At 37.5% G+C, this 72,089-nt stretch overlaps 2 protein-coding genes and 1 non-coding gene across 3 annotated transcripts; 2 read left to right on the forward strand and 1 right to left on the reverse strand.

The window, feature by feature from the left end:
* Window positions 1-17,522: 17,522 nt before the first annotated feature.
* Window positions 17,523-18,195, forward strand: LOC105718843 (UMP-CMP kinase-like). Its single transcript, XM_064370983.1, has one exon. It carries the CDS (start codon window positions 17,523-17,525, stop codon window positions 18,060-18,062), a length of 540 nt encoding a protein of 179 aa, XP_064227053.1. The 3' UTR covers window positions 18,063-18,195.
* Window positions 18,196-44,628: 26,433 nt separating this feature from the next.
* LOC105727343 (uncharacterized protein C2orf78) lies at window positions 44,629-51,162 on the reverse strand. The gene is made up of 4 exons (XM_064370989.1): window positions 51,140-51,162; window positions 50,536-50,675; window positions 47,397-48,158; window positions 44,629-46,601 (listed from the first exon to the last, which is right to left on the reverse strand). The coding sequence occupies exons 1-4, from the start codon at window positions 51,160-51,162 to the stop codon at window positions 44,629-44,631; spliced, it is 2,898 nt and encodes a 965-aa protein (XP_064227059.1).
* Window positions 51,163-68,553: 17,391 nt separating this feature from the next.
* On the forward strand, window positions 68,554-68,660 carry LOC135272588 (U6 spliceosomal RNA). The gene has a single exon (XR_010340609.1). It is a non-coding gene; the product is annotated as a U6 spliceosomal RNA (small nuclear RNA).
* The last annotated feature ends 3,429 nt before the right edge of the window (window positions 68,661-72,089 follow it).

Raw genomic sequence — 72,089 nt, forward strand, 5'->3', positions numbered from 1 at the left:
TTAAGCTATTCATAGATAGTACCATGGTAGCATAAGTAGCTTACTTATAATTTATTAATGATGATTATTTATTGCAACCCGTAATCAAATATATCTAGTCATGTTTTCGTTTTCTTAGGTTTCATTTCAGAATATGTCAATTTCTGTATCTGTTCTAAGTTAAATGTTAATTTATTCAAAAGTCTCATGTTTAGTAAGTACATCCTGAAATTGAGGAATTGTAATTTTGAGGAGTTTTATTATTTTCAACTAATTAGTTCTTGTTGAGAAGGAAGAGAAGTTCTCAGAATTAGTTGAAAACACTTATATTAAAATTATGATATAATTTAAAAAGTAAAATTGAATGAACTCTGCTTGTATTAAGAAAATCTATAGCCAAAAGAAATCCTGTGAATTTAAAATTAACCAATGAGTGTTAGAAATAAACTTTTAATGAACGAACAATAAAATTCTGTCACATTCGAAAAATGTTGCCAGAGCAATGATGCTAAATGTTTAGTAGAGTTTGACATTAGTTTTTCTTTCCGCTTTTCTCTGAAAGAAGTCAATACTAATGGAATAATTTTCCTAAGAAATGAAAAAGGTAAATTTGTTTTGCAGAAGAATTTTTTCTTTGCCACTTATAGTTGATTTAGAGTTTTAATCTATCTTTAGATTAATATAAGTAATAAAAAAGTCAATATATGTAATAATAATATAATTATTTTAAATTTTAGTAGCTCAAAGAAATTGTTGAACAACAGAATAAATTATATAATAAAGGACACTATAAGAAAAAACCATGTTCCTTAGAACTGGAAAAATTAATTTTTCAGTTAAAATTAATTTATTCTATGGTGAAACCCTGTCTCTACTAAAAATACAAAAAATTAGCTGGGCATGGTGGCGCGTGCCTGTAATCCCAGCTACTCAGGAGGCTGAGGCAGGAAGAATTGCCTGAACCCAGAAGGCAGAGGTTGCGGTGAGCCGAGATCGCGCCATCGCACTCCAGCCTGGGTTACAAGAGCGAAACTCCGTCTCAAAAAAAAAATAAAATTAATTTATTCTAATTTATAATATAAAAATGTTTACTTTTGGTTTCTTTCTTATTCCTCTGTCTGGCATCTGAAAATCCCTCTGTGCTTGGCTTATGAAGTCAAGAAAGTCCAAGAAATAAATGTTAAAATACACTTAAATAAAAGCCTAATGGTTATTTAAAATTTGCAAGATAATGGAACACGAATCTCCAAATAAAGATAAAATAAGAAATATATATATGTCTGTCTCTCTCTCGATATATAGATATATATACATAATTTTAAGACAGATATTATAAAAATTCTTTGAAAAGCAATTACAAATATTTAAAACAGAGAAAAAAGCTATCAAAAAGAATTATGAATTCCCAGCATAGAAATGGAATATACAAAGAAGAGCCAAACATAAATTTTAGTACTGAAAAACAAAATAATTGAAATTAAAAAACTCAATGGATATCAACAGAAGAATGAAGAAGGCAAATAAAGTCTTCTAAAATTAGCTGGGCATGGTGGCGCATGCCTGTAATCCCAGCTACTCAGGAGGCTGAGGCAGAAGAATTGCCAGAACCCAGGAGGCGGAGGTTGCGGTGAGCCGAGATCGCGCCATGGCACTCCAGCCTGGGTAATAAGAGCGAAACTCTGTCTCAAAAAAAAAAAAAAAAAAAAAAAAAAAAATTACAATTAAACTTAGGCATAAAATACATTTAATGTTCCCTTCTAGGATATTGCTGTGAATTTCGAGTTTCTAGCTTTATTTTGGGATGCACTGGACTGACTGAATTGAGGGAAAGTGATTGCAACTCTAAGGCAAGTTATCTCAGTGAGGTCACAGCTGACTGAACTGGTAGATATTTATAGCAGAATCATACTCTTTGATTGTCCATGTTTCTCGCATAAATTTTAATAACTTTGCCTGGCTTTGCTTTTAGCACTTATTCAGTACTAAAAACTGAATATCCTGCATACAAATACTTAAATTTTCTGTTTATCTTTAAGAATCAATGGGTTCCACTTAGAACTCATGAAGATATCTTTGAAGGTATTATGGCACAAGAAAATCGAAAGTAATCTATTTGTAACCAGATGTCGTTGGTTAACAAGCTACTTCTGACATGAATTGGGGTTTGGAAATCACTTCCACTTGATGACTGACAAGGCCTCGGGGAGGAGGGAGTGAAGTCCTAAGGTAGTGGGTAAAGTGACATGTATGAAGTTTGAACTTCCACTTTCGGCTCATCACTGGATCTAATGTTTGTATACTTTATCTCAGACAATATTTGCAACAACGGTATGTATTGAATATGAGACAGGAATATGTAGGTAGACTCATTCACCAAATGAAACAAATGCTGGAGCAACAGAAAACAAAAGGCTAATCTATTCATCAACGTAATCATATCAAGTTTTGTTGCAACACGTTGCCATAACGATCTGGGCATTTCCTCTTTTCCTTAAACATGCAGTAGATATCTTAGACGTTAACATTTTACTAATAGGTTGTACTTCAAAAAGATGTAATTTTGTTGTTAGACATTTTGAAAGCATTGGCACATAGAGAAAAGGTTATAATTGTTAGATTGGTTTTAGGACTTACTGCCAAAATGAAATTAACCTTTAATAATACTGAATTTTAATAATTTTACAAATCAAGCAGAGGTGCTTGGAGCAGAAGTTAATAGAAAAAAATCTCATTATTTTTTATAGCATGCACTTTGGCATACAACTTGAAAGGTGTAAATTTTGTTGCTTCTATTCATCATTTCAATTTTTGTAATATTTCACACAAATTAGGAAATTTATTTGTAAGTCATTAGCTGGTTGTGATTCCCGCTTTCAACCATCAATGACTCTTCCATGTCTAAAAGTGTTCTGTTCTTACCATTAGAAAGGATTAGTTCCTAACACCAAATGTCCTCCTCCCCTCCAGAGAATCCATGCTCACATGTAATGTAACAAAATAATGGACTCACATTCAGACCTGTGGACTGAGAATTACTCGCTACACATCACCAGATCAATGTAAAATATTTTTCTTGTAAAAATAAGTTGAGATGCAATAAAATTCATAGATTTTAAATGTACAATTTGATGTGCTTTATAGCTGTATGCAGTCATATAATCAATCAAGTAAAGTAATAAAATATTTCCATTATCCCAATAAATTATCTCTTGTTCAACATAGGTAATCCTTCTAACCCAAGAAGTCTCCTCAGCCCCAAACCTGGAGGGAACCACTGTTACTATTTCTATCATGGTAGGTTAAGATATTGGGTTGGATTTTGTATTAATATCATGCTACACATTAATGGAATCATCTTTTGTTCCTGTATTCTTTTGCAAAAAATCATCTTTTAGGAATGTATTTATGTTGTTATGTGTATCAGTGTTTTATTCTTTCAAATTGTAGGCCATGTATGAATACATGAAAATTTGTTTATCAATTTTTATGTAGATGAACATTCAGGTCATTTTCTGTTTTAAGCTATCATACATAAAGCTGCTATGAAAATAAATATGTTAAAGTATTTAAGAGAAAATGTTCCTTCATTTATCTGTGGTAAAATCTAAGATATATGGCTAGGTAAATGGAGGTCTAGCTTATATGAAACTGCTGGCTGGGTACAGTGGCTCACGCATTATTCGCAGCACTTTTTGAGGCTGAGGAGGGCAGATCACGAGTTCCAGAGATCGAGATCATCCTGGCCAACATGGTGAAACCCCGTTTCTACTAAAAATACAAACATTAGCTGGGAGTAGTGGCACACGCCTGTAGTCTGAGCCACTAGGGAGCCTGAGGCAGGAGAATCGCTTGAACTGGGAAGGCAGAGGTTGCAGTGTGTCGAGATCCCACCACTGCACTCCAGCCTGGGTAACAGAGTGAGACTTTGTCTCAAAAATAAATAAATAAATAAAATAATAAAATAAAATAAAAGGCTGAAACAATTTTCAAAGTAGTGTATCATTACACTGCATTTTTGCCAACACGCAATACTGCCAATCTGTTCAATTTTAGTTATTTTAGTGGGTGTACAGTTTTGTGTTATAAGGGTATTAATTCTATTTCCTTAGACTCTAATAACGTTATTAGCCATTAGTATGTTTCTCTTGTGGATATTTGTTCAAGTCACTGCTGACTTTTATTGGTTTGTCTTATTACTACTGTTTTTTTGATGTTCCTTATATTTTCTTGATAAAACTCCTGTGTCAGATATATGAATATTGGCATCTTAAATATACTGAGTCTTTCAACTCATAAACCTGGACTATTAATAGATTTATCCATTTTTCTTTCATCTTCTGCAACACAGTTTTGTCTTTCTTAGTATACAGATATTCAGCATGGTTCATTCATGTTTTTTCTAATTTTCTAAATGTTTGATCCTGTTGCACATAGTCTTACTTTTAAATTTTATTCCCAAATGTTTACCTCTTATATACACAAATTCAGTTAATTTTGGTTTTTGATCTTCTATTCTTTGGCTTCTCTAAATGTACCTATTAGCCGTAGTAGGATTTTTCAACAGAATTATTTAGAATATTTATGTATGTAACCATGTTGTATGTGAATAAGGAGCATTTTATTTCTGCCACTTTTTTTCTTGCCTTATTGAACTAAGACTTCCTCTATAATGGTCAGTAGGAATAGTGCAAAAAGATAATCTTGACATTAACTTTAATTGATTTTAAATGTTCGTTATCAGATTAAGAAGGTTTTATTTACAGCTTATTGATGTTTTCTTTTTTATTAAGAAAGGATTAATTTATAAATATATTTTATCTGTGTTCTTTAAAAAGTTGATACAATTTTCCTCTATTATTCTGATAAATTGGTGAATTATGTTATTTGATTTTTAATGTATTTTTTTGAAGTAATTTTGGACTTGCAGAAAAGTTACAAAATTTGTAATGATAATTTTTATATATTTCTTTAATATTACTATTTTACAAAATCCTCGTACAGTTATAACCAGGAATTTAACATTGGTATAACACAATAATCATAATACTCTACTATTAATGGAACAAAATACCTTGTTTAATTTTATGTTTTCCTACATTGCATTGTTCAGGAAACCATGCATTGTCCATTATTTCTTTGTTTATTATTTTTGGGTTTTTTTGGGGTTTGCTGAATTGTTGCAGGTAAGACATGTTGATGTCCAATGAAACAAATAATGTAAGTTTGAAAAAAACTAATTTGCATAGTCTTAAAATATCTTCCACAAAATATTTATTAACTACAAATGGAATGAGAGTAACTTTATGAGTACACCCTACAGAGACCACTTTAACCAAGTCAACATCACCAGCAATAAGACGTATCAACTATATAAGCCACGTGATGTTACATAGAAGAAGAACACCACTTCATTTTGGTAGCCTTCTTACAAAGATATATTATGTCTCCCCAATCATGAGATGACAGCTGGCAAACATAAATCAAGGAACATTAAAAAAAAAACTGGTAAATACTCTTCAAAAGTGTTAATGTCACAGAAGACTAGAAAAAATTGAGGATTTATTATTTGTTTGTTCTAGTTTTATATACATTATTCATTCCTGCAATAAACCTACCATGAGCTATCATTTGTTTATGGCATTATATTTGATTTGCAGGTATTTTGTTGAGGGTTTTCACACTCATTTGCATTTGCATTTAATTTTTTTCCTATAATGTCATTCTCACTTCCTGGTGTTGAGATAATTCTGGCTTCAAAAAAAATTGGAAAATGTTTCCTTTTAAAAAGGCTGTACATGGTTGTTATTATTTCTTGTGTAAATATTAGATAAAAAGCACATGGGAAACTAGCAGAGATTCCTATGTGGAAAGGTTTTAAAATATTACTTCAATTCCTTTAGAAATGTAAAACTATTCCACTTATCTGTTTCATTTGGAGTCAGTTTTGGCAAATTTAATTTTTCAGATATTTTTCTGTCTCATTTGTATCAATTATTGGCAAAGAAAAAGTTGTTCTTATAATCATTTTTGTCATTACAAAGTACACAGAACATGTAATGATTTCTTTGTTGTCACTCCTGACATCAATAACGTTCTCTCTTGATCTTTGTTGCTGTTGATTGTCACAGTTAGAGATCTACAATCATCTCTTTAAGGTATCAAATATTAGCATTTTAAATTTTACATTGTTTGTTGATTTTTATTCCTTAGCTTTATTGTTTCTTTTTTCTTAATTTATTTTTAATTAGCTCTTCTTCTAGGTCTTCAGGTAGAATTTTAGATCACTATTCTTAATGATATATATTTATTAACTAACTTCATTTATATATATATATTTTTTAAATAATAATGTCCTCTTTGTGTTCCAGGATCTCATCCAGGTACCACATTACACCCAGGCACCATGTCTCATCTGCTCTTCTTGACTGTACCAGTTCCTTAGATCTTTCTAGTTTTTAGATATTTCTTATTTTTTATGGGCTTGACAATTTTTAGGAGTACTGATCAGACATTTTGTAAATTATTCCTCTATTTGAATTTGCCCTGATGATTTTTGTCATAATTAGACAATGGTTGTAAATTTTGGGGAGGAAGATATACAGCTAAAGTGACATTTTCAATACACACTATCAAGGATGGCATACTATCAGTATGACTTATCACTGTTGGTATCAAGTTTGATCCACCTATCTTTTGTTAAGTTAGATTTCTCCACTGTAAAGTGATTTCTTGCTGTTTATATATTATATTTTTTGGAAGGAAGTCCTCATGCAAAGCCCACACTTAAGGAGTATGGAGTTATGCTCTGTCTACTGGAGGAAAAAACATCTACATCAATTATTAGGAATTCTACTGCATGGGAGAATTATGCACTCTCCCTCATTTATTTATTTTCAATCATTCATTTATGTCAATGTGGATTTATGCATATTTCTTTTTTAAATTATTTTTTATCTAGTACTATTTCATTTATTCTGATTCTCAAGTGTTATAGCTTTGGCCATTCAGATATTTTTTAGTTGGCTCCTAGGCCATGCTGATATTTCCCCACTAATTTAAAAATTACTTACTTTCTGGCACTATAAGTGCTCACACTAATTTTGTGTATTTCCTGTTCCATTTTCCCACTGAACCCTAGTTTGTTTTATTTGAAGGTGTATTTGATAGGAAGACCTGAGGGTGTTTATTGCTACTGTTAGTCATAGTTTCTAAAGTGCATCACTTGACAGTAGAAAAATATGTTTGCATATGCCTACCCATGCGTATACACATATCTAGAAATGTTTCTACATTTAATCCTCTGTATCTATATTGAGCTATATAAGAGTTTATACTGATACCTCTATTATCATATGCACCATCCTAGGCTACTCACCTTGCTAATTTATAAATTTTCACTCCAATAGTGAAAACCCAGCTCCCACCAGCCATCACACATTTACTTAATTCAGCATATATATATATATACACACACATACACACACACACATACACACACACATATATAAATTTATATATGTATGTTGAGAGATATAGATGTTAGATAGACAGACAGACAGACAGACAGACAGACAGACAGATAGATAGATAGATAGATAGATAGATCATTGAAATGATCTTACCAGTTAGAGCAAACTGATTTGTACACTTCCTTGTGCCTTTCTCTTATAGACCCCTCTCCCGCTTTCCAAAGTACCTTTTTATTCCAACCCTTCCAGTGAGGTTGCTTCATTCAGTATATTTACACAGTTAGATTATTTTTGCACATTTGTCATTGGATCAGAGGATCTCCAAACCTGCTAAGTTGCTTTTTAATTTTTTTTATATATTAATCCTCACTCTAAGTGCTGTAAAGTTCTAAGAGTTTGATAAGATATTTGCTATTAACATATTTGGAAAGAAGTTTTGCTAGCCAAGAGAAAGAAAAAGCTTCATGCTTAATTATCTTTATCATCTATATAGTTTTGCTTTTAATAAGATATTATATAATTGGAATTACCCAGTATTAAGCTTATCCTATTTGCATACTTCACATAGAAATATGCATTTAAGATCAAGTACACATATTCTTGAGGCTTAATGTCTCATTTCTTTTTGTTTCTGGGTAATATTTCGTTGTATAAATATGTCACAATTTGTTTATTTACTCACCTATAAAAGCATATCTTGGTTGCTTCTATATTTTACAGTTCTAAATTAAACTGCTACAAGTATTCACCCACAATATTTTGAGTGGATCTAAGTTTTCAGATTTGTTAGGAAAAGACTTAGCACGATTGCAGCTGGATCCTATGGCAAAACTATGTTTAGCTTTGCAGGAAAGTGATATTAGAGTGGTCCTGTCATTTGAATTCCCAGCTCTTTATTGTTAGATATACTTTGGTATTTTCTACATATTGAGTCATTTCATTTGAAAATCAACAGTTATTTCATTTTTTTCAAATTGTATATTTTCTTTTCTTATTATAGTGCCTAGGACTTCTCATATGACATTGAGTAGAAATGGTGAGAAAGGATTTCCTTGCCTTATTCTCAATGTTGGGAGGGAAGTATCTGTTTTCTCACCTAAATGATGATGCTAACTGTTATAATGTTAGATGTTAGATTTTTTGGTATACATATTGTAACAAGTTGAGGTAGTGACCCTATAACCCTACATGCTAAGGAGTTTATTTTTATGGATGGATGTTTGATTTTTGTCAAATCAACTTTCTATTTCAATTTAACATGCTATGATTTTTCTTCTGTTACGTGGAATTTGGTAGACTACATTGGTAAATTTTTATGTTTAACTAGATTTGTGTACCAGGATTAAATACCACCTTGCTATGGTTGATAATTATTTTTTGTGTTGTGAATTTTATTTTCTAAATTTTGTTGGAAACTTTTTGCATCTACTGTCATGAGAGCTATTGGTCTGTAGTTTTTTTCATTGTAATGTATTTATCAGAATCTGTTATTTTGCTAATGCTAGCCTTATGGATGAAATCCAGAGGACAGTCAGGAGCAGTGGCTCATGCCTGTAATCCTAGCACTTTGGGAGGCTGAGGTGGGTGGATCATTTGAGGTCAAGAGTTCAAGGCCAGCCTGGCCAATATAGTGAAACCTCGTCTCTACTAAAAATATTAGCCAGACATGGTGGCATACACTTGTAAGCCCAGCTACTCAGAAGGCTGAGGCAAGAGAATCACTTGAACCCAGAAGGCTGGGTTACAGTGAGCCGAGATTGTGCCGCCGCACTGCAGCCTGGGCAACAGAGCAAGACTCTGTCTCAAAAAAAGAAAAAAGTGTATCCTCTGCTTCTATTTTCTGGAGTATATTGTGAAGGATTCATATCATGACTTCTATAAATGGCTGGTGGTCTTCACAAGTGAATCCGTCTGAACTTGCTGCCTCTTTTTTGAAAAGGTATTAATTATTTATTCAATTTAATGAATAGATACAGACCGATTCAGGTCATCTATTGCTATTTTGATAAGTTTTGGTAAGGTGTGCCTTTCAAGAAATTGATCAATTTCATCTAGCTTATCAATTTGTGAGCATAAAATTATGCATAATATTCATTTTATATGGTAATGACCATGAAATCAGTAGTGATGACTCCACTTACATTTTTATTAGTAATTTTTCTTCTCACCCTTTTTTTTCATAGTCTGTCTAGGGTCTTATCAATTTTACTGATCTTTATAAAGTAACAGTTTTTGTTTCATTAATTTTATGTACTGTCTTCTTGTTTTCAATTATATTGACTACTTACCTAATTTTTATTCTTTCCTTCTTCTTGCTTTAGGCTTTAATTGTTCTTCTTTCTTTAGGTTTCTAAGGTAGAAATTTATATTTTTTTCTCTTTATTTTATTTATATATATTATTTATATATTTTTTTACTTATATATTATTTGTATATATATTTTATTTATATATATAAAATGTGTGTGTATATATGTAAAATGCTATACATTTTCCTCTAAGCAGTTTTCAACACATTTTTTAATATTTTTTCATTTAGTTCAAAATGCTTTAGTCTTATGACTTCTTTGAATGAGTTGTTACTTAGATACAAGTAGTTTAATTTTGAAATATTTTGAATTTACAGCTGTCATTGTTAATTTTAATTATTTTATTGTCTGGGGATGCATTATGCATTATTCTCAATCTTTTTAAATTTTTTATTTTATTTTAAATATCGGAATACATGTGCAAAAAGTACAGGTTTGTTGCACAGGTAAACGTGTGCCATGGTAGTTTGCCACAATTATCAACCCATCACCTAGGTATTAAGCCCCAAATGCATTAGCTTTTTATCCTGATGCTTTCCCTCCCCACACCCTGCTGACAGACCTGTGTGTGTTGTTCCCCTCCCTGTGTCTGTGTGTTCTCATTGTTCAGCTTCTACTTACCAGTGAGAACATGCAGTGTTTGGTTTTCTGTTCCTATATTAGTTTGCTGAGGATGATGGCTTCGAGCTCTGCAAAGGACATAATCTCATTTCTTTCATGGCTGCATGGTATTCCATGGTGTTTATCTGTACAATTTATTTAATCAGTCTATCATTGATAAACGTGTGTTGATTACATGTCTTTGCTATTGTAAATAGTGCTGCGGTGAACATGCACATGCATGTATCTTTATAATAGAAGATTTACATTCCTTTGGGTATATACCCAGTAATGGGATTACCAGGTCAAATGGTGTTTCTGGTTCTAGATCCTTGAAGAATCACCACAGTCTTTTACAATGGTTGAACTAATTTACATTCCCACCAACAGTGTAAAAGCTTTTCTATTTCTCCATAGTCTCACCAGCATCTGCTGTTTCTTTACTATTTAATAGTCACCATTCTCATTGGCATGACATGGTATCTTATAGTGGTTTTGATTTGCATTTCTCTAATAATCAGTTATGATGAGCTTTTTTTCATGTCTTTTGACAGCATGTATGTTTTCTTTTGAGAAGTGTCTGTTCATGATCTTCACCCACTTTTTGATGGGGTTGTTTTTTTCTTGTAAATTTGCTTAAGTTCTTTGTAGATTCTGGATATTAGACCTTTGTCAGATGGAGACATTGCAAAAATTTCCTACCATTCCATAGGCTGTCTGTTCACTCTGATGATAGTTTCTTTTTCTGTGCTGCAATCTTTTACATATATTAAGGTACACTTTATGTCAAGAATGTGTTCTATCTTGGTGAATATACCACATGTGTATGAAAACAATGTATATTCATCTGCTGCTGTACAGAATGTGTATAAATGTCCATTAGATCAAGTTGATTCAAAATGTTGCTCAAGTTAACCATACCCTTATTTCAGGATCCATCACTTGATGAACATGGTATTAAGTCTCAAACTCTGTAAGTGGATTTGTCTGTTGTCTCACATGTTTTGAGACATTTTTTTATTTTTTTGGAGACAGAGTCTCATTCTGTCACCGGGCACCAGGCTGGAAGGCAGTGGCAAGACCTTGGCTCACTGCAAACTCCACCTCCCGGGTTCAAGCAATTCTCCTGTCTCAGCCTCCTGAGTAGCTGGGACTACAGGCACGCACCACCACACCCAGCTAATTTTTGTATTTTTAGTAGAGACGGGGTTTCACCATGTTGGCCAGGATGGTCTCGATCTCTTGACCTCATGATCCGCCTGCCTCGGCCTCCCAAAGTACTGGGATTACAGACATAAGCCATGGCACCCAGCCGATGTTCTATTTTTAGTTATTCAAAGGATTAGGAATATGGTTTTTGTAGAAATAACCCTTTTATCTTTAAGTAATACTCCTCTCTAATCCTAATAATTTTTTTTTATCTGAAGTCTGCTTTGTCTGAAATGAATATAGCTACTTCAGCTTTCCTTAGTTTAGCATCAGGGTGGTCTACCTTTCTTAATTCTTTAAGTTTTAAGTCATCTGTTTCTTCAACTATATAGTGGGTTTCTTTTAGATAGCATATAGTTGAATGTAATATATAAATACGTGTGTATATGTGTGTGTGTGTATATATAATATATAAATATATAATGTGTGTGTGTACACACACACACACACTTAGACCATTTCTGTGGTTATTTGGTATATTTAGGCTATTCACATTAAAATGATTATTGATGTAATCTTTAATATCTACTGTATTTTTAATTGCTTTCTTTGTATTTGCTCTTTGTTCTCATCTTTTTGGCTATTTTAATTGCTTTGTCATTGAGGATTTTATGTGATTCCACGTTATTTTCTTTTTAGAATATCAATTACATGTGTTCTGTTTGTTTGTTTATAGTTTGTTGTTGTTGTTGTTCTTTTAGTGTTGTCCTAGAGTTGGCAATATGTAGTTTTTCATGTTTCATGGGCCTATTCCTAATTTCTAGAAAGTAAGCAGCAAAAATAGCCAGAACTGGATGATTACAAATATTCTAGAAACTGTAAAATTTCCTACTGTTATGGTTATTTATTCTTTGGTTTCTGATTTTCTTAGTGATATATTTACTAGAATCTTCATTGAGCTTCTCCTTTTTGCTTTTATTCTTAAAGGCAGGAATTGTATTTCCCTTCTCCACTTTCCTGAGATTGGTGCTACATAATATACACATTTTTAACTCCTTTACATTTACCTTAAATAATACTGCATATCTCTATTTATAGTGCATATTCCTTAAACAGAATATTCCAAATTCTTTCCTTCATACCATGATTGCTCTCTGGGCTTCCTGAACCTCCAAACTGGTTTTCTCATTAATTTGAGATCTTTTTGAGCATCAATAATTAAAATATTTGTGCTATTTCCACTTTATTTTTTATCTCCTTCCAATACATACAGTTGCAAATAAAATTTTCACTGATTTTAAAACAACCATCAAAGAAATAATGTAAGCAAATATAAAATAACTTATCTGGCAACTGGCTGTAAAGCTCCAAATAAAAAAAAAATGTGTTGAACAATAAATCTCCTTCCTTGTATAGCATTATATTCCTTTGGCATAATTTTCTTTATTCAGAACTGGAATGCATATTTTGAATTTTAATTCTAATTATGACAGTCAGCTTAAGTCTACTTGCACCTCAGGGATGCTGAGAACATTGTGTTAAAACTGTTTTGATATCCTTGGAAGAAATATATGTAAATAATATGTATTGTTTGAAATAGAAATTATTTGCCTTGGGAATTTTGAGTGTTGAATTATTTGTATACTGCCAGTAAGATAATTTGGGTATGATTGGGGGAAATTGTCTTTGAAATTCATGTTGCAACATCCAATTATTTTTGATGATCTTACCTTGGAAAATACACTCTTAAAACTTACCCTGGATGAACTATTATATCCTATGTCACCGGTCTCATCACCCCAAATCAAACCCAGGCATAAATGTGACATTGCATAATTAATCTTTAAATTCTCCAACATGTAGTTTCTGTTCTACTTTCCTCTTATCACAACCATTATGCACCTTATGAGTTCTATTGAACTTTTATGATCACTTATGCTCCAAGTAGGTAAATATCAACACAATTATTTAACCTTTAATGTAGATTCCCATGAACCATAGATTTTACCCAGCACCAAAATTTATTAATAATCCAAAAGATATAAGGAAGAACAAAGCAGAGACATTATTTCTATCTTCAAGAGATTGAACCTGTTACATCCACTCAAATGAACACATCCATTATGGCAGCAGATGTATTGTTATAATGTACAGAGACACACTGTTCTCAAAAAAGTCATTTCCTATTGATAATCTTCAGTTTTATATTTTGTTAGCTGCTCAGGAAGAAGAGGCCTATGTGACCACCTTCCATTCTCTATAATGTTCAATGAATTCCTAAACACAGTGAATTTTATTTTTATTTTTATTTCTATTTTTGTTTTTATATTTTTCAATAATCAATGAAGGCAGGCTGATTCTCTCTTTTTTTCCTAAAAAGCAATTTAATGTAGGGACTCTCCATTATATTACTGTAGTAAAAATCATCTGCCTAATTACAAACATTTATTCTTGAATGATATTACATGTATGTTGGATCACTCATCAAAACAGAAATGTGATTATCTTCACTAAAAAGGAAAAAAAATCCCTTTGTTATTCAAACTGGATAATTATTATTATTCTGTCTAAATTCTCTGACAATTTTTATCTTTCTCTCCCAATGTTATTAACCCTATCCAATGAAATTTTCAATTTGAACATTATATTATTTCTATATTTTCAACATCATGACTTTTTAAATTGCCATATCTATGTCAAGATTCCAAACGTATTAAATTATTTTGACCATATTTTCACTGTCATTTATTGTAATAGATGATACAAATTATTGTCTGTAAATATCTGAGTCATCTGTGAGCTTGTTTCTGTTGGCTACCTTTAATTTTGAGCAATGGTTCTTGTTTTTCTCTGTCTTCACATTTTTAAACACTTTTTTTTTTTTGCTTATTAGTAATGATCCACTATAAGACACTGAATTTTGTTATCTGTCTTTTAAAAACATTTAACCTTCTCCAAAAAGAAACTGAAATTATGAATTGGTCTTTCAAAACTTGTGACTTCATTAAGTCTATTTCAGTTTAACTTAGTCCTTAATGAATCTCTAAATTCTGGGACACTGTCTTTCCCTTCTAGGCATAGTTCCCTTGCAATTTATTTATTATTTTTTATTTATTTATTTTTATTTCGATGGGTGTTTGGGGAACAGGTGATGCTTGGTTACATGAATAAGTTCTTTAGTGGCAATTTCCGAGACTTTGGCGCACCCATCACCCAAGGAGTGTACACTATACCCATAAGAGACTACACTGTGTAGTCTTTCATCCCTCACCCCCTACCAACCCTTTCCCCTGAGTCCCCAAAGTCCATTATATAATTCTTATGCCTCTGAATCCTCATAGCTTAGCTCCCACGTGTGAGTGAGAAGATACAATGTTTTGTTTTCCGTTCCTGAGTTACTTCACTTAGAATAATGGTCTCCAATTCTATACAGGTGGCTGTAAATACCATTTCAAGATTTAGAGCTCCTTTTATCAGTTTCTTTAGTTCTGGCTTGTTAGTGGCAAATTCTCTCAGCCTTTGCTTGTCTGAAAAAGACTGCATCTTACCTTCATTTATGAAGCTTAGCTTTACTAGATACAAAATTCCTTGATGATTATTGTTTTGTTTAAGGAGGCTAAAGATGGGCCACAATCCCCTCTATCTTGGAGGATTTCTGCTGAGAAATCTACTGTTAATCTGATAGGTTTTCCTTTATAGGTTACCTGATGCTTTTGCCTCACAGGTCTTAAAATTCTTCCCTTTGTCTTGACTTTAGTCTGATGACTATGAGCCTATACAATGATCTATTTGTTATAAATTTCCCAGGTGTTTTTTGATATTCTTGTATTTGGATAACTGGATCTCTAGCAAGGTTGGAGAAGTTTTTCCTTGGTTATTCCCTCAAATATGTTTTCCAAACTTTTAGATTTCTCTTTTTCCTCAGGAAAACCAATTAAGTTATTTAACCAAGTTTCGTTATTTAACATAATCCCAAACTTCTCAGAGGTTTTGTTCATCGACTGGGTTAACTTGAAAGCCTTGTCTTTGACCTCTGAAGTTCTTTCTTCTACTTGTTCAATTATATTGCTGAGACTTTCCAGTGCATTTTGCGTTTTCAAAGTGTGGCCTTCATTTCCAGAGGCTGTGATTGTTTTTTCTCTATGCTACGTATTTCACTGAAGATTTTTTCTTTCGTAACTTATATCATGTTTTTGAATTTTTTAATTTGGAGTTCAACTTTCTATGGTGCCTCTTCGATTAGCTCAATAATTGACCTTCTGAATACATTTTCTGGCAATTCAGAGATATCTTCTTGGTTTGGGGACATTGCTGGTGAGCCACTGTGATCATCCGTTAGTGTTAAAGAATGTTGTTTTGTCATATTACTAGAATTGCTTTCCTGGTTATTTCTCATTTGAGTAGACTATGTCAGAGGGAAGATGTTGGGATTAAGGGCTGCTGTCTAGATTCTTTTTTCTCACAGGGTGTACCCTCGATGTGGTGCTCTTCCCCTTCCCCTAAGTATGGAGCTTCCTGAGAGCTGAACTGCAGTGACTGTTGTTTCTTTCCTGGATCTAGTCACCCAGTGAAGCTACCAGGCCCAGGTCTGGTACTGGGGTGAGTCTTCAGAGTTCTGTGATGTGAATTGTCTTCAGGTCTCTCAGTCCTGGATCCCAGCACCTGCTCCAGTGGGGGTGGCAGGGGAGTGATGTGCACTCTGAGGTTCCTTAGTTGTAGTTTTGTTTATTGCTCTAGTTTTGTTTATTGCACTAGTTTTGTGTTGGTTGGCCTCCAGTCAGGAGGTGGCACTTTCAAGAGAACATCAGCTGCAGTACTATAGGGAGGATCAGGCAGTGGATAGCGCCCTAGAGCGCCCAAGAAATTATGCTCTTTTTCTGTGGCTACCAGGGCAGGTAGAGAAAGACCATCAGGTGGGAGCAGAATTACGTGTGTCTGAGCGCAGACTCTCCTTCGGTGGGGTGTGCTGTGGCAGCCGTGGGGAACGCTGTTGTGGTTCTGAGGTCAATGGAACCACAACCCCATTTTGGGGGATCACAAACTCAGTTATATTCCTAGGGGAATTACAGCTGTCTCTGCTGTTTCATGCAGGTTGTCAGGTAAGTGGTAGAATGTCAGTAGTTATGGACCATTCCAAAAGGAGTGTAGTTGTATCTCACTGCTGTTTTAATTTGCAATTCTCTGATGACATAGGATGTAAAGCATCTATTCATATGCTTATTTGCCATCTGCATATCTTCTTTGCTCAGGTATCTGTTCAGATCTTTTGTTCAGTTTTTAACTGGGTTATTATTGTTGAGTTTTAAAAGTTCTTTGTGTTTTTGGGATAACTACCCTTTATCAGCTATGAGCTTTGCAAATATTTCCTCCCAGCCTGTGATGTGTCATTTTATTTATTTATGGTGTAGTTCACAGAGAAGAAGTTTTTAATTGTAATGAAATCTAACTTACCAATTTTAAGTTGCATTAATTATGCTCCAGGTGTTAGAGAGAAATAGTCGTGGCCTAACTCATGATTACCTGAATTTTTCCCTCTGTCACCTCCTAGAAGTTTTTATGTTACACTATTACATTTTACATTTAGGTCTATGATTCATTTTGAATTAATTTTCATAAAACGTGTAAGGTCCGTTTCTACACTCATTATTTTTTTGTACATGGATGTGCAGTGGTTCCAGTACTATTTGTTGAAAAGACAATAATTTCTCCATTGAATATTGTTTGCTCCTTTGCCAAAGATCAGATGACAATATTTGCATAAAAGGCAGTAATTTTGACAGTAGTTTTAAAAAATTAAATATAAATGAATTTATAAATAAACTTGCCTTTATTAAAACCCGAAACTTCCCATCATCAAAAGCTTCCATCACATCATGTATAACTAACAAAGTACTTGCATAGAAAACAAACTACTAAAATCATTAAGAAGTAAACTGAGAAGTAAATTGGACACCCAAATCAACTTTTGAAAAGTGGAGGAGGGTCAGCTCCCTCAGCGTCCGGCCGAGGTGTGGTGTATGCTGAGCCGCTGCCGCAGCCGGCTGCTCCACGTCCTGGGCCTTAGCTTCTTGCTGCAGAACCGCCACCCGATTCTCCTCTGCCCTCCCCGTCTCGTGAAGCCGCTGATCGTGTTCGTCCTCGGCGGCCCCGGCGCCGGCAAAGGGACACAGTGCGCCCGCATCGTCGAGGAAATGGATCAGACAATGGCTGCCAATGCTCAGAAGAAGAAATTCTTGATTGATGGGTTTCCAAGAAATCAAGACAACCTTCAAGGTTGGAACAAGACCATGGCTGGGAAGGCAGATGTATCTTTCGTTCTGTTTTTTGACTGTAATAATGAGATCTGTATTGAACGATGTCTTGAGAGGGGAAAGAGTAGTGGTAGAAGTGATGACAACAGAGAGAGCTTGGAAAAGAGAATTCAGACCTACCTTCAGTCAACAAAGCCGATTATTGACTTATATGAAGAAATGGGGAAAGTGAAGAAAATAGATGCTTCTAAATCTGTTGATGAAGTTTTTGATGAAGTTGTGAAGATTTTTGACAAGGAAGGCTAATTCTAAACCTGAAAGCATCCTTGAAATCATGCTTGAATATTGCTTTGATAGCTGCTATCACAACCCCTTTTTAAGGCAATTTTAATCTTTCATAACTACATCTCAATTTGTGGCTGGAAAGTATATGGTAAAACAAATTAAATTTTTTATGTTTTTTTTTTTGGTCACAGGAATAGACAGTGAATTCAGGTTTAATTTCATCTTAGTTATGGTGCTCACTAAACAAAGAAGGGTATTTAGCTAGTTTATTTTTTTTTTTAATTCAAAAAGAATATCCCTTTTATAGTTTGTGCCTTCTGTGAGCAAAACTTTTTAGTACGAATATATACATCCCTTTAATAATTACAACGTGTTAGGATTTAGGGATACCCACTTTCTCTTTTCCTTGCAAGTTTTAAATTTCCAACCTTAACTGAATTTGTGGACCAAATATCAAAGGAATCTTTTTGTGTATTCAGTTCTTGTACAATGTGTTTGGTAAACAAACTGAAAATGGATTCTTAGCGGTGTTTTAGTATTTATCGAATAACTGACCGTTTTCTATAGAAAGGTGAGAAAACTTAGGCTTTGTTTTACTACAACTTGTACAAAGTTGTATGACAGGGCATATTCTTTGCTTCCAAGATTTGGGTTGGGGGCACTAGGGGTTCAGAGCCTGGCAGAATTGTCAGCTTTATTCTGACATAATCTAAGGGTATGAGGCAAGGATCACATCTAATGCTTGTGTTCCTTATACTCTGTTGTATACTGTTATTCATGATTCAGCTGATCTTAAAATTTCTAGCAGTGGAACCTTGAAATGCATGTGACTAGATTTATGCTAAAATGATTCAGTTAGCATTTTAGTAACACTTTAAAGGTTTTTTTTTGTTTTCTAGACTTAATAAAAGGTTAGGATTAATTAGAAAAAGCAATCTAGTTAAGTTTCCCATTTGTATTTTATTTTCTTGAATACTTTTTTCATAGTTATTTGTTTAAAGAGATTTAAAAATCATTGCACTTTGGTCAGAAAAATAATAAATATATCTTATAAAAAATAAAAAATAAATAAAAAGTGGAGGAGAAGCTTGAACAGTTATAACATGAAAAATGTTATTTATTGTCATTAAATGTTTGAAAACTTCCTCAGCCTGCATATTGAGCTGCAATTGAGAAATACTAGATATAGGTGATAGGGAGGAAGGCAGCAAATCACATTGCCATGTAGGTACCTATGCAACAATATTGCATGTTCTTCACATGTACCCCAAAACCTAAAACACAATAAAATATATATTTTTTAAAAAACAAGAAGTTTGTTAAAATTTAAGACAAAAATTCCCAAATGTGGGTGATACGGACTTTCAACTTTCAGACAGTGCTAATGAGAGTTTAAACTTAACCTTAACTTTGGAAAACTGGCAAAATTTACTAAATGTAAATTTAATAGATTCGTATACATGCTCACTATCGTACCAAAATTTTATTTTTTGGTGAAAGCACAATGGAAATGCGTGTAAATATCTACCAACAGCCATGTTGGAGAGAATTGATGTCAGCATTATTTATAATCATCCCTATTACAAACAATAAAATTTCCCATCAAAAGAGGATCGCAAACCATGCCATAATGCTAATTTTAAAAAGCATATAATTTGGAATAACAAAGATTAATTCTGCGTGTACAATAAGAGAAAAAATATTTCTGTATATAAAATTATATGATATTTAGAGAACTGGCTTTATAGGTTTGCAACCTGTCCAGTTGCACAGGATCCCAACTTTGTTTAATCTTCTATTATCACTCTCTCAAAATTAACTTTGAATGACTGCCTCAGCATTTTAATTTGCATGTCGCCCTTCCTCCCCAGTTCTGTAGACAATTCTGTTTCTATTTACATACATGTTAAAAAAAAGAGGCCAAATTTATACATAGATTACGTCAGGAAAATGATTACACAGAAGAAAGAGTGGATGATTTAGGGGAAATATCTCTGGATACGAATATTAAAATGTTATTTATCTAGATCTTGTTGCCAGTTACATGGGTGAGCTCACTTGTTGAAAATTCACGGAACACTTTTCTGCTCATATATTTCGATTTAAAAACATTTTAGGAAAGATTTACTTTATGCTGATTTTTACGATAGAATTCAGGTGTCTTAAAAGTATTTTTTATATTATTATTATACTTTCTGGGTTTCATGTACAGAATGTGCAGGTTAGTTACATTAGTATATATGTGCCATGGTGGTTTGCTGCATCCATCACCCCGTCATCTACATTAGGTATTTCTCCTAATGTTATCCCTCCCCTAACCCCTAACCCCTGACAGACCCTAGTGTGTGATGTTCCCCATCCTGTGTCCATGTTTTCTTATTGTTCATCACCCACTTATGAGTGAGAACATGCAGCGTTTGGTTTTCTGTTCTTGTGTCAGTTTGCTGAGAATGATGTATACTATGCAGCCATAAAAAAGGATGAGTTCGTCTCTTTTGCAGGGACATGGATGAAGCTGGAAACCCTCATTCTCAGCAAAAGTATTTTTTAATAGCATTAGCTATGTGGTCCAGGACTTTGATACCAACAAGCTTGTGGTTTAATTTTCTGCACTCAGTAGAAAATAAAATAAGTGGAAGCCTGACTATTATATTATCTATATTTTTCACTAAACTGTAGTTTGAGGGCTGGTTATTTTTAATTACTCTAAGTTTAGAAGACAAGTATATTGACTACTCATTACATTGGCAGGTTGAAATATTTAAGAATTACGAAAGTAAATGGAAATTTTGTTTGATTCCACTGCCCTGATATTATGCATGCCCCTTAAGTTATGCGAGAGATTCAAGTAAGCCAGTAACATCCAATATTCAAAGGAAACAAAATAGTATCTTACTCCAGTCAGGGAAAACAATTCTGCCTAATGGTCCTAAAGAAAGTACTTTAATGTCTTGCAGTGGGACTTGAGGTAGATACTGTTCCTGATGCTCCTTTGAAAATTAGTGTATCATCCCGGGGAAACTTAAGTGACACAATATTGCCACACAGATTTTTTACAGATAAGGTCGTTTCACATAAGTGTCTCATATTGTATGCTTTGAATTTTGGTTTTGTAGCACGTCATAGGTTTATTTTTTAGAAATGGCTACAGTTGAGGAAGGATACTTTAATGGACAAATCAATAAAATTAGATTAATTTCAATCAATGAAGAAATGCTGGTCTTTTCAAACTTTGTCTGCCAGTCATTATCAGATACATCAAAATTCAACTGCAAAAAAGAGAGTTTTTTATTTCTATTAAGCTTTTGAAAAAATTGTTATCCTGTTTTATGTCTATACAAATCTTCTCTATATAAATGATATGCAGTCTACATTGGGAATAGACTGTAGCTTGTTTTATGAATAATTTTACAGAAATATATTTCTTTTTCTTAACTTAAGACAAATAGAAAGTGAATATAACTAAGGGGTGCATGTTGATTTTTGTTTTGTTTAAATATTCACTTTTGAACAAATAGTGGCCAAACTTATACATAGATTACATCAGGAAAATGATTACACAGAAATCATTATTTTGCTCACAGAAATAGCTGACGCAATTATCAAATTATCTGTAATGACTTCCTTAGATTTGAAACTGTGGCCAGTGCTGGTAGTGTGACATGGTAAAAGCCCCATAAAACTGCATACCTCAACCATACCTCGGCTTTCTGTTGAAACTGCTTTCTAGAACCCAAATGTGAATAAGTAATTAAGGACTGTAATTTCCACCCTACCCAGACAATGTGTAAACAGATGCTAATCTTGACTTTTGTGAACTACTTAAGCAACAATCAGAATGTCAAAAGTCCCCTGGCCCTCGGAGTGGCCTGAGCCCCTCACCCTCATCTCTGCCCAGGAGGTGATTTACAGAATCCACTAGCTCTCAGAACGTCTGAAGCCCCTCACCCCCACCTCCTCCTTTTGGGGCCACGAGTTGGAGAGATGTGAGTCCTCCGTGGCCGCCGGCAATAAAGACCCTGCAATTTGGCATACTTTTGGTGTTGACTTTCTATGCTCAGGCCAGTACAACAGTAGCATCTGACAGTCTTTGAAATCTTGCCTTTCTCCATCACAATCAGCCTGTGGCCGTACATCAAAACTAGCCATTTTATCTCTGATTGCAGTAGCTGAGACTCTATCATTAATGTTCTGGCTTCCCAGGAGGCCCAAACTGTTGGAATCTGCTTCAGGGTGTCCTTATTATTATTTTTTTTCTACTCATGCACACTTCTCATGACCGACCCACTTCAGTTTGCAGTGTAAGAGCTGTTTCCCAGTCCTGAGCCAGGTGGCTGGAGGATTGCCTTTTTATTACTAGATGGTGGTGGATCATATAATACTATTATGACAACATATTGGATAACCTAGAAGAAATGGATAAATTTTTAGACACATACAACCCAACAAGACTTAATTATAAAAAACAGAAAATCTGAACAGGATAATAAATAGTTAGAAGAATTAATCAGTAACAGAAAGTCTCCTATGAAGAAAACAAAAAGAAACTGAATCCACTGCTGAATTCTACCAAACATTGAAAGAAGTGCTACCAATGCATTTCAAAATCTTCCAAAAAAAAAAGAAATGAAGAAGGAATACTTCCAAACTCATTTACAAATCTAGTATTTCCTTGATAGCAAAGTCAGACAAGGACATTACAAGAAAAAAAGATTACAGGCCAATAACATTGGTGAGTATAGATGCAAAAATCCTCAATCAAACACTAGCAAACCAAATTCAATGACACATCAAAAGCATCATCCACCATGATCAAGTGATATGCTTCCCTGAGATACCAGGATGATTCAACATATGCAAATTAATAAATCTGATAAACCACTTTATCAGAATGAAGGACAAAAATCATATGATTATCTCATCAGATGCAGAAAAAGACTTAACAAAGTTGAACATCTTTTCACAATAATGATTTTAAAAATCCTCTCAAATAATTAGAGGCAAAAGGAATGTACCTCCACACAATAAAGACCATATATGAGAAGGCCACAGTTAATATTATATTCAATGGTAAAAATTTGAAAACCTTTCCTTGAAGACCTGGAACAGTACGGGAATGCTAAATCTTGACCGTTTTAATCACCATAGTATTGGAATTTTTGCCAGATCAATTAATCAAGAGAAAGATAACTGAAAGATATTTAAATGTGAAAACAGAAACTGTAGCTGCTGCTGCTGCTTCTTTTTTTTTTTTTTTTGAAACAAGGTCTCACCCTGTTGTTCAGGCTGGAGCGCAGTTGTGTCATCCAGACTTACTGCAGCTGTGACCTCCCAGGCTCAGGTTATTGTCCTGTCTCAACCCCCTAGTAGCTGAGACTAAAGGTGTGTGCCACCACACCTAGCTCATTTCTATATTTTTGGTAGACCAGGTTTTTCCATGATGTGCAGGCTTGTGAAACTCTTGGGCTCCAGCCACATGTCTGCCTCAGGCTCCTAAAGGGCTGCAATTACAGATATGAGCCACTGCACCTGGCCAAAATGTCACTTCTTTTTTTTTTTTTTTTTTTGAGATGGAGTTTTGCTGTTGATACCCAGGCTGCAGTGCAATGGCGCGATCTCAGCTCACCGCAACCTCCGCCTCCTGGGTTCAGGCGATTCTCCTGCCTCAGCCTTCTGAGTAGCTGGGATTACAGGCACGCGCCACTGTGTCCAGCTGATTTTTTGTATTTTTAGTAGAGATGGGGTTTCACCATGTTGACCAGGATGGTCTCGATCTCTTGACCTCGTGATCCACCAACCTCAGCCTCCCAAAGTGCTGGGATTACAGGTGTGAGCCACCGCGTGTGGCCCACTTCTTATATACAGAAAACCTTAAAGACTCCACATAAAAACTACTAAAACAAGTACACAACTGACCTCACAATAAGGTAAGTTAAAAAACAGAAAATCAACTCACTAAAATCAGTAGTTTCTATACACTAACAAGAAACTGTCCACAAATGAAATCAAGAGATCAGTTCCATTTACAGTAGCTATAAAAAATAAAATACTTCAGAATAAACTTAACTTGGGAGCTAAAATAACTATTCGGTGAAAACTGGAAAACACTGGTGAAAAAACTGAACACAATAATTCATGAAAAGATACCCCATGTTTATGGACTGGAAGATTTAATATTCAAATGTTCATGCTACACAAAGTACTCTTCAGATTCAGGCAAGTTTCGTCAAAATTGCAATGTGATTTTTTCATTGAAATAAAAAAAATTCTAAAATGTATATGAAACCACAACAACACTCAAATAACCAAGACAATCGTGCAAAAATAACAAAGCTAAGAAATCACATGGCCTAATTTTAAACTGTAGTAATTATAACAGCATATAACAGCATGGTACTGGAAATAACAAACAAACAAACAAAGACACATCAACGATGGAACAGTACAGAGAACCTGGAAATGAATAAAGAGCACATGTATAGTCAATCAATTTTTTGCAAAAATCCAAGAATACACAATACAAAAAGAGTAGTCTCTTCAATAAATTGTGTTGACAAAACTGGATACCCACATACAGAAGAATAAAAACTGGATCCTTATCTCACATCATATAAAGAAAATCAACTCACAATGGATTAAAGATGCAAACATAAGATCAGAAGCTCCAGAACTACTAGAAGAAAGCATAAGGAAAAAGACTACACAACGTTAGTCTGGGCAATAGTTTTTGGGGGTTTGACCCCAAAAGTACAGGAAACTAAATCAAAAATAAACGAATGATTACATTGAATTTACAAGCTTCTGCACGGCATGTAAAACAATTAATAGTGTAAAAAGACAAATCAGGAATTGGGAGAAAATATTTGCAAGCCATGTATCTGGCAAGAAGTTAATCTCCAAACTATATAATTAATTAAAACAATTCAACAACAAGGAAACAATAAAAAACGTTTCTTAAAAGAAGACATACGGTCAACAGACATGTGGCAAAATGCCCAACATTGCTAATCATTGGGAAAATGTAAATTAAAATCACAATGATATATCATCTCTTACCTGAAGAATGGCTATTATAAAAAGATGAAAAATATGTTCTGGCAAAGATGTGAAGAAAGGACAACTTTTGTACACTGTTGATGGGAATTTAAATTAGTTTAGTCACTAGAAAATTGTATGAGGTGCCTCAAAAATAAAACACAGTATTATAGATGCCTCTGATAAACCCATTATAAGTTAAAGACATTGGAAGTTAAATATGCATTTAATATACCTAATGTACTTAACATCCCGGCTCAGTCTAGCCTACATTAAATGTTCTCAGAATAATTACATTAGTATACAATTGGACAAAACCATCTAAGAGAAAGTCTATTTTATAATGAAGTGTTGAATACCTCCCATAACTTATTGAATACTTGGCTGAAAGTGAAAAACAGAATGGCTGCATAGGTACTCCTATGACAATAAATTTCAAATGTTCTCATCACAAAAAAGATAAGTACTTGAGATAATGAAAATGCTAATTAGCTTAATACAATTATTCCAGGCTATGTTCATAAATCATAATATCACTTTGTACCCCATAAATATATACAATTATAAATAATTAATTCATAATAAAACAAAATAAAATGGTTGTTTTATATCCTCATGCTATATTATTATATTTTACGGAGGACTTTTCTTTTAATTTTTTTTTTTGTAGATGAGGTCTCAATCTTATCCAGACTGGAGGGCAGTGGTATGATTATTGCTCACTGCAATATCAAACTTCTGGGCTCAAGTGATTCTCCTGCCTCAGCCTTCCAAGTAGCTGGGACTATAGGCATGCACCACCACAACCAGTTAATTTTTAAAAGATTTGTACAGACATGATCTCACTACATTGCTCAGACCTGTCTCAAACTCATGACCTCAAGCAATGCTCCTGCCTTGGTCTCATAAAGGGCTGGGATTACAGACATGAGCTACCACACTCAGCCTTTTACAAATGTATTTTATTTTTTGTATACATGCCCGTAACTATAGAGAATAGTAAGTACATCCCTTTGTATTTATTTCTAAGTTGCAATGATTAATGCAATTTAATCAATTCTGGTTTTATCTATTTCATGCTGGAGAATTTTTAGGCAAATACAGGAAAATTATTTTATACTTAAATAATCCAATACATATCTCCAACAATTAAGATAGTTTTCTTTTTAATACAGCCAGAATTTCATTACTACCTATTCAAAATTTAAAAAAAAAAACATAATTTCTCAGTATAAACTAATATCCAGTCCATGTTCAAAGTGCTCCCCTAGAGAAAACATTTAAAAATAAAATAAAATAAAATAAAATAAAATTGGTAATTTGTGCTAAGGATTTGAATGAGCCATTTGTTGAACCCATACCAATATTCACTCAAAGAGCTCGTGAATGAAGTGGCCACAGTGGCAGATATGGAGATGATGTATTAGCTCAACAATATGGGTTCCTCTTCACACACAAAAATGCCAGATCTAGCCTGTATGCTGCTTAAGTTTCCAACAGAAGAAACAAATACTGAATCCTTGATAGAACATCATCCTCTGGCATAGAGCAAGCAAGCATATTTGGTAGTATGATGAAAAAATAAATCTTTTCATTTACCGAAGTAGTCATTCCTTCTTGATGGAGCTCTTGTTAAGCATTCACATAACAGAAATAGTGCCAAAGTCTGCATGTATTCTGAGAGGGCCTTGTATACACCTCCATTTAAGGGCTCTTTGTGACCAGTCTTCCAATCTTGTTTCTTCCAAGTTCCTCACCATCCTGCAATCTGGTTGGTGACTGAGTATAAAAAGCTACAAATCTATCTATGTTCATATATCTTTCCAAGCATGGTAAACATCTTGATAGGCATTCATTTCTGCCTTCCAGGATAATTTTCCTCCTCTAATTTTCTCTCGGGCTTCTCCTAGGTCGTGATATTCTCTTCTACTTCTGACTAATAGCAGAAATTTTTGCATATCTATCATTACATGAGACATAAATAACCTATTTTTGGACAACAATTATATACATCATTTTTTCGGCTATAAGAAGAAATTGGTGTAATGCAAATATAAGCAGCAAATGCAACTTTCTTGTGCTGTTACTCTGCTGTCAAGATCTCCTGTAATTTATCTTAAACATGCCACTTAATGATAGAATCCTACAAGCACACACAGCTGTATGACTTAGAAGATAAGATAATATCTACGTTATTTTCGGCTGGTGAGCTTACATTTTCACTCCGTGTACTATAGTTACAGAGTGAAAAGCTTTCTTACTTTCTTATAGGACTCAGCAAGGAACTGTTTTTCAAAGCTTGAATAACTTTTTTGCCAAATAGAATGTTACTTTTTAGCAAAACACTATTCTGTTTCTTCTGTCAGGGCATAGCACAGGCATTATTATGCTTACATCACTTCCGCTGATAGTATGACCTGAGATAGTATTTGCTGAGAACTGAAACTAAAACTCAAGTGATAGTTCAGCTTCTCCTGCACTATGAGGAAACCAGAATTCTTCTATTCTGGAAACCACCTGAAGCAGGCAGCCAGACAAACTCCTCAGTAGATGTAGAAGGGTAACATGATCAATAAGGTAAATATCAAAGAAAAAAATCAGAAAAGTCCCTGTAGGCCGGGCACAGTGGCTTACACCTGTAATCCCAGCACTTTGGGAGGCCAAGGTGGGCAGATCACCTGAGGTCGGGAGTTTGAGACTAGCCTGACCAACACTGAAAATACAAAATTAGCCTGGCATGCTGGTGCATGCCTATATTCCCAGCTACTTAGGACCTGAAGGCAAGAGAATCACTTGACCCAGGAAGCAGAGGCTGCAGTGAGCAGAGATCGCACCATTGCACTCCAGCCTGGGCAGCAAGAGAAAAACTCCATCTCAAAATAAATAAATAAATAAATAACGAATAACAATGAATAAAGTGACTATTTCTTAGTAGCAGCCAACCTAGCATAATAGGCAAAACCCCATCTTTAATTTCTAACAGAATAGGTTGACATTGTACCTCCACAAAATTCGATGAGGTAACAAACCTCTGAATATTTCTGAAGTTTATTTTCTACTTTCTGGCACGTATATTTCTTACCAATGTATGGACAATACCTGCTTCTTCCTTAATCACTGAAGCTTCTAGGTAAATTGTCATCAATACTGTGGAACAAGATGATTGTGAGATGATCAAATGAGAACACATGGACACAGGGAGGGGAGCACTACACACTGGGGTCTGATGGAGGGAAATAGGGGAGGGACAGCGGGGGGTAGGAAGTTGGGGAGAGATAGCATGGGGAGAAATGCCACATAGAGATGAAGGGGAGAAAGGTAGCAAATCACACTGCCACATATGCATCTATGCAACAATCTTGCATGTTCTTCAAATGTACCCCAAAACCTAAAATGCAATTAAAAAAAGAAGTAAATTATCAGGGTTATAAATTGTTACCCTAAGACATGACAATCATAGTGTATATCTATTACCTATTAAAATGAATATAATCTACTTGCATCTTATAATTAATTGCTGCCTTTGGCCTATGCCATTTTTGAATGCTATATGTGGCAATTTGTTACAATAATAGTTCTCAATGAATCCCATCTCCTATATCCACATTCTTGTGTTCCCTACGATGTTGACGCTGGGCTTGGTCATGAGATTTTTCTTGGCGACTGGGATATTAGCATTTATGACAAGCAAATAATTGAAAATCCTTGTGGCTCAAGCCTATAATCCTAGCACTTTGGGAGGCCAAGGCGGGTGGATCACGAGGTCAAGAGATCGAGACCATCCTGGTCAACAAGGTGAAATCCCATCTTTACTAAAAAATACAAAAATTGGCCAGGCGCAGTGGCTCACGCCTGTAATCCCAGCACTTCGGGAGGCCGAGGCGGGTGGGTCACGAGGTCAAGAGATCGAGACCATCCTGGTCAACATGGTGAAACCGCGTCTCTACTAAAAAAAAAAAAAAACAATTAGCTGGGCATGGTGGCGCGTGTCTGTAATCCCAGCTACTCAGAAGGCTGAGGCAGAAGAATTGCCTGAACCCAGGAGGCGGAGGTTGCGGTGAGCCGAGATCGCGCCATTGCACTCCAGCCTGGGTAACAAGAGCGAAACTCCATCTCAAAAATAAAGAAGAAAAAAAATACAAAAATTAGCTGGGCATGGTGGCGCGTGCCTGTAATCCCAGCTACTCAGGAGGCTGAGGCAGGACAATTGCCTGAACCCTGGAGTCGGAGGTTGCAGCGAGCCGAGATCGCGCCATTGCACTCCAGCCTGGGTAACAAGAGAGAAACTCCATCTCAAAAAAAAAGAAGAAAAAAAAAATACAAAAATTAGCTGGGCATGGTGGCACGTGCCTGTGATCCCAGCTACTCAGGAGGCTGAGGCAGGAGAATTGTCTGAACCCAGGAGGTGGAGGTTGCGGCGAGCCAAGATCGCGGCATTGCACTCCAGACCGGGTAGCAAGAGCGAAACTCCGTCTCAAAAAAAAAAAAAAAAAAAAAAAAAAAAAGAAAGAAAAGAAAAGAAAAGAAAATCCTTGTATTTAAGGTTTAAGTGCTTGCTCTCTCGTTTCTGAAAACTCTTCTATTATTATATGAAAAAGTTATATTAGGCTCCTGGAAGATGATGGCATCTGAAGATGGGCTCTGGTGCTTCCAACTATACCGTCTTTCTGTTAGAAATCCAAACACATGAAGAGCCCAACCAACACCCAGGGAGAATGAGGTGTCTCATGTAAACACCACCCAAAGTGCAAAGTCTCGGAATTGTAATTAAGTGATCATTTTAGGTCTCTGTGTTTGGAAATAGTTTTTGAGGTGGAAACATATAATCATTGCAGAAATTAATGGCAAGAATTGGGAACTATAACAAAAAGCTAAGACATATGGCATGGACTGTGAAACTGGGAGGACAATGGGCACGGAGAAAAAACAAAAATAGTTGGTGAAGGTAAGAAAAATGACAAATGTATAATGGATCTTGGGAAACCTAGAAGTGAACTGCTACTAGGCACTGGAAAAATGGTGTCTCATACAGTTAACAAACAATTATCAAAACGTTGCTTGCAGTAACTGGGAAGCGGTAAAACACACCGAATGAACACGTGAACCTTGCCTTCTAGAGAAAATATTAGAAAGGCTCAATCAACTTCTTTTAGTCATGTGTGAAAAGATGTGGGCAAAAACATTAGCCATTCAAAGAGAAAGGATTAAAAGGCACACATCCATAGCAATTGTGAAATCCAAAAAGGAGCACGTTATCAGGTTCTGCTCAAGGGGCAGGAATGTTCCTTCCTGATTTCTGTGAGGTCCTTCCTAATTCAGTTTTTCTCTGTGACCTTTAGGCAGATATATAATTAATACAGAAACTGGTGTTTACAACTGGGGACTGTGAAAGGAAATAATTAGAGAAAAGGCAGAGGGTTCAGGAGTTGCTAGCATCTCTAATACTTTCAGCCAGAAAAAAAAAATATTAAAAATTAATAAATAATAATCTCATGGCAAATCAAGTGTGACCATAAAATTCACTTTATTAAAGACCTTAAAATGATTTTAGGAGGTTTATGAGACCCTACTAGTTGTACAAAAGGATCTTTAAACACACTCGAATTAGAGATATTTATTTCAAAATGAATTAAGAATATAATATTTGGGTCATTAATTGAACTACCATAAGAACTACAGGAAACAAAAAATTTTAAACAGAGTTGTACCGCCAAAGAAATTTCAGCATAGACTGAAAGAAGCAGCAATGTTCAAAACAAAGTGGTCTCTAAGATCTCAAAATGAAGAATTTCACTGAGCAAGATGTAGTCTGAGAAAGTAGCTCATGTGAAAACATATGTAATTTCTGAAAAAAAAAAAAAAAAAAAGAAATAGAATCTCAGAGGGAAGCCCAGCAAGTCCAAAAAGTTGAGGCAAGAGCCACAAAATCAATGATAGACTGGACAAGGAAAATGTGGCATATATACACCGTGGAATACTATGCAGCCATAAAAAAGGGATGAGTTCCTGTCCTTTGTAGGGACATGGATGAATCTGGAAACCATCATTCTAAGCAAACTGACACAAGAACAGAAAATCAAACACTGCATGTTCTCACTCATAGGAGGGTGATGAACAATGAGAACACATAGACACAGGAAGGGGAACATCACACACTGAGGTCTGTAGTGAAGGGCTAGCAGAAGGACAGCAGAGGGTGGGGAGGTTGGGTGAAGGACAGCAGGTGGCTGGGGGATGGAGGCAGCAAACTGCCTTGCCATGTAAGTACCTATGCAACAAGCCTGCATTATCTGCACATGTACCCCAGAACCTAAAATACAAAAAAAAAAAAAAAAAAAAAAAAAAAAAACCAGGAAAATGCAAATTAGGGAAGCACTTCTAGGAATCAGAAAGAAACATCCTCTACCCTTTTAGTATAACCTGAAAAGATGCTTCTGGTTAGATTTCAGAATTGCTATGGACCAGAAATGAATATGTGGCTTCCAAACTTCCCTGTTGGAATAGTAATATGTTGGAATTGGAATATTTATTGAATCCTATCTCATCACAGTATATAGCATAAGTGTTGAATAATTAACATTTTTTACTTTATAGTTCTTCAAACACTTCTTAAAAACGTTAAGATTGCTGATATCTAATATAAAATAATGAAATAAAAATTAATTCAGATTGTAGTAGCATCAATAAATTCATTTTCGTAAAGAAAAACTCTGAATTATTTCCAAGTTATACTATAAAGTTCAAAGAATTCAAAGTTTTTTTAATCATATCACATAGCATGTCCTTAGACACATATAACATATTGGTAACTGTAAGTTTCTAATTCTGGCAAAGTTGAGCTGTTTTGAACTGTAATTTTGGAGTTCAGGAATGATTCTGTGTTATCTGGAGGATTTCTTCCACAGCATTATTTTATTTTGCAAGTTGAAAAACATTTTGTTCTTACTTGGAGCAACTCATGGATTTCAATGACTCTCCTCATTGAGTGAAAAGTGAAACAAAAGTTTCAACAAAAGGTCCATTAACATTGAACTGGCTGAATACATTATGGTAGTTTTAATTATGTTACTCATAAGACAATACATTCCCTATGACCACTAAAACACAGAATGTAAGTATGTATAAATTGGGAAAATCAGTGTTCTAAATAAATTGTAGAATATGTTTAGTTGCTCCTTTTGTATAAAAATAGAGCATCCTTTGCAAAACCCATAGCAAAATAACACTTTCAGAAAATAAAAAAAAGAAGATATATTAAAAAAAAGGAGAAAATTAAAAAAATAGTTCACAAAAGAACTAGAAATATGGGAACATTCACAGTGTATAATTCAGTGTGGCCATTTATTTTTCACATTAACATTGCTGAGGAGTACTTTAAACCTAGATTAGAATTGGCCATATAAAATAGGTAAGTATAATAAAAAGTCTCAGTGTCATTTAATAATGTATCTAATCCAATGAAATGATAACTATCACCATCTGGAAAATTTAATCTCTTTCAGGGAGAAGATTCAAGGGGTATACACTGAAATCGACAGAACAATGTTGAAACAAATGTTAAAAGATCTAAACAAATGAAAACACCACATGCTCATGAATGAGAAGACAATGCTGTTAAGATGGCAATACTCCACTCATGGATATACAGATCCAATGCAATGCCTACTCAATAGTCAGCTGCCTTTTTTTTTTTTTTTTTTTTGAGACAGGGTGCCATTGTCACCCAGGCTAGAATGCAGTGGCATGATCTCTGATCATTGCAGTCTCCACCTCTAGGGTATATACACAAAAGAACTAGAAATATGGGAACATTCACACAAAACAACTAGAACTATGGGAACATTCACAGTGTATTATTCATAATAGTAAAAAAGGAAAAATAATAAAAAGGTCCATCAGTTGATGAATGGATAAATGAAATGTGATATACCTGTACAATAGATTATATGAGATTAAGCAAATTAAGTACTGATATAGGAAAGTAAATATTTATACACAATATGCAAAATGTGAGTGTAAGCACTTGTTAATATCTAGAACACACAAGGACAGGGAGGGGTGCTCAGAGGAGGTACGGGGCAGGGACAGAGGGACTTCCCTGTGCCACGCTGTTTGAATTCTGAAGGGTACATACAAACCCTCATTGACCTGTGCTACCGGCCTCTGGCTAAAGAGGGCGCTGTAGCCACCAAAGTCTTGTGTACAAATCAAGCCTCTCAGTAAGCCTGCGCAGTTATCCGATCCCAACGGACATGCCTAACAGCGAGACGCCGGAGCTCTGCGTGGCTGGCTTCCGAGTCTCTTTCGGTGTCGGGTCTTATCCTGGCACTGAGGGCGGCAGACTGGCGCTTATAACCGGCTTGGCATTGTGTAGGTGGCTTTCGGGACCCACATGAGCCAATGGTAACAACCCTGCAGTTGCTGGGGCCGGGGACGTGGCTTTCCTGGACAGTTCTCGGCCAAGAAGAAGAACGGAAACCAGATTCCTGAAAGGTAATATGTCTTGGTACCTTGGCATGGCCTTTCCTGCTAGTGGCTTCTGGGCATAGGTTTCATCTTTTGTGGTCTCTGCGTCTCACTTTCGCCATCCCAATCTTGGCTTGTCCGCCCGTTGCTTTGAGGCTTTTTTTTTTTTTTTTTTGACAGAGTTTCGCTCTTGTTACCGAGGCTGGAGAGCAATGGCGCGATCTCGGCTCACCGCAACCTCCGCCTCCTGGGTTCAGGCAATTCTCCTGCCTCAGCCTCCTGAGTCGCTGGGATTACAGGCACGCGCCACCATGCCCAGCTAATTTTTTGTATTTTTAGTAGAGACGGGGTTTCACCATGTTGACCAAGATGGTCTCGATCTCTTGACCTCGGAATCCACCAGCCTCGGCCGCTTTGAGGCTTTGCCCCTCTTCGCCGCCCGCTGTAGCTGAAAGGGGAAATGTATGAGATGTCCTGGGATTTCGCCTTCTTCTTGCAAAAGTGAGGTTCTGGGCCGGGCGCGGTGACTCAAGCCAGTAATCCCAGCACTTTGGGGAGGCCGAGGCGGGTGGATGACGAGGTCAAGAGATCGAGACCATCCCGGTCAACATGGTGAAACCCCATCTCTAGTAAATATACAAAAAATTAGCTGGGCACGGTGGTGCGTGCCTGTAATCCCAGCTACTCAGGAGGGTGAGGCAGAAGAATTGCCAGAACCCAGCAGGCGGAGATTGTAGTGAGCCGAGATCGCGCCATTGTACTCCACCCTGGGTAACAACAGCGAAACTCCGTCTGAAAAAAGAAACAAACAAACAAAAAGTATCAACTAGAAACTCTATTAAGCGGGATCTAAATGTGAAGGTTAAAATAATGAAACTTCTAATGGAAGAGAAATCAGAAATTTTTCTTAACTCAAAATATGGAAAGATATCTTAGACATAAAAAGTATTAATTAAAAGAAAGCATTTAATTTTGTCAAAATTAATTTTTGTTTTGCTCTTAAAAGACAGCATAAAAAAGAGGAAAGGGGCCGGGCGTGGTGTCTCACGCCTGTAATCCCATCACTTTGTGAGGCCGAGGCGGGTGGATCACGAGGTCAAGGGATCGAGACCATCCCGGTCAACATGTTGAAACCCCGTCTCTACTAAAAATACAAAAAATTAGCTGGGTACGGTGGTGCGTGCCTGTAATCCCAGCGACTCAGGAGGCTAAAGCAGGAAAATTCGCAGAACCCAGGGGGCGGAGGTGGCGATGAGCCAAGATCCGGCCATTGCACTCCAGCCTGGGTAACAACAGCGAAACTAGGTCTCAAAAAAAACCAAAACAAACAAACAAAAGAAATCAACTTGAAACTCTATTAAGCAGAGATCTAAATGTGAAGGTTTAAATAATGAAACTTCTAATAGAAGGGAAGTCAGAATCTTTCTTAACTCAAAATATAAAAAGATTACTTAGACATAAAAAATATGAATTAAAAAGAAAGCATTTAATTTTGTCCAAATTAATTTTTGTTTTGCTCTTAAAAGACAGCATAAAAAAGAGGAAAGGGGCCGAGCGCAGTGGCTCACGCCTGTAATCCCAGCACTTTGGGAGGCCGAGGCGGTGGATCACGAGGTCAGGAGATCGAGACCATCCCGGTCAACATGGTGAAATCCCGTCTCTGCGAAAAATAAAGAAAATTAGCTGGGCACGGTGGTGCGTGCCTGGAATCCCAGCTACTCAGGAGGCTGAGGCAGGAGAATGGCCAGAACCCAATAGGCGGAGGTTGCGGTGAGCCGAGATCACGCCATTGCACTCCAGCCGGGTAATAACAGCGAAACTCCGTCTGAAAAAAATTAAAAAAATAAAATAAAATGTCAACTGCTAACTCTATTAAGCAGGGATCTAAATATGCAGGTTAAAATAATGAAACTTCGTCTTCTTCTTCTTTTTTTTTTGAGACAGAGTTTCGCTCTTGTTACCCAGACTGGAGTGCAATGGCGCAATCTCGGCTCACCGCAACCTCCGCCTCTGGGTTCAGGCAATTCTCCTGCCTCCGCCTGAGTAGCTGGGATTACAGGCACGCACCACCATGCCCAGCTAATTTTTGTATTTTTAGTAGAGACGGGGTTTCACCATGTTGACCAGGATGGTCTAGATCTCTTGACCTCGAGATCCACCCGCCTTGGCCTCCCAAAGTGCTGGGATTACAGGCGTGAGCCACCGCGCCCGGCCTGAAACTTCTAATAGAAGAGAAATCAGAAATCTTTCTTAACTCAAAATATAAAAAGATTCCTTAGACATAAAATGTATGAATTAAAAAGAAAGCATGTAATTTTGTCCAAATTAATTTTTGTTTTGCTCTTAAAAGACAGCATAAAAAAGAGGAAAGGGGCCGGGCGTGGTGGCTCACGCCTATAATTCCAGCACTTTGGGAGGCTGAGGCGGGTGGATCACAAGGTCAAGAGATCGAGACCATCGTGGGCAACATGGTGAAACCCCGTCTCTACTAAAAACACAAAAAATTAGCTGGGCACAGTGGTGTGTGCCTGCAATCCCAGCTACTCAGGAGGCTGAGGCAGGAGAATTGCCAGAACCCAGGAGGCGGAGGTTGCCGTGAGCCGAGATCGCGCCATCGCACTCCAGCCTGGGTAACAACAGCGAAACTCCGTCACAAAAAAATTAAAAAATAAATAAATAAATAAACTCGAAACTCTATTAAGCAAAGATCTAAAAGGGAAGGTTAAAATAATGAAACTTTTAATAGAAGAGAAATCAGAAATCTTTCTTAACTCAAAATATGAAAAGATTCCTTAGACATAAAAAGTATGAATTAAAAAGAAAGCATTTAATTTTATGAAAATTAATTTTTGTTTTACTCTTGAAAGACAGCATAAAAAAGAGGAAAGTGACAGGGCGCGGTGGCTCACGCCTGTAATCCCAGCACTTTTTGATGTGGAGGTGGATGAATCACTAGGGTAACAGATCGAGACCATCCCGGTGAACATGGTGAAACACCGTGTGTACTAAAAATACAAAAACTTTGCTGGGCACGGTGGTGCGTGCGTCCAATCCCTGCTGCTCAGGAGGCTGAGGCAGGAGAATTGCCAGAACCCAGGAGGCGGAGGTTGCGGTGAGCCGAGATCGCGCCATTGCACTCCAGCCTGGGTAACAACAGCGAAACTCCGTCTCAAAAAAAACAAAACAAAACAAAAAAAATGTCAACTCAAAACTCTATTAAGCATTGATCTAAATGTGAGGTTTCAATAATGAAACTTCTATTAAAAGAGAAATCTGAAATTCTTCTTAACTGAAAATTTGAAATGATTCCTTAGACATAAAAAGGATGTATTAAAACAAAAGCATTTAATTTTGTCAAAATTAATTTTTGTTTTGCTCTTAAAAGACAGCGTATAAAAGAGGAAAGTGGCCGGGAGCGGTGGCTCACGCCTGTAATCCATGCACTTTGAGAGGCCGAGGTGGGTGGATCACGAGGTCAAGAGATCGAGACCATACCAGTTAACACGGTGAAACCCCGTCTCTACTAAAAATACAAAAAATAAGCGAGGCACGGTGGCGCGTGCCTGTAATCCCAGCTACTCAGGAGGCTACGGCAGGAGAATTTCCGGAACCCAAGAGGGGGAGGTTGCGGTGAGCAGTAATCGCCCCATTGCACCAGGAGTCAGAGGTTGCTGTGAGCCGAGATTGCCCCATTGCACTCCAGACTGGGTAACAACAGCGAAACTCCATCTTAAAAAAAAAATATCAACTCGAAACTCTATTAAGCAGAGATCTAAATGTGAAGATTTAAATAATGAAACTTGTAATAGAAGAGAAATCAGAAAACTTTCTTAACTCAAATTATCAAAAGATTCCTTAGACATAAAAAGTATGAATTAAAAAGAAAGAATTTAATGTTGTGAAATTTAATTTTTCATTTGCTCTTAAAAGACAGCGTAAAAAGGAAAGTGGCCGGGCCCGATGCCACATGCATGTAAAACATGCACTTTGAGAGGCTGAGGCCGATGGATCACGAGGTCAAGAGATCGAGACTATCCCAGTCAACATGGTGAAACCCCGTCTGTACTAAAAATACAAAAAATTAGCTGGGCACGGTGGTGCATGCCTGTAATCCAGCTACTCAGGAGGGTGAGGCAGGAGAATTGCCAGAACCCTACGAGACGGAGGTTGTGGTGAGCCGAGATCGCGCCATAGCACTCCAGCCTGGGTAAAGCAGCGAAACTCCGTCTCAAAAAAAAAAAAAAAAAATTCAACTCGAAACTCTATTAAGCAGAGATCTAAATGTGAAGGTTTCAATAATGAACCTTCTAATAAAAGAGAAATCTGACATCCTTCTTAACTGAAAATGTGAAAAGATTCCTTAGACATAAAAAGTATGAATTAAAATGAAAGCATTTAATTTTGTCTAAATTAATTTTTGTTTTGCTCTTAAAAGACAGCGTAAAAAAGAGGAAAGGGACAGGGCGCGGTGGCTCACGCCTGTAATCCATGCACTTTGAGAGGCCAAGGCGGGTGGATCACGAGGTCAAGAGATTGAGACCATCGCAGTCAACATGGTGAAACCCGGTCTCTATTAAAAATACAAAAGCTTAGCTGGGCATGGTGGTGCATGCCTGCAATCCCTGCTACTAAGGAGGCTGAGGCAGGAGAATTGCCAGAACCCAGGAGACGGAGGTTGCGGTGAGCCGAGATCGTGCCATTGTACTCCAGCCTGGGTAACAACAGCGAAAATCCATCTCAAAAAACAAACAAACAAACAAACAAAAAATCAATTCGAAACTCTTTTAAGCAGAGATCTAAATGTGAAGGTTTAAATAATGAAACTTCTAATAGAAGTGAAATCAGAAATCTTTCTTAAGTCAAAAAATGAAAAGATTCCTTAGACATAAAAAGTATGAATTAAAAAGCATTTAATTTTGTCAAAATTAACTTTTGTTTTGCTCTTAAAAGACAGCATAAAAAAGAGGAAAGGGGCCGGGCGTGGTGGCTCACGCCTGGAAAACCAGCACTTTGGGAGGCCAAGACCGGTGAATCAGGAGCTCAAGAGATCGAGACCATCCCGGTCAACATGGTGAAAGCCTGTCTGTACTAAGAATACAAAAAATTAGCTGGGCACGGTGGTGCGTGCCTGTAATCCCAGCTACTCAGGAGGCTGAGGCAGGAGAATTGCCAGAACCCAGGAGGCAGAGGTTGCGGTGAGCCGAGACCGCGCCATTGCACTCCAGTCTCGGTAAAAAAAGCGAAACTCCGCCTCAAGAAAATATATACATATATCAACTCGAAACTCTATTAAGCGAGATCCAAATGTGAAGGTTAAAATAATGTAACTTCTAATAGAAGAGAAATCAGATATCTTTCTTAAGTCAAAATAAGAAAAGATTCCTAAGACATAAAAAGTATGAATCAAAAAGCATTTAATTTGTCAAAATTAATTGTTGTTTTGATCTTAAAAGACAGCATAAAAAAGAGGAAAGGGGCTGGGCATGGTGGCTCACGCCTGTAAACCCATCACTTTGGGAGGCCGAGGAGGATGGATCACGAGGTCAGGAGATCGAGACCATCCCGGTAAATATGGTGAAACCCCGTCTCTACTAAAAATACAAAAAGTGATCTAGTCACGGTGGTGCGTGCCTCTAATCCCAACTTCTCAGGAGGCTGAGGCAGGAGAATTGCCAGAACCCAGAAGGAGGAGGTTGCGGTGAGCCGAGATTGCGCCATTGCACTTGAGCCTGGGAAACAACAGCGAAACTCCGTTTCAAAAAAAAAAAAAAAATCAACTCGAAACTCTATTAAGCAGGGATCTAAATATGAAGGTTAAATTTATGAAACTTCTAAAAGAAGAGAAATCAGAAGTCTTTCCTAACTCAAAATATGGAAAGATTCCTGAGACATGAAAAGTATGAATGACAGAGGATTTAATTTTGTCAAAATTAATTTTTGATTTGCTCTTAAAAGACAGCAAGAAAAGGAGGAAAGGGGTCCAGCGCGTTGGCTCACGCCTGTAATCCCAGCACTTTGTGAGGCCGAGGCGGGTGGATCATGAGGTCAAGATATCGAGACCATCCCAGTCAACATGGTGAAACCCCGTCTCTAATAAAAATACAAAAAATTAGCTGGGTACCGTGCTGCGTGCCTGTAATCCTAGCGACTAAGGAGGCTGAGGCAGGAGAATGGGTGGAACCCAGGAGGTGGAGGTTTAGGTGACCCAAGATCCGCCATTGCACTTCAGCCTGGGTAACAACAGGGAAACTCCGTTTCAAAAAAAAAAAAAAAAAAAAAAAAGCTCGAAACTCTATTAAGCAGAGATATAAATATGAAGGTTAAAATAATGAAACTTCCAAAAGAAGACAAATCAGAAATCTTTCTTAACTCAAAATGTGAAAAGATTCCTTAGACATAAAAAGTATGAATTAAAAAGCATTTAATTTTGTCCAAATTAATTTTTGTTTGGCTCTTAAAAGACAGCAGAAAAAAGAGGAAAGAGGCCGGGCACGGTGGCTCACGCCTGTAATCCCAGCACATTGGGAGACCGAGGCGGGTGGATCACGAGGTCAAGACATCGAGACCATGCCGGTCAACATATTGAAATCCCGACTCTATGAAAAATACAAAAAATTAGCTGGGCACGGTGGTGCGTGCCTGTAATCCCCGCTACTCAGTAGGCTGAGGCAGGAGAATGGCCAGAACCCAGGAGGCAGAGGTTGCGGTGAGCCGAGATCGCGCTATTGCACTGCAACCAGGGTTAAAACAGTGAAAATCCGTCTCAAAAAAAAAAAAAAAAAAAAAAAAAATCAACTCGAAACTCTATTAAGCAGAAATCTAAAAGTGAAGGCTTAAATAATGAATCTTCTAATAGAGGAGAAATCAGAAATATTCCTTAACTCAAAATGTGAAAAGATTCCTTAGACATGAAAAGTATGAATTTAAAAGAAAGCATTTCATTTTGTCCAAATTAACTTTTGTTTTGCTCTTAAAAGACAGCAAAAAAAAGAGGAAAGGGGCCGGGCGCGGTGGCTCACGCCTGTAATCCCAGCACTTTGGGAGGCCGAGGGGAGTGGATCACGAGGTCAAGAGATCGAGACCATGCCGGTCAACATATTGTAATCCCGACTCTATGAAAAATACAAAAAATTAGCTGGGCACGGTGGTGCATGCCTGTAATCCCAGCTACTCAGTAGGCTGAGGCAGGAGAATGGCCAGAACCCAGGAGGCGGAGGTTGCGGTGAGCCGAGACCGCGCCAATACACTGCAGCCAGGGTTACAACAGCGAAAATCCTTCTCAATTAAAAAAAAAAAAAAAAAAAAAAAAATCAACTCGAAACTCTATTAAGCAGAGAAATAAATGTGAAGGTTTAAATAATGAAACTGCTAATAGAAGAGAAATCAGAAACCTTTCTTAACTCAAAATGTGAAAAGATTGCTTAGACATAAAAAGTATGAATTAAAAAGAAAGCATTTTATTTTCTCCAAATTAATTTTTGTTTTGCTCTTACAAAACAGCATAAAATAGAGGAAAGGGGCCGGGCCCGGTGGCTCACGCCTGTAAACCCAGCACTTTGGGAGGCCGAGGCGGGTTGATCACGAGGTCAAGAGATCGAGACCATGCCTGTCAACATATTGAAATCCCGACTCTATGAAAAATACAAAAAATTAGCTGGGCACGGTGGTGTGTGCCTGTAATCCCAGCTACTCAGTAGGCTGAGGCAGGAGAATGGCCAGAGCCCAGGAGGCGGAGGTTGTAGTGAGCCGAGATCTCTCTATTGCACTGCAGCCAGGGATAAAACAGCGAAAATCCATCTCAAAAAAAAAAAAAAAACAACTCGAAACGCTATTAAGCAGAGATCTAAATGTGGAGTTTTAAATAATGAAACTTTTAATAGAAAAGAAATCAGAAATCTTCTTTAACTCAAAATGTGAAGATATTCCTTAGACATAAAAAGTATGAATTAAAAAGAAAGCTTTTAATTAGATCAAAATTAATTTTTGTTTTTCTCTTTAAAGACAGCATAAAAAAAGAGGAAAGGAGCCGGGCACAGTGGCTCACGCCTGTAATCCCAGCACTTTGGGAGGCCGAGTCTGTTGGAAAACGAGGTCAAGAGATCGAGAACATCTCAGTCAACATGGTGAAACACTGTCTCTACTGAAAATACAAAAAATTAGCTGGGCATGGTGGTGCGTGCCTGCAATCCCAGCGACTCAGGACGCTGAAGCAGGTGAATTGCCAGAACCCAGGAGGCGGAGGTTGTGGTGAGCCGAGATCGCGCCATTGCACTCCAGCCTGGGTAACAACAGCGAAACCCCGTCTCAAAAAAAAAATCAATTCGAAACTCTATTAAGCAGAGATCTAAATGTGAAGGTTAAAATAATGAAATTTCTAATAGAAAAGAAATCAGAAGTCTTTCCTAACTCAAAATATGGAAAGATTCCTGAGATATAAAAAGTATGAATTACTAAGAAAGCATTTAATTTTCTCAGAATAAATTTTTGTTTTCCTTAGAAAAGACAGCAGAAAAAAGAGGAAAGGGGCCAGTCTCCGTGGCACACGCCTGTAATCTCAGCACTTTGTGAGGCCGAGGAGGGTGGATCACGAGGTCGAGAGATCGAGATCATGCCGGTCAACATGGTGAAACCCCGTCTCTACTAAAAATATAAAAAATTAGCTGGGCACGGTGGTGCGTGCCCGTAATCCCAGCTACTCAGTAGACTGAGGCAAGAGAATTGCCATAACCCAGGAGGCGGATGTTGCGGTGAGTGGAGATCGCACCATTGCACCAGAAGTCGGAGGTCGCGGTGAGCCGAGATCGTGCCATTGCACTCCAGCCTGGGTAACAACAGCGAAACTCCTTATATAAAAAAAATAATAATAATAAAACAAAAATCAGCTCGAAACTCTATTAAGCAGAGATCTAACTGTGAAGGTTAAGATAATGAAACTTGTAATAGAAGAGAAATCAGAAATCTTTCTTAACTCAAAATATGAAAGGATTCCTTCGACATAAAAAGTATGAATTAAAAAGAAAGCATTTAATTTTGTCCAAATTAATTTTTGTTTTGCTCTTAAAAGACAGCATAAAGAAGCGGAAAGGGGCCGGGCGCGGTGGCCCACGCCTGTCATCCCAGCACTTTGTGAGGCCGAGGCGGGTGGATCACGAGGTCAAGAGATCGAGACCATCCCGGTCAACATGGTGAAACCCCGTCCTACTAAAAATACAAGCAATTAGCTGGGCACGGTGGTGCGTGCCTGTAATCCCAGCGACTCAGGAGGGTGAGGCAGGAGAATGGACAGAACCCAGGAGGTGGAGGTTTAGGTAAGCCAAGATCAGCCATTGCACTTCAGCCTGGGTAACAACAGGGAAACTCCTTCTCAAAAATAAAAAATAAAATCAACTCGAAACTCTATTAAGCAGAGATCTAACTGTGAAGGTTAGGGAAATAAAAGTTAAGCAGTTCATCTGCTAAGGTCACACAGGTGGGAAACAGTAGAGTATAATTATTTTGTAAATAAATATATAAATTTGAAATATTTTATAAAAATATGATTTTAAAATAAATAAAAATTATTTTATTAATCCTAGTAATGGCTTATTACTTTTGGTTTTGCTTTAAGAACATTTTCGCAGAATTCAAATGTTTACCAAAGAGGCCATATCCCTCCTCCCGGTCTCCCTAGAGAGGACTATTCATGCAGGAGGTACACTTGGAATGTGAAGCCAAATGCCAGTCGAGCAGCCCAGGAGAGAAGAAGGTGGTATCCTGACAATTTCTCCGGACTGTCCTATGCAGCCTATTGGGAATGGACCCAGTGATACAAACCTGTCCTGGAATTCCACCTGGAGACCAGAGTTGGCCTGAAGATTACAGGTGTGACTTCTAATCAGATCAGGTCTAATGAGGTTTCTTTATTGTTCCCTTTTGCGTTCAAAGCTTAAGGAAAAATTATATTGCTGTTTACCTCACTAGGAAAGGGGCACAGTGTTAGTGGTCTTGTGTGTTGTTGTGAAGCTGAACTGAAGTAGTGCATCTCACTGGCCCGTGCATAGGTGGTGAGTCAATGGTGATCTATACACCATGGTCTTTTCTGGGTCAGCTTCAAGCTGCTGCAGTTCACTTGGCTGTGCCCCATGTTATCAGCTGCACCTAGAACTGTGAGCCCTTGCCAGTCCCCTGGTGGTAGATTCCCCTGTTTTCTACTGACCTTTGTCAACTGTGATCATATATGTATAAGGTAACCCAAACCTGTTGGAGATGAGTCCTGAATCTTATTTTCTAAAGCACCTATCTGATAGGCCATCATCCATGGGAGATTTTGTACATTTCTTTTGGTCCACCCAACCTTATCTTCTGCCATTTTCAACTTCTATCCAAATTTTTTCTTGCAGTCCTAACCTCAGATTCTGCATCGTACTTCTGCCGTTTCCCCCATTTCTGATTCTTTGTATAAGCCCATGAAATCTCTCCCCTTTTGACCTTCTTAGTCCTGGACCATGTTCCTTGATCTTTCCTCAGTTCTTCTGTCTATTCTCCCACCATCCATCTATTAGTTTCTTCTTGTTTTTATTTTATTTTATTTTATTTTATTTTTCTGAGATAATGTTTTGCACTGTTGTTCAGACTGGAGTGTAGTGGTGTGATCTCGGCTCACGGCAACCTCTGCCTCCAGGGTTGAAGCAATTCTTCTACCTCAGCCTCCCGAGAAGCTGGGATTACAGGAAGCCACCATCACACCCAGCCGTTTTTTGTATTTTTAGTGGAGATGGGTTTTACCATGTTGAGCAGGCTGGTCTCGAACTCCTGACCCCAGGTGATCCACCCACCTTGGCCTCCCAAACTGCTGGGATTACAGGCATGAGCCACCGCGCCCAACCATAATTCCTTCTAAGGCACCCTTTGATCCAACCCCCAAAAGAAAACCCTGAGTCAACGGCATCTCAAAACTCAAAAGCCTCTTTATTACTTATCCATTACTTCTATTAGATTTCTTCATTAAGTTTTAAAAATCTATTATCGCAATGGATAAATTAGTATCTATCTATTTATTTGGAAAAGCAGCTGGTATCCAAAGTAAAGCCAACAGTCTCAGCAGCTCTTAGATTCTGCAGCCATAGTATTGGGAAATTGCCATATCTTTTTCCCTTTGGATGAAGAACTGCAGTTTCCCCAAAGAGGTGTATTTGGCAGCATTCTCACGCTCTTGCTGAGCCTTCCTCTTCATGGCCTCACGCTCTGGCCTCTGCTCTTTCGTGATGGGCGTTGACACTACTGGCCCAGAAATGTTGGGTTTCCTCCATGGCCTGCGTTGTAAGCTGAAGTCTTGGATTAGAAATTCATTTTCACTCTTGGGCAGTGACTGGAGATTGGTCACAGCAGTGGAAACAGGCTCCCGCTGGAGAGAAGAGCAAGATGATGTTTTGTAGGGTGCTGGCCTGAAAGCAGCAGACTGAGAGGCAGTAGGAGGCTGGTTAGGGTTGGCTGAACTGGCTTGGGTTGCATTGGTCAAAATTGGCTGAGCTGGTCTGGCAGGACCTGTCAAAGATGTGTTGGTAGAAGCCGGTTGGGACGAACTGACTGCAGTCGACTGAGCTGAGTTAGTAGAACCAGGTGGAACAGGGCAAGCCACAGCAGGCCTACGTGAGGCCAGAGGGTGTGGCTGCCGAGAAACAGGTTGAGCTTCAGGTTTGTCCAGGGTTGGAAAGGGCAAAAGTGCCAACTTGACCTTCCCAGGTGGTGGCAACTCATACTGGGATGGAGATGGACACTCTTTTTCAGCACTGTCATCGAGTTTCTGGGCCTTGACTTGAGTTTTCTCCAGGCCTTTCATCTCACGTCGGGTATCCCGCCATGGTTTGAGAGCTGAGAATGGCCGAGTGTTCTGGGTGTTGTTTGAGCTTCCCAGAGTCTGGGAGGAGGAGAATCCAGTTTTCTTGTCGGTCTTTTTCCCCAGTGCATGGAAAACTTGCACAGACTCTAACATGCGTGTGGCTAGGGAGCTTCGTGGCTTTTTGATGGTTTGTTGGCTAAGCTCAGGTTGAATTTTCTTCCGCTTCATATTGGGAATGGCTTGCTTCTCTTCTGCCTTGACTTTGGTCCCTGACTGCTTACTGTCTTCAGGTTTCCTGGAGCTGTTCTCTCTGCTCCTTTTGGCCTTCTCCTGCCCAGGCCTCTTAGTTGTGCGGTTCCTGCTGGATGCGGCTTTGTGAGGTTTGTTGCTAGAATACTTACCTTTGTTCACAGAACCGCTGTCACCGGTGGTAGCACCGCAAGCAGTCCCTTCTCCCTCTAATAGGCTCTCTGTGTCCTTTGGCTGGATTTTGGCCTTGGGAGCACCCTGGATAGGCTCAGCAGCTTTATGCTTGTTCTTCCAGACTTGATCAGAGTGACCCTTTATGACAGTTGCCTTTTCCTGCACCTGATTTACCCTGATGGCACTGGGATCTTTGACTTTCTTTGTGGAGGGACTTTTGGGTTGGTCAAGATCTTGTAAGGAACTGAAGATGGAGGGACTTTTGGGTTGGTCAAGATCTTGTAAGGAACTGAAGATCGAGTGGAGGTGAGTATTCTCCGCCAGTATAGTGATGTCCGCAAAATCACTGCTAGACTCCATCCCATTTTCAAGTATCCCTTGGCCCTCAAGACTCAAGCTGTTCTTTCTCAGATTGGTATTTTCGGACCCAGGCTGCTCCTCTTGGCCGAGAGGATCAATGCAGGACAGAAGCTGGTGAATATCAGGGATTTCTAACGGAAGCAGTGGAGGATCTTGATTTTCTTTTGGGAACTGGTAGGCATCTAGAGGCATTGACAGGTTTTGAATCTCATCCAAATTCTGATTCTCAGTTTTGTCCTGGCTTGGAGCTGGAGACAGTGTCAAGAGATTAGGTGGACTCTGGACTGGAGCTATTGTTGAAATGTCCCCAAGCTGAGGTGATGGATTACTCTCAAGTAATAACTGGGTATTTCCGTTACTGCAGGACTTGGAGAAATCTGAAGTTTGTGCCAGGCAAAATGCCTGGCTTGGAGATTGCAATCCCAGGGAAGTATTCATCCCCAGGGAAGTTTCCATCACTACAAAGGAATGAAGGAAGAAGTCAATCCTTGGTGAGTGAGATGCTCCCCCTACACACCAATGCAGCAATCGGATACCTTTCTAACATGGGATTTCTACTAGCTCTTCTTCAGGACTGTGGCCAAGACCCTGCATTAGGGGATAGGCAATGACTTTTCTCTTACCGGTTATCATTTGGTATGATTGTTTCTTGGCTTCCTTTGAATTTCATAGGGTTTTTGTAAGCCAAATAAAAAGTGAAAGTGATTGTTAAATAGGAGATGTTTTATAAAGCCTCACTTTCTCATATAGGGTAACCCTTTACACCATGCACTAGGGGAGAGAGTGGAGCCCTTCCTCATGAAATACGTAAGCAAGCACAGATTCTGAGCCTGTTTGTTTTGGAGAGGATCTCTGAGCAGAAGGTCTTAAATCCTATTGTAAGTTAAGGAAAATCAGAAGGTCACTGCCAAGATAAAACTTCTGAAGTGCCTTCCAAAGAGACTAAAGTAATACATTAAGGAAGGATGTTACGGCGTCTGGTGCAGGGGAACTGATCAGCCAGGGCACTAAAAAGTGTGGTATCTCTTGTGACTCTCTTAAATGTGGCGTAGATGGCCATTATAGTGTTCCACTTTCCCGCTTAGAAGGTGTTCTTAGATAGAGTCTGAAAATGGAGAGCAATGCCCAAGAACAGTGGTTAAAGTCTCAGGACTTAAATTCTGCCTATCCTTGGACTTACCACTCAGCTATAAATTTGACCCTCCCTTTCAATGCTGTATTTATCCTTCTCTTTTCTTGTTGTTTGTACTCACCTTGAAAACTGGTTTCTGTGATGGGTTGAGCAGACACAGAGTAATACATCGCAGAAGTGGAGACTGTTGGTAGAACAATTGTGGGCTGAACCTCCTTTAGCACCATCACCATTTCTGGTTGATGGGCAGATGCCCTATTTCCTGTAGATGACACAGAGCCATGGGATTGCAGCCAGGGGCCAAGTTCTCCAGACAGTTGAGGCCCCAGTGTGCCTGGATTATAGTAATAGACCTGGCTTCCTTTCTGGTAGGGAAGTGACAGGCTATGGCCCTGCTGACTTGGAATTTGAGATTTTATCCCCTGAACGAGGCTGTCAGATAGTGTTGGATACAGAGAGGCCATAATATTGGCATCTGAAGTTTTATGCTGGGCTGTCATAGGCATGGAAGAGACAGCTGTGTTCCGGTCAATGACAGTCACAGTGAAGTCCCTGAGTGAGGATGACTTCTTTGCTGTGCTTGCTGTAATGTCCCACTCAAAAGCACCTGGGTAAGAGGCAGCTGAAGTAGAACGGTGGGTCTGGCCACTAACCCCAGACCACATAGCTGTGCTAGAATGTTGGTAAAGGTAGGCACTGCCTGTGAGTGGCTGGAAAGAGGTGCCAGAGGCTGATGGCAGTAGCCATGCTGAGCCAACAGCTGGAACAGAGGCTCTGGAGAAGTTGGAGATGCTTCCTGTTAAGGAAACCGCACTGCTCACCACAGGAAGAGAGAGCTGCAGATGATTTGCTGTTCCAAGTAAAGAAATATTTTGGAAATGTTCTGCAGGAAAGAAGAGAGAGATGAACAAACTGGTGAGATTGAGGAAATTTCACCTTATTTGGAGAACAGCATTATCTTAAGGTTGTTGCAATCAGGAAGCCTCTAATACTGATACTCACTGAGATACCACAAGCCAAACACTTTATGATGGCCATGAGTGCTGAAGCAGTTTGGTCCTGTTCTGATGAACTTCCTTTGTGTCCAATATGGGCACAGATGTGCAGAAGACCCAAGAGGTCTGGGTTCGTACATTATTTCCTAGGCTAGAAGCAACCTTCTCCCTTCCCTATCTTTCCCTAGAATCTGGGTGAGTATTGACTCCTAACAATTTCCTAGAATTGGAGCATTTTAGAAGTGGGAGGTCCTTAGAAAGGGACCTTATTTGATGAGTAACTGAGGCTGAGAGAGGTCAGATTGACCTGTTTATGTTTTACCATTATGTTAATATCATTACCATGACTTCCTTGCTAGGACTCTTTTCTCTGAGCACAGCCAGAAACCAGGAGAAATAGAACTTTTAATATGGCAATTTGGGCCTACCAGGATATAGTACAGCTATCAGTTTTATAATCCTTACTGTCACATTTTGCTTCTACAGGTCGTGTGACATTTCCCAGCATTTACCTTTAAGCCAGGCCACTGGTAAATCTGAAGCGTCGTTCTTTGCCCTCTTCACACCTGGCTTTTTATCCTAAATCAAAATACTACCTAATAGTTTGAGAAGAAATGGTTTTGTGTGTGTGTGTTTGTTTGTTTCTTTTTTGACGGAGTCTTACTCTGTCACCCAGGCTGGAGTGCAGTGGCTTGACCTCAGCTCACTGCAACCTCTGCCTCCTGGGCTCAAGGAATTCTCGTGCCTCAGCCTCCCGAGGAGCTGGGATTATAGGCATGCACCACTGCACATGGCTGAGTTTCTGTATTTTTAGTAGAGACAGGACTTCACCATGTTTGCCAGGCTGGTCTCGAACTCCTGACATCAAGTGATCTGCCCGCCTTGGCCTCCCAAAGTACTGGGATTATGAGGTGAGCCACCGCACTCAGCCTGGAAGCATCATTTCTAAAACACATTTCTAAAATGTTTATATTAAAAACTGTCAAGTGTCATTTATGTTCAAAAGGGCAACAGAAAAAAACAACTGAATGTGACTTCTGATAAGCTGCTTTTTCTAGGGATACTCTATTCTAGCCTGTTTCCTTCGTAGTTTATTGATGTAAGTGTTTGCTAAAACCAACTTCATTTTGCCCTATTCTGAATAGATTTCACTCTGTTGTCTTTCTGCTTTTCTTCTAAAATTTAAAATACATTATATTCTCTTGAAATCATTGTGTCATTCTCCAGAGCATATCCCAAGGGTAAGTGTAGGGGACCGGGTCCTTCTGCTTTCATTTAAAATCCCAAATTCCTACCCTAGAATATCTGCCTCCTTATAACCCAGTACTCTTCATTTTCTCTTTCCATCTAGTTCAGAGAGGAATCTCCAGAGCGTGACTATTACCTTTGTTTATTTGTTTGTTTGAGACAGGGTCTCGCCTTGTCACACAGGCTGAAGTCCAGTGGTGTGAACATGGCTCACTGCAGCCTCAACCACCTGAGCTCAAACACTCAACTGATCCTCCCACCTCAGCCTCCTGAGTACTTGGCATGCCCCCACACCTGGCCAATTTTTTTTAAAAAATCTGTAGAGATGGAGTCTTGCAATGTTGTCCGGACTGGTCTCAAATTCCTAGGCTGAAGCGATTCTCCCATCTCGGCCTCCCAAAGCACTGAGATTACAGGTGGGAGCTACCATGCCCAGCTGAATATTAAAAACATCACTACACATCACTAAATATAAAACAGAAATGTTGAAATATTAGTGAGGGAGATGTCCTCCCAAAGCACTGAGATTACAGGTGTGAGCCACCGTGCCTGGCTGAATATTTAAAACATCACTAAATTTAAAATAGTGAAGTTGAAATATTAGTGGAGGGAGACTGTTACACATGAACCACCACAGAATATGTTGCTAGTTTTCTATGCCACTTAGGTTTTCTCTGGGTTTCTGTTGAAACAAACACCCTCAAAAGTGTCTGATTTCATTTTCTATACGTGTGCCCTTTAAGACTCAGCATTTGAAAAGAAAGGGGCAAGAGGGAATAACCAACCTATTATCCTAATGTAACAGATGAGGAAACAGATTTTGTGAGAAAATCAAAGAGTCCTCTAAAGTCACACAGCTAGTAAATGTCAAAGCCAAAACTGAAATGAGGTCTCTAGATTTCTACTTGAATACTTTCCCTGTTATTCCAAGCTGTTTGGGACTCTAGGGGTAACGAAATCTAAAGTTAGGGGGAAAGAAGTTGAATGAAAAACTGTCAAGAAAGTTTCTCTCTTTACCTGACATGGTCAGAGAAGAAGAAACATCAACTGTAGATACAGGGGATGAAGAGACGATCCTAGTGGATGTCTGGGTGGCTGAAGCCAAGGCATGCGTGTGTCCAGTATGAAGGCCACCGGTCACACTGGTCACTGGCCAACTGTGACAAATTTATAGGCTACCCCAAGATTCTACCAGGTGCTGATAGGCTTGGGGAGAGAATGATGTCATAAAGCAGGCAGTTTAAAAGTGTGCGATAGCCAATAGGGAGGCCAGGTCCACGAGAAGATGGGATTGGCTGGCAGACGTGGTGGGAAAATTGAAACAGTACTAAGTGGCTGAGTTCCAGGGAGGTGAAATCCTGCAAGATCATCTCAGTGTTTCTTGTATATGTTCACTAACATCATTGACTAACTCTTATATTTTATATGCCATATTTCATAGTATATAATACTATACATTTAAAATTGTATAGTACATGCACAGTATCCCCGCGGAGAAAGGAAAGGGACATCTAAGCTGTGCAATTACAGTTGTTCTAAAAGCATTACAGTGAATCTGATTAATGAATTTACTGCTGCTTTTAAGGGCCAAAGGAAGAGATTAAAAAGCTCTCTTTTGTACCTTGGCTGAAGAGCTAACTTCATTGACCGCCCCTTGTAGGAAATGATGTGGTCCCAAGCTCCTCTCTTTTAACTTCTTCTCCTTGAATCCTACCTTCCTTGGGCTGGCCCAGGCTGGGCCAGGTTGGACTTGGATCTCTCTTCTGCTCTTCTTTTTTCCCCTTGATCTTAGGCATTGTCTCTGGGCCAAGCCTTGATCTTTCATTTTTACACTCATGGATGTGACTTCCTGTCAACTCCCAGAGCAGGGGTCTTTTCAGTGTCCTGACGCTTGGAAAACGGACTCTGCTCATGAGAAGCAAACACCAGAGAGGTAGAAGACAAGGCTGACTGCAGACCTTCCTTTTTCCAGCCTTTGGCCACAATTCTTTTGGCCATAGTTTGCTACCTCTGGCTCCTTGGGCCACACAGACATCTTGCCATCTTTCCCTTTTATACGTGAGAGGCATTCAGGGTACTTTCTTTCTTCTCACATAAAAGGATCCAGTGTGGCAGTTACTTACAGCCTCCTCTCCATTGCAAACTGCCACTATGGAATCTTGGGCCTTTAGAATTCCCTGTCTGCCATGCTTGGGTACATGGGCCAGGCAAAATGAAGAGTTGAATTTAGTGGAGAATAGGAAGGAGGCAAAGTGAGGGTATAGGAACAAGGAGATTTCCATGGATTTTTTGATTTCTGTGAGGAACAATTACACACACTTATTTTGTATTAACAGAACAGACAATTCAGTATTATTTATGTAGCTAGATAGTCCAGAAACTTGCATGACTTTTGTACACTGAAGAAAATAATCATACTTTTCCATTTTGTTTCATGTCATATTGCCTCATTTATATCATTCATTAGTGTGTCTATAGAATGTAGATTGCTTTTATCTTATTATTTTTATTTATTCATTTTTGAGGCAGCGTTTCATGCTTATCTCCCAGGCTGGCATGCAGTGGCACGATCTCAGCTCACTGGAATCTGCACCGCCTGGGTTTAGGTGATTCTCCTGCCTCAGCCTCTTGAGTAGCTGAGATTACAGGTGCCTGCCACTATGCCCAACTAATTTTGGTATTTTTAGTAGAGATGAGGTTTCACCATGTTGGCTCCTGACCTCAGGTGATCTGCCCACCTCAGCCTCCCAAAGTGCTGGGATTATAGGCGTGAGCCACCATGCCCGACCTGTAGATTGCTTTTAAATGCCCTGGTTTCTGTACGTGTTTTTTCCTTGTCACATTTTTAAGGAACACAACGTTGCAAGACATACTGCATGTTTTTCTCACAATGGTTGTTTCTTTTGAGATATCATGAACTATCTTGGCCTGATAGATTTTTTGGAGGAAATCAAAGAGCGGTCTGTGAAAAAGGCACTGTTGTGAGTTGCACTGTGTGCTCAAACAAAGAGATGTCTGCAGTCAGCTTAAGTTGACGTGGATTGCCTTGGTTTTTGTTTTCCTAGTTAGTGCTTTTCTCACTAACTTCCTTAGAACTGTGATAAATGAGTTAGGGCTGAGTTGCTGGTGATTTTGGTGTGGAATAAGCTGGTCTGGGGAAGGAAATCTGCGGATAGAACCATTTTCTTTGGTGGTAAGCTTTTAGAGACACCTGAATTGATCTTTTTTTTTTTTTTTCTTGAGATGGAGTCTCCCCCTGTCACCCAGGCTGGAGGGCAGTGGTGTGATCTTGGCTCACTGCAAGCTCCACCTCCTGTGTTCAAGCCATTCTCCTGCCTCAGTCTCCCAAGTAGCCTGGACTACAGATGTGAGCCACCGCATCTGGCTAATTTTGGGGCTAATTTTTGTACTTTTAGTAGAGACAGGTTTTCACCATGTTGGCTAGGCTGGTCTCAAACTCCTGACCTCAAGTGATGAGCCCATCTCGGCCTCCCAAAGTGCTGGGATTACAGGCTGGGGTCACTGGGCTCGGCCAGAATATTTTATAATTTAATGTCAAATTTGAATGTGGACTGGGTGCGGTGGCTCATACCCGTAACCCCAGAATTTTGGGAGGCCAAGGCAGGCAGATCACTTGAGGTCAGGAGTTCAAGAGCAGCCTGGCCAACTTGGTGAAACCCCATCTCTACTAAAATTACAAAAATTAGCCAGGCGTGGTGGCATAGGCCTATAGTCCCAGCTACTCGAGAGACTGAGGCAAGTGAATCATTTGAACCCAGGAGGCAGAGGTTGCAGTGAGCTGAGATCGTGCTACTGCACTCCAGCCTGGGTGACAAAGCGAGACTCCGTGTCAACAATAACAACAACAACAACAAATATTTGAATATTCCGAATTGTAAGTTCGCTTTGTTCAGCTAACATGTCTTTTTCTTTCACCAGTTAACAATTTATGTATATTGACACATTTTTAATGATGTGGAAATTTTCAGAATTGTAAATGTTTATGTATTTAAAACTGGTTGGAATAGTACTGTCTCAAAAGTGTTAATAAATCTAGTGGCCTCGCTCTATTAATATTCATTTATTCAATAACTGACCATTCTGATCCTCGGTTCACTCAACTCTAAAATGGTTGCAAAGATTACTAAAAATATATGTAAGATACTTCCATAAAATAGAAAATAAGAAGTAAAAGTTACATTTAAAAATCTGCAATCCCAATTACTTACAGTTTAATCTGAAATTTAGTATTCTATTCTGTTTTCAGAGCTGCTGTAGTGCATGCCGTTCCTTTGCTGTTCCACTTGTAGCAGAATTCAGTGCTTTTCTAACAGGTACAGATCTTTATGCTTGAGACTGTGTGGAAACCTTGGATTTGAACTTCACTCTCAGTTATATTTGGCACTTGCTAAAACCTAACTATATTCTGTCCACTTCTAACATGATACCTGGTATGTGATAGAACCCAATAAAAGTTTGGCTGTGATGGGAACAGGTGTTTGTACGTTATTTGTGAAGGATAATTAGGTAGTATCTTTCAAAATCTTAAGTTTGTATGCTTTTTTCTTCTAGACATTCTCCTTCTAGGAATTTAGTTATAGCTGTGTATGTGTATAAGGATGTTCACATTGTAGCATTGTCTGTAACAAGATTTCAAAAGAACCTGAAAACAACAAAAGGTTCAGTAACATCGAACTGGCTGAATACATTATGGTACTTTTAATTATGTTACTCAAAATCCAATACATTCCCTATGGCCACTAAAAAATAGAATGTAAGTATGCATAAATTGACTGGGAAAATCAGTGTTCGAAATAAATTGTAGAATATGTTTAGTTGCTCCTTTTGTATAAAAATATAGCATCCTTTGCAAAACCCATAGCAAAATAACACTTTCAGAAAATAAAAAAAAAAAAGAGGATATATTAAAAAAAAGAGAAAATAAAAAAAATAGTTCACAAAAGAACTAGACATATGGGAACATTCACAGTGTATTAATGTTGGCCATTTATTTTTCATATTAACATTGCTGAGGAGTACTTTAAACCTAGATTAGAATTGGCCATATAAAATAGGTAAGTATAATAAAAAGTCTCAGTTCCATTTAATCGTGTATCTAATCCAATGAAATGATAACTATCACCATCTGGAAAATGTAATCTCTTTCAGGGAGAAGATTCAAGGGGTATACACTGAAATCGACAGAACACTGTTGAAAGAAATGTTAAAAGATCTAAACAAATGAAAACACCACATGCTCATGAATGAGAAGACAATGCTGTTAAGATGGCAATACTCCACTATTGGATATACAGATCCAATGCAATGCCTACTCAATTGACGGCTGCCTTTTTTTTTTTTTTTTTTTTGAGACAGGGTGCCATTGTCACCCAGGCTAGAATACAGTGGCATGATCTCTGTTCATTGCAGTCTCCACCTCTAGGGTATATACACAAAAGAACTAGAAATATGGGAACATTCTCACAAAAGAACTAGAAATATGGGAACATTCACGGTGTGTTATTCATAATAGTAAAAAAGGAAAAATAATACAAAGGTCCATCAGTTGATGAATGGATAAATAAAATGTGGTATACCCGTACAATAGATTATATGAGATTAAGCAAATTAAGTACTGATATGGGAAAGTAAATATTTATACACAATATGCAAAATGTGAGTGTAAGCACTTGTAAATATCTAGAACACACAAGGGCAGGGAGGGGTGCTTAGAGGAGGTACGGGGCAGGGACAGAGGGACTTCCCTGTGCCACGCTGTTTGAATTCTGAAGGGTACATACACACCCTCATTGACCTGTGCTACCGGCCTCTGGCTAAAGAGGGCGCTGTAGCCACCAAAGTCTTGTGTACAAATCAAGCCTCTCAGTAAGCCTGCGCGGTTACGCCATCACAACGGACATGCCTAACAGCGAGACGCCGGAGCTCTGCGTGGCTGGCTTCCGAGTCTCTTTCGGTGTCGGGTCTCATCCTGGCATTGAGGGCGGCAGACTGGCGCTTTTGGCAGGCTTGGCATTGTGTTGGCGGCTTTCGGGACCCACATGAGCCAATGGCACCATCCCCGCAGTGGCTGGGGCCGGGGACGTGGCTTTCCTGGACAGTCCTCGGCCAAGAAGAAGAGCGGAAACCACATCCCTGAAAGGTAATATGTCTTGGTCCCTTGGCATGGCCTTTCAGCTCGTGGCTTCTGGGCGTGGGCTTCATCTTTTGTGGTCTCTGCGTCTCACTTTTGCTGTTATAAACTTGGCTTGTCCGCCCCTTGCTTTGTGGCTTTTTTTTTTTTTTTTTTGATAGAGTTTTGCTCTTGTTACCCAGGCTGGAGCGCAATGGCACGATCTCGGCTCACCACAACCTCCGCCTCCAGGGTTCTGGCCATTCTCCTGCCTCAGCCTCCCGAGTAGCTGGGATTACAGTCACGCGCCACCATGCCCAGCTAATTTTTTTTTTTTTTTTTTTTTTTGAGACGGAGTTTCGCTCTTGATACCCAGGCTGGAGTGCAATGGCGCGATCTCGGCTCACCGCAACCTCCACCTCCTGGGTTCAGGCAATTCTCCTGCCTCAGCCTCCTGAGTAGCTGGGATTACAGGCACGTGCCACCGTGCCCAGCTAATTTTTTGTATTAGTAGAGACGGGGTTTCACCTTGTTGACCAGGATGGTCTCGATCTGTTGACCTCGTGATCCACCCACCTCGGCCTCCCAAAGTGCAGGGATTACAGGCGTGAGCCACTGCGCCCGGCCCCCATTTCTTAGACTTAATATTTTCCATTTACTTATCTTCAAGTTACCTAATTCTTTCTTCTGTCTGCTCAAATCTGCCTTTGAATTCCTCTGGTAAATTTTTCATTTTGGTTATTATATTTTTCAGCTCCAGAATTTTTCTTTTTTTTTTGTTAAATTTTCATTCTCTTTAGTGGCATTTCCATTTTGTTTGTATATAATTTTCTTGCTTTTCTCCATGTCTTTCTCTAGTTCTTTGAGCATCTTTAAGACAATTGTTTCAAAGCCTTTGTCTAGTAGAGCTGCCATGAGTTCTTATTGGCAACAGAATGGAGCATACCTTTTTGTTTCTTTGTATGCCTTGTGATTTTTTGTTTGTTTGACTGAAATTGAATGAATTTAATCATGTGATAACTGTGGAAATCAGTCACTTCCCCTTCACTAGTGTTTGATTTGTTGTTATTGTTGTTGTTATTATTGTGTTTGTCTATTGTTTTTGCTTTTTTGATAGTTGTTGCCTACCTCTATGTTAAGGATCAGCCTGAGGTGTAAACCCAATACGTTTCTGTCTTTTCTGGGTTTTTCCCTTTCTGTGGGCAAGCATGGTCATGTTCTAGTTTTCTGCACATATGCAGGTGCTTTTGAGCATCCTAACCCTAAATGCCTGGCTCCCAAAAGGGGAAGAAAGAAAAAATAAAGGTTGGATAAAAATAATGAACTGGCTCTTTAGATCCCTTAAAAGTTAGTTCAGCCAGATGGGGAGAGATTTGTGACTATGGGAGATAGTTCAACAACAATGGCTACCCATATTTTTGTTTATACTTCTATGATTGAAAGTAGCAATGAGAAGTCAGAGTACAGATCCCTGATATTTGCAGAACAGGGTCATTTTTGCCCTGGCATCTGCAGGCTGTGTGCATGCTCTTCCAGGAACATGTGCACAGTTGTCTGCCAGGGGTTTAGGGTTGGGTAAGTGTGTTGTTACTGTGCTCTCAGAGCTGAAATTGACCAAAATCAATTACCATTTATCTTTCAAGTATTCCTCCTGGAAACTGCAAGCCTTTAGTTGATGCTAGAGTTTCAAAATAGTAACATGAGACAGATTCTTTCCAGTGGAATTGTTAACCAGGTAGAATAGATTCCTAGTGTTTCTTACTCTGCCACCTTTCCAGAATTCTCATAATATGCTTATTTTAAGTATTTTTCTATGCATTGATTATATTCTTGTGAAACCCATTGGAGAAAACACATCTTGAAAAGTTAAAGTGACTAAGCATTATTCTAATATAAATATTATATATAATAAACACACTTAGAAACACAAATTGTATTACCTACATAAGTTTATAGTATATTACTTTGAAAGATTATTTTCATCTATAAGAATTTGCCAAATATCTCAGAATAATAAAACATAATCTTATCTAAGTTGCAAATGATTAAACATTCTTGCATTTCTATAAGAAAGATAGATTAAATAAATGTTAGTAAATTCACAAAAATTATCTTTAAAAATATCTATATAATAGTGAGTAATTATTATCTAATCTCTTGACCTATTAAAAGACATATAGACACCTATGCTGTTTTCTGTATTATATTAATATGCATTTTGAGGTAAATATTAATGGGCAGTAGTAACCTAAAGATGACAACATTTTTAAAAACATTAGAGTAATTTAACAATCTCACTCTGTTTTCAAATAAAGTGGGATATTTCAATGAAAGTATTTATAGTAGAAATGAATTTGTCATATGAAAAGCCTTCCATGTTATGTTAAAAATAAGCTACCAAATATCTTTCTTTGGATATGTTTGGTAAGGGTATTTCATAAACAGACAAAGTTACAATGGTGTTGTAAATTGCCCTCAGTTCAAATTTTCACTCTCAAATGGAGAGATAAAAACGACAAGGAAGCAGGTTTACCTCTGCTTATTTGCTCTCTAAACTTTCTCCCTCTGCAGTCTGTACATCTGCAGGTGTTAGGTGGAGTAATAAAACTCTCCAACATTAATTTAGAAAACATCAAGCCTAGATTTAGTCTGTGTGTGCACTGAGATATGGAGTTTCAGGAGAATCACTTTCTGGCTGGAGTCCAATTGTAATTTAATAAGCAGTATATTCATACCTCAAAAATTTAAATTTAGCTTTAAATAAAATAGCACTAAACTTATTAGACATTAATTGCATTTCTAATAGAAATTTTAAAAATTTCTAATTCGCCATAAGTGTGTGTTCCTTGGCTGAGTGACATAAAAATCAAACAGACGTCATCCCTGAAAGAAATTGGTTATATAGAAAAGTTATGGTCAAAATTTTACAAACACCAAAGTTGACTTTTGTCTGGAGTATTCTCTTATGTTGATTAGATGTGTATAGAAAATGTCAACTTCTACTAACATATAATTTTCTAAAGATAAATGAAGGGTTTAGAGTATATGATCTTTTGGTATATTTCCAGTTTCAAAAAATTAAGAATAAAATGAATATGATGCTTAATTACATAAGTGTGATATGATACATATGTTTGACAATATATTTAAATGTATGATAATTTTCTCTATAATTAATCAGTGTTCTCAAAGGCTAAACAGAAGACAATTCTTATCACTATACCAAGAGTGATACCTGGTATCTGGGAATGTGATTAGGATGTAAATTTAACACAAGGAATTTTTTATGCTAAATGATTAGCAATCTACAGGTAATTATTTTGCATCTGCTCAGTTCACTTAGCTCTTTCCAAAGGCAGGTTACAATCTGACAGAGGGTTTAAGTATTTTGTAAAACTAATCACAATGAACTATTTTGCTTTTGTTACATTAGCATCTGATATCAAATCAGAAGAGTGTAATTCAAGAGAAAGAAAATGAAAACCACTAAAACATACTGTCAAATTTTCAAAAGAAAAGTAATTTATCTGAATACAGCTTTCATGGATTCATTCATTCATAAAAGATCATTAAGTGTCCATTTTATACCTAACTCAATAGAAAATTTAAATAAAAATGGTTTCTTTTCTAAAGTAGTTTATAAATATTGATAGACATAATCCACATAAATAAAAGCTCTATGGTGACCTCAATAAGTGTTAAGAATATGAGGATTCTTAGACTCAAAAGTTTGAAAACCCCTGTTTAGATCAATGACTTCTCCTCAAGCAATGAGGAGAAAAGCTATCTGGTTAAATAATAATTTTTCTTGTGTATGCTTTGTTTTCTCATTTGCTTTCTAGATCATGCTTGCACTTTTTTTAGATACTACATACTTTATCTTCAGTTGCTAATTATACATGCTCTTTAAACATCATGAATAATACTTTTACAGGTTATGAGAACACTACAAAATAAATGAATTTGCCAGGAAAATTCACCAGTGATTGAAACAAGCATCATTCATCCTAAAAGTTAATTTCCCTAAATATTTAAAAATTGCTTATCCTCTTTTTGAGATATTCTTAAAGTACAGAAAAGATTTTAAATTATGGAAATCACGTAGAGGTGACAGAAATCAATCTCTATTGTTTCTCACCAGAAATATTTGCAAAGTAATCACAAGAGATCAAAAGAGGTTCTTACACCATCTGTGAGACTTTTTTATCAGTTGGAATTATATCTTTCAGAAGTAGAAATTAGGAATTGTTTTCATGTTATACAATTTAATAATTTTAAATAGATGTTAGTAATAGCTTTCAAAATACAAAATATATTCTTTGCTGTTAGTGGTTTTTGGCAAATACATGTATGTTAAGTTTCATTTCAAAATATTGTTTTGTTCAAAAATCTGATTGGGGCAAGTAAAGCTTCACTCTTTGAGTCCATTTATTAAATCGTCTGCCCAAAAGGTGATACCGGCAGCTTCCTGGCTACAAAAATTCTGAACAATGATGGAGAAAATAAAAAATAAATGCATAACAACATCTAAGCAATATAATCCAGTTTTAAAACCAGAATTCCTATGGAAAGGCAAGCTATAGCTGATTGCCCTAAAGACAAGGAGGAACTGTCTCCAATATATTCAAAAGCCATTTATTTATCATTCTATTAATTAAATCTGTATCTTGCACTAGAAATCAAATTACATATATTTTGTCATGGAGAAATTAACAAATACTTCTTTAGTTATCTTAGAATAATGAATTGAAATATAGCTACTTCAGGAACACTTGATCTAGACAGAATGATTATGAAGAAAACAAGGATGAACATAGGTTACCAAAGGAAGTGCAAATTATCAAATATTATATTAGTAAACACACATCTCTCTTTTTCTATAATTTGTGAAGATTTTGCTTGTATACACTTGTACAACAGTACATTTCAATAGAACAATTATTCAGTCACTATTCTACAGACATACCAATATTAAAACACATTTAAATACCATTACTTCAGAAAATACATTGCTCTTACTCTATAATAGCCTCCAAAATGTATCTGCTGTTGAGTAAATTGCTATGCGATTATATTTCTCTCCAGACATGATTAAAGTATAAAATATATTGCTAGAATCATCTTCCTTTTTCAATTTTATCCAAAAGTCTCTTAATAAGACTATGTAATCCATGGTAATTTTTGAATCATGTTTTGAATCCTACTGCAATCCTCATATGCACTCTTCTCAATTTAATAAATGTTAAGCTTGACAGCGAGAATTGCATGTAAATAAGTCAGTTCTGTGAATGAGCATTTTAATTATTGGTTTTACTCGTACACATCCAAGAAGTTAATAAATTACTGTGCTTGTCATCAAGTCTGTTAACAAGAGAGAGAAACTCAATGAGAGAGATATTTCATTTCACAATTAAGAGCTCACTTCCCTGTGTACTACAGATACATTTTTATATATATCAATTAAAGATTTTCAGAGATGTGAATTAAATAAGTAAGCTAGTATCCAATTAAGAAGGTGATTTTGCAGATTTAATACTACTTATGTCTTAATTTGTGTTTAATTGACAGCCCCTAAAATAATGCAATGCATTTCTTATAACCAAGGAAGTAGAAAATGTTCCTTTTTCTCTGTAACTCTGCAGTAGTAATTTTGAATTCTGAACACTTAAGAGGAAAAAACTTTAAAGGTGCCCCTATCCGTTGAACTATTAATAGTTAACAGCTGCCTGCTCTGCAACCAGCTTCTAGAGGATTAACTAATACAGTGTAGCATAATTAAGATATATCTCAATTTTCACTCGTTCTGTCCTTCACCTGTCATGAAAAGAGATTATTCTGAGATTTTTTTAAAAAAAATGTGTTTGTTGATCAGGCACGGTGGTAACTTCTATGTTATGAGAAATTTGGAAAGAAACATTCTACTCTGATTTCTGTTCGTTTCACTGGCTCTTCTGTACAGTCATTTCCCTGCTGACTGAAGACTATGAAATTATGTTATCTTTTGGTTCTCATTTCTTCATTAGCTTGAAGTATATTATGGCCCTATGCACATATAAGGGTTGTATAGTTTTCTTCCCCCTCCTGAAAGTTGCACACTGTGAAATATGGTACGTGTTATGAACCACATGCAGGAGGATAGGTAAATGCTGTCTCTTTTGAACACACTACGTTAAGACTTGCGAATCTTAAAGTCTTGATTCAAAGTGAATTAAAAGAGAAATGGAAATATGATGAGCTATCCTGCCTTCCAAAACAATTACATATCCTTTAATCGGTCAACAGCACTGCTAGTGACATGCTGCACAGTTGAGTGATATAATACTCAGTGAACCAAGGAGTTACATATGCATCCATTTTTAGACTTATGGCAAAGCAGAGACACAAAATGAAACCAGTGATTAAGTAAAGAGAAGTGAGGTAAATTTACAATAATAGACAGTCCCATTTTAAAATTTTCAGTTGAATGAAACTGTTCTGTCATCTTGAAAGTAACCATTTATTTCAAAATATATTATGATTTTAAGTTTCAAATATACCGGGGAGGTCCTTAATTAAAAAAATGGATTTACCAACATCATGCTTTTGCTGGAATTTCTCTTGCTACTCTTTAAATCCCCTTGAAATTTTCTTCCTTAATCTTATTTTGGATTGCTTATTGTGAAACTATACTAAGACAAGAGCCAGAGAGTAATTTGCTGCAAGCTGCACTGTGGCAACTGGTGAGCAGGACAGCCGTGATGCCTGTCTGCCTTTGTGTAAATTGTGATACCTCCCTTGAAAGGCAACGTAGAATTTTGGAGAACAGAAGACTTAAATAGAATGAAGCATATGGAGCCATGACACTCTGATCACAGGTAGGTCAAGCCTTTTAAATATTTTATTGAAAAATCAAACCGGGCGCGGTGGCTCACGCCTATAACCCCAGCACTTTGGGAGGCCGAGGCGGGTGGATCACGAGGTCAAGAGATCGAGACCATCTTGGTCAATATGGTGAAACCCCGTCTCTACTAAAAATACAAAAATCAGCTGGGCAAGGTGGCGCGCGCCTGTAGTCCCAGCTACTCAGGAGGCTGAGGCAGGAGAATTGCCGGAACCCAGGAGGCGGAGGTTGCGGTGAGCTGAGATCGCGCCATTGCAGTCCAGCCTGGGTAACAAGAGCGAAAACTCTGTCTCAAAAAAAAAAAAAAAAAAAAGAAAAGAAAAATCAGTTATTGATCCTTCTATGTTGGCTTTCCTCAGAAACTACTTATTATTCTAAACATAAACCTAAGGGCTATTTAGCACTCTTTTAATGTTTATCACCTTATAAGTGAAAACATAAAGTCTTTTAACATTTTTCATTTGTCATATTTTTTTTTTCAATAAGTTCAAGCTGAGTCTGATCTCTCTAATCTTGACCTTCTGTGTTTTTTACAATTATTCTTTCTGGTACATTTTCTGAATAATTTTCATTTGTGTGTGTTAACACTTTATTAATGGGAAGGAAAAGACTATTTCATCCCAAAATGATGTAATAAATATCACAATAAAAGCACAAGTAAATACATCCATCTGACTTAAACAGGGCTGTGATCAACCTGAATGTTATAACTATGTCAGATTACATTTTGTTTATGCATTTTCCAATTGATATACAATCTCTCAGTTATAAACTCTGAAATTGCCTACTGCCTGCTGTGTTTTGAATGTTTGTGCTTCAGAGCACAGCTTAATCTCTCTGCGGTATTAATTTCTGAGTATGAAAGTATTTCAGTGAAAGACAGTTACTAGGGAACTGCCCTGAGCAGAAAATGAAACCATTAATACTTCTAAAAGTGTGATAGACTATTTAACCTATTTCTGAACCAATGTCAGAAAATAGTCTTTGACGTGGAATTTAGAACTATGACATAGATAAAGCCATATTAGCATAAATATTCTGAGAATGAAAAACACTTGCCAGTTTGTCCACAGCTAAGAAACCAAAGTAAGATGTCCTTTGTGTCCTTTATCACCAGTAATCATGTATTTTTTCCTTTAATTTTGAAGTAGACTTCACTGCTTTTATTGAAAATTTACATGACCAAAGATAATTATGACCACAGTCTAGAAAAAAAGATTAACTTAGAAATCTTCACTGAAAAAGAAAAAAACAGTTTATGTAGAAATTGGAAGCCACTGTAAAACTTTGTGATAAGAATGAGTTTGGAAATCCAGAGAAGGGGTAGACTTCAACTGAAGATACATTTAGTGTAGAGAGGTGTTCTTGGTAACTCTATAGGTGGTATGGTGTTGAGCTAAATGTGTGTGGGGTCTCAGGTTATTTCAGGAGGAGGCACTCCAAGCAGCATTCAATCAACAAATATGACTTTAGCATTTAGGGTTTATTCAACAAATCTCAAACAAAAATTATACAGCAGTCTGTATCCTAGGTACTAGACATGAAACAGAAACAAAACAGGTATGGTACCTATTCTTAAGGAGCTTGCACTAGGGAGAGGTAAACGTTGTATACATCATCAAATCATTTCAGATAATGGTAAATCCTTTGCAGGCTTAAAAAAGGTTAAAAAAAAAGAATGATGAGAATAGGGCATTTACGACCTGCCTTACACTTGGTAATTTAAAAGGTATGTTAGATTGCTGGCAAGAAATCAATGGCCCTCTCAAACGGGGCGAATAAAAAAAGTTTAATGGAGAGACTATTCATAAAGAGAGATGTGGGCAGGAGTACAAAAAAACCCAACAGGATGGGGTAAATTCCTTGGAGCTAACAACTGAGGAGTCATTACCACGTTTAAGCCTAAAGAAACCCTGGAAGGAACAGGCAGAGGACCCTAAATAAATTAGCTGTAGCAGATGTGTGACAGAGAGGAGCTGCAGGACGTTGGAGCAGACACAACTTTAGGATAAGCAGAAGGGGGCTGGGAGAGGCGTCACTCACAATCAGCCTTTACCGTTCTCCAAAATCTCTCACTGACTACAAGTCAGAGGTGAAGGATTCAACTGAGGCGCTCTACAAAAATTAGCATCTTGGGACATAGCAAGGTAAAGAATAATACGGGATGGCACATAGGAAATTATAAACATAGAAGATCTCTTCAAAGACGTGACATTTAACCTAAGACTGAATGATTATCAGCAAATGTGCTTCTGAAGATCTGGGATTTAGAAGATGCTGTAATTGGTGATCCAAAAACTACATACAATACTTCTCATTCCTGCTTTTACTATTATAAAAGCTAAAAAGTTCAACCTTCTCTGCATGTAGAAATGTCAACATGGAATATTTCATGTCTATGTGAGGAAGAAAGAAATATGAAAATAGGGCTTGCCTAACAGAATATATAAACAAATTCTTGGAGGAAGAAGACTTTGAGGACTTCCTCTGTATTCCTCCCTTTACATGGATTAGATGCCTGGAGGTAGACCACATGGCTTTCTTTCATGACAACAAAAGACCTACACAAAACAGGGTTGTGCAGAAGGTTAGAAGGATCCTGATTCATTTCCATGAAGGTTGAGCCTCCAGAAAATTTCTAGACACTCTATCCTTAAATTTTTGTTGTGCAAGAAAAATAAATCTCTTTTGTACAAACCACTGTGGTAGAATTTTTGGTTTTACATTGTTGAACATAATTATAACAATTATAATTAATGTATGGGGAAAATTAGATAAAGTAACAGTTAATACAGAGACCTCACACCAGGAACACATTAGGCAAGTTCAAGGCTGTGTCATTTGATTCAGGACCTATTATATACAGAACCTTAGAGTCCATCCATCAGAATTTGGATTATATCATAAATCTAATAGCGAACTGAAGAAGTTGTATCAGCAAAGTACATAATGTGATATATTTTGCTATAATTCTTCTCTATCTGTAATATAAATAATGTACCATAGGAAAAAGGAGAATTAAGAAGGCCCACATGGAGATTATCAGCAAATGTGGCAGAGATTGCTCTCCATCTATCAAAATCCCTGTTCTTCCCTTCTCCCGACATACATGTACATTACATTATTTGTATTTCCTTGCAGTTGGATCTGGTCATGTGATTGCATCCTGTGAATACTTACTCTGTTATATCCGTGATCCCTCTCTCCCCTATTTATTTTACTTCATGCTTGTTTCTCCTCTTTGACTACCTGGGAGGGTAATGCCCAGCATTGGAAGTTATATCTTGAAGATGGTGGAGCTGCGCTCAGCCTGGGTTAAATCATCGAGAGTTATGGTACTTTTCTCATCTTCTCCCCAAAGAAACAAGAAATAAATATATGTCTACTTGTATTACATTTTGGGTCCTTTTTTAAGCTACTTTAGTATGCTTTCAACTAGGTACAATATTAGACATTATGGGAGAAGCTGGTTTCTGAAGGAAGATGTTGAATGGTGTTTTATATTGATTGAGTTTAAACAACTTGGGAATTAGCCTTCTGTCATTATTTGATTGTCAAGTTCAGATTTTCAGGGACTTTTTTTTTCAATTGAATAAAGATTTGAAAGTATGGATTAAAAGATGCAAATAGAGGGTTGACTGGGGAAAAGAGTAAGAGAGAATGTCTCAAGAGGTGTTTTCTGATATTGAGCACTACAGATTAGGAGTTCATAAATGGGAACAAGATGCTTATGTAAATTTCACTAAGTTTGCTGAGGAGCCTGTCAAGCTAACTCATTCTGTCAGTCCAGCTGGGGTTTTGCTTTCTCTTGTGGCTAATTAATTCTACTATGACCATATTATTTATTTTTCAAACTGGGACACTTTTGAGAGTGACGGGAGGTGAAATTAACTAATGCATTGGGAAAACACACATAAATGGGAACAATCTTGGCCAAACAGAAATACATGATGAACATATGTCCGTGGCATTTAATGTGGAACTGGTAGAGACAGGGATCTTCCTCAGCAACCCCAATTCCAGGTGGCTAACTTCCTGAATCAGAGGCTGTCAACAACGAAGCACTCAACCCTCATGTTACTTATATAATTTTTATAGATTATCTCTTTATTTAGGGGTGATGTACCTATTGTATAAGTTTAATTAATTTTGACAAATGCAAACATTCCTAGGAAAACATACAACAGTGGACCACCCCAGAAAATTCCCTCATTCCTCTTTTTAGTCAGTCTGCCTCTCCAAGTATTGTCTGTTCTGGTTTCTCTCACTATGAATTAGTTTGGTCATGGTATGGCTTCACATAAATGGCTTAATATAGTTTGTGCTTATTTTGTGTTTGATCGCTCACACAGCATTATGTCTGTGAAACTCAACTTTGTGTATCAGTAGTTTGTGCCTTTTTATTGCTAATTGGCTCTACTCAATGTTATTACTAATGCTATTACAATGTTTTTTTCTTTCAGATTGATTTACCATGCCTTTATGTAGTAGCTCTAAAAATAAGAAAAAAATAAACAAACAAAAAACCTTTAGAGATATAGAGAAAACCAGATGCCAAAGTCTTTTTAATGGTTATATTTTATTATCTCTATAAATTACCACTATGAGTAATTCTCAGATTCTGCATCACTGAATAGAAGAGATTTACTAACGATAAATTTATTGAGGGACTAACAGTTTGTTATGGAGTCAATGGAGAGACTATTCATTAAGAGAGATGTGGTCAGGAGTAGAAAAAACCCAACAGGATGAGGTAAATTCCTTGCAGCTAACAACTGAGGAGCCATTACCACCTTTAAGCTTAAAGAAACCCTGGAAGGAACAGACAGAGAACCCCACATAAATTAGCTGTAGGAGATGTGTGACATCTTTTATTTTAGTGACTGTTATATGCCTTCTCAAGTCTGTTAGTAATCTATTTTTTAGGAAAAACTTTAAAGAAAAGGAGCAGAGGTAGACATGATAATCTACTGACATTGATTTGGTGAGAGAAATAAGGATCATCTTGTCACTTAAAAAACTGATATTTGTTAAATAAAAGTGGCATAATATCAATTTAGAAATATAGATAAAAATATTATGGGTTATAGAGATGCAATAGTTATAAAATCATAGACATTAAGACTGTAAAACAGGCTGAGCTCAGTGGCTCATGCCTGTAATCCCAGCACTTTAGGAGGCCAAGGCAGGCGGATCAAGAGGTCAAGAGATCGAGACCATCCTGACCAACATGGTGAAACTCTGTCTCTACTAAAAAATACAAAAATTAGTTGGACATGGTGGTGCATGCCTGTAGACCCACTACTCAGGAGGCTGAGGGATGAGAATCACTTAAACCCAGGAGACAGAGGTTGCAGTGAGCCGAGATCACACCACTGCACTCCAGCCTGGTGACACAGCAAGACTACGTCTCAAAAACAAAACAAAAAAAGGACTGTAAATGATCAGCACTAGAGAAAGATATACTTCTCTATACAATTACCCGTCTTATATTGTCAGAAGTTGATCTAGAAAACATTAAACTACTTTCTTTATTCTAAAGTATATTAGCAATATTTACCTGGTATAAAATTGTTAAATAACAGAATATATGGTAACTATGTTAATGCCTTTGCTGAATAGGAATAAGCCAAAGAGCATTAATTATTGTACAGCGCATGCAATCAGATGCTTGTTGTTAAATTGATTTTTTCTTTTTTCTTTTTTTTTTTTTTTTTAGAGTCAAGTTCTCCCTCTGTCTCTCAGCCTAGAGTGTAATGGTGTGATTATGGCTTATTCATTCCCTGCTACACCTCCTGGGCTCAAGGGATTCTCCTGCCTCAACTTCTCCAGTAGCTGGGATTACAGGTATGCAGCATCATGCCTGGATACGTTTTTAATCATTTTTAGAGATGGGGTCTTGCTATGTTACCCAGGCTGGTCTTGAACTCCTGACCTCAATCAATCCTCCTTCCTCAGCCTCCCAAGTAGCTGGAATTGCAGGCAAGAGCCACTGAACATGGCTCTGGAAAACATTAGAATATTTGTGTTTGCTTTGGCAGCACATATACTAAAATTGGAATGATACAGAGAAGATTAGCTTGGCCCCTGTGCAAGGATGACATGCAAATTTGTGAAGCATTCCATATTTTTAAGACCAATGATGCAATGAAGAAATTACACCAACCAAAGGGCAAAACAACCCACCAGTAATAAAATGGCAGAATCAAATTCACACATAATATAAACATTAAATGTAAAAAGACTAAATGCCCAAATCAAAAGATACAGACTGGCAAATTGGATAAAAAGCCAAGAACCATCAGTGTGCTGTATTCAGGAGACTCATCTCATGTGCAAAGACATACATAGACTCAAAACAAAGGGATGGAAGAAGATTTACCAAGCAAATGGAGAGAAAAAAAAATGGGTGGCAATCCTAGTCTCTGATAAAAAGGACTTTAAACCAACAAAAATCAAAAGAGACAAAGAAGGGCATTACATAATGGTAAAAGGATCAATACTCCTATATGCCCCCAATATAGGAGTACCCAGATACATAAAGCAAGTCCTTAACAACCTACAAAGAGATTTAGACTCCCACACAGTAATAGTGGGAGACTTTAACACCCCATTGTCAATATTAGACAGATCAACGAGACAGAAAATCAACAAGGAAATCCAGGACTTGAACAAAGATCTGGACCAAGCAAACCTAATAGACATTTCCAGAACTCTCAACCCCAAATCTATAGAATATTCATTCTTCTCAGCACTACATTGCACTTACTCTAAAATCGACCACAAAATTGGAAGTAAATCACTCCTCAGCAAATGCAAAAGACAGAAATCATAACAGTCTCTCAGACCACAGTGCAATCAAATTAGAACTCAAGATTAAGAAACTCACTCAAAACCACACAACTTCATGGAAACTGAACAACTGGCTTATAAATGTCGACTGAATAAGCAATTAATGAAGGCAGAAATAAAGATGTTCTTTGAAACCAACGAGAATGAAGACACAACATACCAGAATATCTGGGACACATTTAAAGCAGTGTCTAGAGGGAAATTCATAGCAATAAATGCCCACATGAAGAGCAAGGAAAGGACTAAAATCAACATTCTATCATCAAAATTGAAAGAGTTAGAGGAGCAAGATCAAAAAAATTGAAAAGTTAGCAGAAGACAAGAAATAACTAACATCAGGGAAGAACTGAAGGAGAGACACAGAAAACTCTTCAAAAAATCAACAAATCTAGGAGCCGATTTTTTGAAAAGATCAACAAAATAGATAGACTGCTAGCCAGACTAATAATAAAGACAAAAGAGAAGAATCAAATAGATGCAATAAAAAATGATAAAGGTGACATAACCACCAATTCCACAGAAATAAAAACTATCAGAGATTACTACAAACAACTCTATGCACACAAACCAGTAAATCTGGAAGAAATGGATAAATTCCTGGATACTTGCACTCTCCTAAGACTAAACCAGGAGGAAGTTGAAACCCTGAATAAACCAATAACAAGGGCTAAAGATGAGGCAGCAATTAATAGCCTAGACACCAAAAGAAGGCCAATTCCAGATGTGTTTATAGCCGAATTCTACCAGATGTACAAAGAGGAGCTGGTACCATTCCTTCTCAAACTTATCCAAACAATACAAAAAGAAGGAATCCTCAACAACTCATCTTATGAGCCCAACATCATCCTAATACTAAAACCGGGCAGAGACACAACAACAACAAAAAAATTTCAGGCCAATATCCATGATGAACACTGACACGAAAATCTTCAATAAAATACTGGCGAAGAGAATGCAACAGCAAATCAAAAAGCTTATTCATCATGATCAAGTAGGCTTCATCCCAGGGATGCAAGGCTCGTTCAACATAGGCAAATCTGTAAACATAATCCATCACATAAACAGAACCAAAGACAAAAAACACAAGATTATCTCAATAGATGCAGAGAAGGCCTTTGAAAAAATTCAACAGCCTTTTATGCTAAAAATCCTCAATAAACTAGGTATCAGTGGAATGTATCACAAAATAATAAAAGCTATTTATGACAAACCCATAGCCAATATCATATTGAATGGAGAAAAAAATGAAGCATTCCCTTTGAAAACTGGCACAAGACAAGGATGCCTTCTCTCACCATTCCTATTCAATATAGTATTGGAAGTTATAGCTAGAGCAATCAGGCAAGAAAAAGAAATAAAGGGTATTTAATTAGGAAAAGAGCAAGCCATATTGTCTCTATTTGTAGATGACATGATTGTATATTTAGAAGACCCCATTGTCTCAGCCCAAAATCTCCTTTAACTGATAAGCAACTTCAGAAAAGTCTCAGGATAAAAAAGTCAAAGTCAATGTGCAGAAATCAGAAGCATTAGTATATACCAATAACAGACAAACAGAGAGCCAAGTCAAAAGTAAACTCCCAATCACAATTGCTACAAAGACAATAAAATACCTAGGAATACAGCTAATGAAGGATGTAAAGGACCTCTTCAAGGAGAACTACAAACCACTGCTCAATGAAATAAGTGTGGACACAAACAGATGGAAAAACATTCCATGCTCATGGTTGGGAAGAATCAACATCATGAAAATGGCCACACTGCCCAAAGTAATTTATAGATTCAATGCTATCCCCATCAAGCTACCAATGACCTTCTACACAGAACTGGAAAAAACCCCCTTAAACTTCATATGGAACCAAAAGAGAGCCCACATAGCCAAAACAATCCTAAGCAAAAAGAACAAAGCTGGAGACATCATGCTGCCTGCCTTCAAACTATACTACAAGGACACAGTAATCAAAACAGCATGGTACTGGTACCAAAACAGAGACATAGACCAATGGAACAGAACAGAGGCCTCAGAAGCAACACCACACATCTACAACCATCCAATCTTTGACAAACCTGACAAAAACAAGCAATGGGAAAAGGATTCCCTGTTTAATAAATGGTGTTGGGAAAACTGGCTAGCAATGTACGGAAAGCAGAAACTGGACCCCTTCCTGACACCTTACATTAAAATTAACCACAGATGGATTAAAGATCTAAGCATAAGACCTAATACCATAAAAACCCTAGAAGAAAACCTAGGCAAAACCGTTCAGGACATAGGCATAGGCAAGGGCTTCATGGCTAAAACACCAAAAGCAATGGCAACGAAAGCCAAAATAGACAAATGGGATCTGATTAAACTCCAGAGCTTCTGTACAGCAAAGGAAACAATCATTAGCATGAACCAGCAACCAACAGAATGGGAAAAAATTTTGCAATCTACCCATCTGACAAAGGGCTAATATCCAGAATCTACAAAGAACTGAAACAAATTTACAAGAAAAAAAAAACAAACAAATCCATTCAAAAGTGGGCAAAGGATATGAACGGACACTTTACAAAATAAGACATCGATGAGGCCAATGAACATATGAAAAAATGCTCATCATCACTGGTCATTAGAGAAATGCAAATCAAAACCACATTGAGATACCATCTCACACCAGTTAGAATGGCGATCATTAAAAAATCTGGAGACAACAGATGCTAGAGAGG

This window comes from Aotus nancymaae, unplaced genomic scaffold (genome assembly GCF_030222135.1).
Source record: "Aotus nancymaae isolate 86718 unplaced genomic scaffold, 86718_ANA_hifiasm-v0.15.2.pri h1tg000115l, whole genome shotgun sequence".
Taxonomy (NCBI): Eukaryota; Metazoa; Chordata; class Mammalia; order Primates; family Aotidae; genus Aotus; species Aotus nancymaae.

Bases quoted from the DNA above. Each gene is read 5' to 3' on its own strand.
- LOC105718843 (XM_064370983.1), top strand. From the start codon at position 17,523: ATGCTGAGCCGCTGCCGCAGCCGGCTGCTCCACGTCCTGGGCCTTAGC.
- LOC105727343 (XM_064370989.1), bottom strand. From the start codon at position 51,162: ATGAAGTTAGCTCTTCAGCCAAG. The intron at 50,676-51,139 runs GTACAAAAGAGA...AATTTGTCACAG, and splicing joins AAGTTAGCTCTTCAGCCAAG to TTGGCCAGTGACCAGTGTGA. The intron at 48,159-50,535 runs GTAAAGAGAGAA...TCTTTCCTGCAG, and splicing joins TTCTTCTCTGACCATGTCAG to AACATTTCCAAAATATTTCT.